The 72,089-nt window shown below is 39.9% G+C and overlaps 1 protein-coding gene across 1 annotated transcript; it reads right to left on the bottom strand.

Annotated features, from left to right (window-relative positions):
• Nucleotides 1–28,852: 28,852 nt before the first annotated feature.
• On the bottom strand, nucleotides 28,853–71,115 carry MINDY4B (MINDY family member 4B). The gene is made up of 12 exons (XM_037524642.2): nucleotides 71,003–71,115; nucleotides 70,737–70,764; nucleotides 68,984–69,151; nucleotides 54,782–54,901; nucleotides 53,650–53,741; nucleotides 49,821–49,986; nucleotides 49,224–49,289; nucleotides 45,215–45,285; nucleotides 43,229–43,301; nucleotides 42,431–42,592; nucleotides 30,965–31,145; nucleotides 28,853–28,996 (listed from the first exon to the last, which is right to left on the bottom strand). The coding sequence occupies exons 1-12, from the start codon at nucleotides 71,113–71,115 to the stop codon at nucleotides 28,854–28,856; spliced, it is 1,383 nt and encodes a 460-aa protein (XP_037380539.1). The 3' UTR covers nucleotide 28,853.
• Nucleotides 71,116–72,089: the final 974 nt, after the last annotated feature.

Below are 72,089 nucleotides of genomic sequence, written 5' to 3'. Positions count from 1 at the left end.
AAATAGCCACTCCTTGCGATGACTAAAAAAAAACTGAAGGAAAAAATAATAAAACTATGCCAAGATGCAGTACTGGAAAAAAAATTTAAAAATTGACAGTTTTATTGACAAAGCTGTGGGGAAATGGAAACTCTTTTACATTTTTGGTGGGAATGCAGTATGGTGCAAGCCTTATGGAAGGAATATGACAAAATCTAGTAATATTATATATGTATTTCCTTACTATTAGGGCACAATAGAAATCATTCTGTACCTTTTGGATTTTCTCAACTGGAAACTAGTCAAACATGATGAAGAATGAAGAAAAATCAGCCATACAGAATTTTAATAATTATATGTATACCTCCTGTACAAGGAAAAGACACAGTAAGACTGAGTAACCAGTGTAAGTGGCTTTAGCCATCATCTTAAATAGCTTAGCTAAAATGGAGGTTGTGGGGGAAAGAGGGGAAATTAAGTTAGGGAGTTAATCGGGAAAACAAAGGAATGCAAATTTCAGTTCTGTCTTTACTGAAAAGAGATAGGAGATTTGATCTTTCTGACAGAGGCCCATACAGAGAGAAATTTACAGATAAAATAAACCTCTTGTCAAAAGGATATATTTTGGGGTGGTAGACTTTTGCTACCCCACACTATTATACCAGAACTCTTACTTTTAGAAATCATTTTTAAAGATTCACTGGCAAAAATATGAATACACATACATGGACTCTTTTCATTGAAACACTAAACTTTATTTTTTTATTTTTTTTTATTTTATTTTTATATTCCCCATACAATTACAACCCCCTTATTTTGACCCCAATCCCTCCTTTCCTTGCCCCCTCCATAGTGTGTCTCTGGTTCATAGTTGTTTGTTGATTTTGATTTTTTGTTTCTTATAGCTATTCTTTTTCCTGGTCCCTTATTTAGGTTTTCTAGATTCCTGCTATGAGTGAGACCATCTGGTATTTTTCTTTTTCTTTCTGGCTTATTTCTTTCTGAGCATAATTCCTTCCAGCTCCATCCATGTTGCGGCAAATTGCATGTGTTTATCTTTTTTGAATGCTGAGTAATATTCCATTGTGTATATGCACCACATCTTCTTGATCCAGTCATCTATTTTTGGGCATTTGGGTTGTTTCCAAAGCTTAGCTATTGTAAATAGTGCTGCTATAAACATAGGGGTGTAGGTAGGTGCTCTTTGGAATTAATGTTTCTGTGTCCTTTGGGTAAATGCCTAGGAGTGGAATTGCTGGATCATATGGAAGCTCTATGTTTAGTAGGTCCAGAATCTCCACACAGCTTTCCATAGTAGTAGGACCAGTTTACACTCCCACCAGCAATGCAGGAGAGATCCTTTTTCTCCACATCCTCGCCAACATTTATTGCAGCTAGGTTTTTTAATATGTGCCATTCTCACTGGTGTGAGATAGTATCTCATTGTAGTTTTGATTTGCATTTCCCTGATTGCAAGTGATGTTGAACATTTTTTCATGCCTGTTGGCCATTTGTATTTCCTCTTTGAAGAAGTTTCTTTTTAGCTCTTCTGACCATTTTTTGACTGGATTATTTACTTTGCTTTTGTTGAGTCTCATCTGCTCTTTGTAGATTTTTGTGATCAGTCCTTTGTCATTAGTGTTGTGTGCAAAAATTTTCTCCCAGCCAGTGGGGTTTCTCTTTGTTTTGGTTATTGTCTCTTTTACTGTGCAGAAGCTCTTTAATTTAATGTAGTCCCAGCTGTTTATCTTTGCTTTCACTATCACTGCTTTGGGTGATGTGTCTGTAAAGATGTCTTTGAGGTGCATGTCATGTAGTGTTTCGCCTGTATTTCCTTCTATATATTTTATGGTTTCAGATCTTATGTCTAGTTCTTTAATACATTTTGAGTTGGTTTTTGTACATGGGGTGAGGTGAAGCAAACTTTCTTTGCTTCAGTGCATATCCTTTGCTCCTTTGTCAAAGATTAGTTGACTATAAATCTGTGGGTTTATTTCTGGGTTTTCTATTTGGTTCCATTGGTCCGTGTGTCTGTTCTTGTTCCAATACCATGTGGTTTTGATTATTATGGCTTTGTAGTATAGCTTGAAATCTGGGAGAGTGATGCCTCCATTCCCTTATTTTTTTTTTTCAGGAGGGGGGTTTTGGCTATTAGGGATTTTTGGTGGCTCCATATGAATTTCATCAATATTTTTTCTATTTCTTTGAAGAATGCCATTGAAATTTTAATTGGAATAGCATTGAATCTGTAGATTGCTTTTGGTAGGATGGCCATTTTGATAATGTTAATTCTTCCGATCCATGAGCAGGGGATGTCTTTGCATTTCTTTGTGTCTACTTCTATTTCTTTTAACAGTGAAACACTAAATTTTAAGTGCAAATGTGAATAATGCAAATTTCAATAAATAAAGGACTAGTTGAGTAACTGGAACACATATGAAATGGAATACTGCAGAGCTATAAAAAGGAAGGGAATTCTATAGAACAAATATTCTTCTCCCCCCCAACAAATTAGTGTCAAGAATAAAGAAGGAAAAAGAGAGGTTAAAATAAATTCAATACAGTTAAATAAATGCAATACATAGACTTTGCTTGGATTCTAATTCCAACAAACGAACTGAAAAAAAAAAATTTTTATACAATTAGTGTTAGCAGGCAGACTGAGGGACATCCTGGAACACACAAACTTGTGCACTTTAAGTGCATTCTGTCACTCAACTCATAAGACAAAGTATATTCCTAGTATGTAAGACCTTCAATAGAAAAGAACTTTAATAGAATTAGTGTGCATAGCATAGAGAAGAAAGGAAAATAGTTTCCCACTGAAACATCCAAAGTTATCCACATGTCCACTTGTCTACTCCCCTAAGTCCTTTTCAGTTTCCCCTTACCACTCAGCCCCACCCTTCATTAAGTGGGCCAGGTAACATGGAATTCCCCCTATTTAGATTACACTATTATATTAGGAAATTTTAAGTATGGCCCGTGTATTCAAAGATATTAAGGAATCATCATTTTTGTCAGTATGATAATGACATTGTGGTTATATTTATAGAAAAACATATAAAGATTTGTCTGTTGAGATAAGTGCAGTATTAGTTATATTATAATATTATGGATAATATTATAGAGCAACCACAGGAGAAATGGGCGTCCCAGGTTGTGAGTCCTCACCTGTGCACTTAAGAACTCAGGACAAGACCTAAAAGCAGACATGCAGAGAGAAAATAAAAAAAATATGTATATTTTTAAGGAGAGCAAGAAAGGGAACAGATCAAGATTAATTGGCTGACATTTCCTGCCAGCACTGCCGTCTGAGCTGAGACAGCATGAACACCAGCATACAAGTCAAAGCTGGAAAAGCAAGAGAGTGGGTCCTGCCTGTCTGCTGTTTTTTAAAGGACAATATGGTCACTCAGCTCCGCCCACTCAGAAACTGTGGTTCAAGGTATTCTGGAGGTTGTAAAGAGATGTCCCAGATTGGAAGAAGGGGCTGCGGAGTCCACAACATCTGGCCATGCTGCCTCTCTACCCGCTCTGACCCCAGCCACCCCAGGTATGGTATTTACTTAAAAATATTCCTTTCCTAGTAACAGAGAGAGAGAGAGAGAGAGAGAGAGAGAGAGAGATTAGGGAAACAGATGAAACAAGGCTGGAAAGATGCTGATTATTGTTAAAGCTGAGTGATCGATACTTGGTTTATGGTTTATTACATTAGTGTCTCTATTTTTGTATATGTCTGAAAATTTCCATAATAAAATGTCAAATGTTTTTAAATTAAGACACAAGAGATAGAGGCTTATTAGATAAAAAGTATTATTCTTACTTTCCAAGTTACTATATATTTTAATCCACAACATCCAAACACAAGTCCAAATACTCAGTTGCATTTCAAAATGACATTTATAATTTAACAGAATCCCTAATCTGTGGGCTTTTGCTGTTTTGATTTAGGGCACCTAAACACTATCTGACCTGTTTTTAGGCTGATCATGGCCTTTAAGAGAGCAATGTGTAAGACAGACAAAGATTAGAGGGATTATGAATTCCTAATTAATTCATTAAAGAAAACAGTATCTTTTATATCCTCAGAGGCTTTTATACCCTGGGCAACACAATTGGAAGATTTGGGCTTGGTGAAAGGCATAGGATGAAGTCCCCTTCCTGGGTGCATCAGTTTTAGCAGATTGTTTAATAAGTAAGCAGTCTGGAAGCAGACTGCTTTAAAAAAAAAAAAAAAAAAAAAAAAGACCAATGCCTGTTCTGTTGCTCTGGGAACGCCTTCATCTACAGAGACTTACATGCTCATGTGAAAACTGCTGGTCAGTGGAAAGCTGTCAGCTCAGCATCTCCTGGTGGCCCGCTTCTCTGGACACTTTCAGCCCTGGCAGTGTGTGCCCTGTGCAAGGCACCAGAGTGGGAGAGGGAGGAGGGGGTCCAGACTCAGACTCGCCAAACCTGCAGCCTGGTAAGAAGGGGTCCTTCATGTAACTCATCTGCTGGGGAGTTTTCTTTAATTTGCACAGAGGTCACATATGTGCCAGTGGAGTTTGTACCTAACATTCTTCCAGTCTCATCACCTCATTGTCAGGGTTTCAGGCCTCTGCTAGTAGGAACCCAAATCATTTGCAGTTTGAGGCTCACATGGCCTTGTGTTGATTGTAGAAGCAGCAGGGTCTTTCTCAGGTAGTCTATTCTGTCAGGTTCAGAAGATAGAAAATCTTGGGGTCTCAGGGAAAGAGAATATACTGAATATATTTCATTTTATTTTTATTTTTTTCTTTTAAACTCTTATGCTTTCACTGCAAACTTAGGTCCTCTAAGTATCTTGAAAGTTATGTGTGGGTCCATTTAACAATTTACATATGCAGTACTTTTTATGAATGTATTTTAGGAATATTTTCTGATTATAAAAATAATACATGTTAACTATAAAAAACAGAAATTTTGTGAAGACAAAAAAATTCTACCACTTTATAAGTATTGTTAATTTTGTTAAAAGTTTGGCATTTTCTATTTCCTTTTTATGCATAGACCTCTATGTAGCTGTTTGATATTGGAAATAACCTATTTGACAGTTTTACATCTTGCTTTTCTTATTGCATTTTTGAATGCAATTTTTTTTTTTTTGTTTTTGATGATTGAAGAATAGGAAAGACACTGTGCTGAGCTGTGGGGTATAAGTGTGTGGGGGGGCACGTGGGTATGCTTGGTTATATTTTCTAGCTTGTTCACAAAAAGTAAAGAGGCAATAGATGTTATCTCTACTTTTCCAGGCATTTCAACCTAGTATAAAAAATAATACATGCACATAATTAACTTCAATACAGTGGCAGAGTATAAAATATCCCGGATCCCTCAGAAATATCTTGGACATGAAATGAATCTACATATACATATTGTGGCCATTTTCCTGTTCTAGTAGCTGACATTGAAGAACTCCACAGTAATCTTGAAACTTCCCCCACTTCCCCAATCTGTGAATGAACAACTTTTGTTTTTCAAATACAGACATCATGGAATGGTTTGGTAAGCTCATGACAAAGGATGTTGGAACAACAGGATTTGTTATTTCCATAGTTTTCTCTGCCTGAAAGGTTCATGCTGACAAAGCTCTGTTGTGTCAGAGGCGAGTAGGGGCCCAGGAAGCTAGGTCACCTGTCTCTGGAATGTTTTCAGGGCAAGGAATAGATATATTGCTTAAAGAATAAGAAGAGATTTTTACTGCATCCTTCTTAGTGTGCCGTGGGAAAACACCAATTTAGAACAATCAGAACTAAGTAGTGAAGTCGTAGTGGGATGTTAGCCATGTATGCAGCACAACAAGAGATTGCTTCTGCTAATGAGGAGACAGGACCCAGCTCCAGTAATTCAGAGACTCTGAGTTCCCATATGAAAATTAGTCTTTCTGATGGAGGCATTGGGAGATCAGAAGTGAAGTTACAGTGAGTGAAGGTACCTCTCTAGAGACGGAGGATACCCATATTGTGTGTATCTCTTGATGTTTCTCATGTGTTTCTTCTTTTTGCATGCCCAGTCACCATTATTTTAAAAATTTATGATCTGAAGACCAAGGGATTACCTATATCTTTATAGCTGAGTGTCTGTAGACCTAACTGAAGGGAAATGGAGGTGATAGTCTAGAGTTTTTCACTATCTTGGGGGATGCTGCTGGAATCTTGATGAACTTGTTTAACTCACTACACATGGGGCAATCACAAGATTAAATACTGGTTCATGGTGATTTTATTTTGTTTGGGAAAGAAGGCACCGCACGCTCCAACTCAACAAACTTCCAGAAAGGATTTGTATATGTTGTTTATTCTTTCTCAGTGCAGATATGCAGATATTTACAGGAAAGTGTGCGGACCTTATTTGGCATTCTTTATTTAAGGAACAGAGTCAAATTTTATTGGCACCCACTATTTATAAAAGAAAAATCATTACATGGCCCTGTCCGAGTGGTCCAGCACCAAGTAGAATTTTCCAGAGGATCCCTAACAACCTCCCTCACAGTATTCTATTCAACATACTAAGGTCTTTTGAAGAATGTAAACAAGTGGGCAAATTCCTAAGGATTTTACTGATATAACTGTAAGGAAAAAATAAGACTAAAAGATAAGTCAGGCTCCATCTTGGGTTTACTTCTGCCTGTGAGGAACCCTCTAATGGTCCAAACCTATGTAGGTGGAAACTGATATTCTTGGTCACCTGACCATACAAATTTCTCTTGGCGAGACAGGAAGGAGAAATTTAGGCTCTGTTGTAGGATAGTAATGTCAAAAGCAATACTAAGCGTTTCTTTTACACAGACACCAGGCAGTTAGAAGGAGTTGTGAATTGTCATTAGCAGGTGGGTAATCTTTTTATACTACTGGGTCTGTTCATTTTCACCCTCTTTAATTTACAAAAAAATATTTGTCTAGAGGATGTGATATGTGGAATAATGCTTAAAGTTTTTTTTGAAGTAACATTCATTTAAATATTGGTATGCAGAGTTATAACTCAGCATCTGTACTACATGATGATTACCAGCCAAAGTCTAGTTTCCACCCAGGAATAATGCTTTTCTTAGTGCAAAGTGGAGATTCCTTTGAAGACCTGACTCTTCTGACCCAGGTGTCACTCTGCTGCCAAATTGAGGTAGATGCACAGAAGTCCTCACTGCTTGCCTGTGTCTTCTCACCTGAAAGCATGCGCTCTCTTCTTGAATATATTTGTATATATTGTTCCATTTTGTCCTTCATACTCTGGTGATGAATCAGGATTTTTGGGAGAAGTCCTGGCATCTGAGGACCTCAGGAGGGCTCTTTCTTGGTTCTTGTCTTTGATAAGGAAAGAATTCAATGTTGAGACCAAAGATACAGGGAAACTAGTATCTCTGGATAACTGTCAGTTTCTGCCACAATGAACAAGAATTTTAAAGTAATTGTTGAGTCTATCTTATGTACATATTTGTGCTGTGATAAGTTAAATGAACATGTGGAATGTTGAATTTTTAGTTTATTAAATAGTAATTCATTTTATATAAAGTCTTTAATAACTTCCTGGAATTATTTGTCAATGTATAGATTATGAAGTGAAAACTAGAACAATGAGAAATGTTCAGAGAACGTTTCATGGACAAGGAGCTCTCTGATCTGGTTTTTGTAGGAGTTGCTCAGGTAAAGGCTAGGGAAGGCACCTCAAGATGATTTCAGTTTTTCTAATTCAAGGAGACAGAAGTAGAGCTTCACAGGGATTCTGCTGTGGGGGAATTCCTGCTGGAGAGGTATTAAGGGAATAAGAGGACAGAAGGAAAAACCCTGGTGTCTTTGTGGTTCTGGGCAAGCAGAGAAAGCTAGTTGAACAGGACAACTCTTATTAGGTATAGCCCTCAGGTGTCTGTAATTTCCAGCATCCCCTGGGGTTGATTTCAACCATCTTGATTTCACTCTAAAAAGTTTTCCCCCTCCAACAGATACATTGCCTATCTTACAATGAATGTTTGTGAGAAAAGAAGAGCTTGTATTTTTTATGTTTATTCTGTGACATGAAGCAAATCTGTTTAGGATTTGTGGTGAATTTTTAAATTTTAATTTCAAGATTCTTCTATAGGTACTTATGTTAGTGTATAAATTTATTTTCAAATTTGAAATTTCATTTCAAATAAAAATGAAAGACAAAAGTTGCCTTTAAAAATTGGGCCTCTGAGCATGTCCCTTCTAGCTCTATCCATGTTGCTGCAAACTGCATGCTCAGCGAAATAAGTCAGAAAGAAAAAGAAAAATACCGGATGGTCTCACTCATAGCAGGAATATAGAAAACCTAAATAAGGGACCAGGAAAAAAGACTAATCAATACAAAGTAAAAATCAAAACCAACAAGCAACTATAAACCAGAGACACACTACGGGGGTGTGTCTGTGGGGGTGGGGGGAGGGGAAGGGCAGGGAGAGGAAGGACAGGGTCAAAATAAGGGGGGGGGGTGCAATTGTATGGGGAATATAACCAAAATGAAAATGCATACATTGTGCAAAAATGAAAAATGATGTAAGAATTATATAAAATAAAATATTAAATAAGTTAAATTATATAAACTTACAATAAATTATATTTTAAAAGATAATATTCACTTAAAAAATTAAAAATTAAAAATTAAAATATGGGCCTCCCTGGTGGCACAAGGTGGTAAGACACAACCTGTGAAGCTGTCCACAGCCTCTGCAGCACGAGTTTGATCCCCTGGCCAGCCAGGGAGCTACCCATATGGCACAGCAGACCTCTCCTGACTTGCCTGCTGCTCCCCTTAGCAGTGTATTTCAGTCAGTCTGCCTGTTCAGTTCCCCACTCTGTCTATGGTGAATCCTCTCAGCCCCCACGCCTCTGCCCTGTACCCCAGCTCTTGTATGCATAAATAAATCTTTAAAAAATAAAAATAATCCAATTATTTAAAAATAATGTTAAGCTAAATTAATTTTCCTCTTGTTTCTTATCTGATGAATGACTCCTTTTGCCAGTGATGAGAAAAGGATTGCACTGAAGTCAACCAAGGAAAGTTTCCTAATTATACAGATCATAAGGTATAATTTTTCACTCCTCTATGAGATCCCACTATGAATATATCTATGCCCAAAAATCAAAGATCAAAAGGATTCATTAAATGTATTCCTAAGTATTTTTGAACTATGACAAAAAAGGAACTGGGCTTGGATCCTTTTGTCTTGGAGTATCTGAAGGGTTCAAAGCATTAAAAAAAAAAAAAAAAACCCTATTCTGATCTTCGTGTTAAAATATCCTATGAAAGGCCTCCCCGGTGGCACAGTGGTTGAGCGCTGGGCTGCGAAGCTGCCCTCAGCCTCTGCAGTGCCGGTTAGATCCCCGGCCACCGTGTGAGGGTCCCACAGGGCACGCAGACCTCTCCTGCCGCCCACTGCTCGCCTCAGCAGTGTGTTTCTTCGTCAGTCTGCCTGTTCTGTTCCCCACTCTGGCTCTGGTGAATTCTCTCACCCTCCCGCGCTTCTGACTGTACCCAGTGGTTGTATAAATAAATAAATCTTTAAAAAATAAAATAAAATATCCTATGAATTTTAACTTTTTTTCCCCAGAAGATTCAAAAGAAGTAGGGGGAAGTGGGACATTATTCACAATCGGGACTTGGAAAACAGGTTAAACACAAACAGAAAATTGTCTTGTTTCAGACATTTGTAACTCCTGTTTTCATGTCAGTCTCAGTTTCATAGCATGTTTTTCAATAAAGATTATATGAAAAGGCTCATTCTTGACCTTTTCCCTCCATAGCACTTTCAATTATGACACACCCAGAACTAGCAGTGGTGAATCCAATTGGGAATCTTGAAGAGATAAGCCCTCTGGGACATATTTCTGAATTTTTATGAGATGCCTATATAGTTGATGAAATCTCAGATGATTTTTGAGTAGAGCAATTCTTCCCAACTCCAACAGAAAAATCACTGCATGTTCATAATTTATTCTCTAATAACAAAAACAGCTTACAAAAGGATATTAGTTTGTTTGAAAAAAGAAATCAGAACATACCAAATGAAAATTTAGCCTATATATGTGGATATGGGGGATTTATTTTTTATTTTTTATTTTTACATTAGTGTTCATTTTTAAACAATATTTTGTTCCCCCCATCCCCTCAGGTGTAGTCCCCATAGAATTTCCTACACCAGTGCATCCATGCACCATCACCTCAGTCCCCTGTGCTCCTCCCTCCCTCTGATCCCTCTCCCTCCTCCTCCCCTGCAGTATGTCTCTGATTTATAATTGTCTGTTTTTGCTTTGTTGTGCTTTATATTGTTATTTTTTTACACTGATGTCTTATTTGGTTCCCCTATATTCCTGCTATAAGTGAAACCATCCAATATTTTTCTTTTTCCTTCTGACTAATTTTACTGAGCATAATTCCTTCTAGCTCCATCCATGTTGCTGCAAATGGCATGAGTTTATCTTTCTTCACTGCTGAATAATATTCCATTGTGTATATATGCCACATCTTCTTGATCCAGTCATCTATTTTTTGGCATTTGGGTTGTTTCCAAGTTTTGTAAATAGTGCTGCAATAAACATAGGGGTACAGGTGTTCTTTTGAAATATATAGAAGAAAATATAGGTAAAACATTACAAGCACAAACATCTCAGTAATATTTTTAAAGACTCATCACCCAAAGCAAAGAAAGTCAAGGATAAGACAAACACCTGGTATTACATCAAATTGAAAAGCTTGTGCACACCAAAAGAGACATTAACAAAAACAAAGAGACACCCTACTGACTGGGAAAAAAAATTTTCTCTCCATGAAACTGATAAGGATCTGATCCCAACAATACACAGAGAACTCACAGAACTCAACAAAAACAAAGTAAACAGTCTGGTCAAGAAATGGGCAGAAGAACTTAAAGACAATTCTCCAAAGAGGAAATGCAAATGGACAACAGGCATGTGAAAAAATGTTCAACATCCCTTATCATAGGGAAATGCAAATCAAAACCACATTGAGATGCCCCCTTACACCTGTAAGAGTGGCACATATCAAAAAACTAGCAACAACAAATGTTGGCGAGGATGTGATGAAAAAGGAACTCTTCTACATTGCTGGTGGGAGTGCAAACTGGTGTAACCACTATGGAAAGCTGTCTGAAGGTTCCTCAATCTGCTAAAAATGGAGCTACCATATGACCCAGCAATTCCACTCCTAGGGATCCACCCAAAGGTATGGAGGGTTTATACAGCAAAACATTGATATTAAGTTTTTTTCTGGTTTCTGGGATTGCAGGAATTCCCTCCTCCCTTGCTTTCTTCTCTTTATTCCTTTTTGTGCTTATTTACACATTTAAGTTTCTTATAAGTAATATAAACTGTTTATGCCAAATTCTTAAAATCTACTAAAAGTTTAAAAAGCTCACAAATGGAATATTACTCAGCAATCAAAAAATATTAACTTATGCAATTTGCAGCAACATGGATGGAGCTGGAATGGATCATGCTCAGTGAAATAAGCCAGAAAAAAAAAAAAAAGAAAAATACCAGATGGTCTCACTCATAGCAGGAATTTAGAAAACCTAAATAAGGGACCAGGGAAAAGACTAATTATAATAGAGTAAAATTCAAAATCAACAAGCAACTATAAACCAGAGACACAATATAGGGGGGAGGAGGGAGGATGATCAAAACAAGGGCGGTGGGAATTGTATGGGGACTATAACCAAGATGAAAATGCATACGTTGCGCAAAAATGAAAAATGATGTAAAAAATATATAAAATAAAAAAATGCTCAAAAATAGCTCTCATACATTATTTTTTTGTAAAAGAAGTTCAATGTTTCCAATCTTTATTTATTCCACACCCTTCCACCAAACTGCTAGTGAGTTTATATGTAATGGTATGTCACCTAATATATTTTATCTTGTCTTTTCTCCATGAAATTATTTACTCTTTATTTTTAACAAGTATTTTTCAAAACAGCTTCCTCAAAGAGTCTTCATAGATTAACTCTATGTACTGTGATTTTTCTGCCTTTTTTTCTGATATATTAATTGGTAACCATTTTTTAAATGGAAATTGTTTTATTTCACTTTCTGATCTCAACAACTGAATAGTTATAAATTTCCTGAGTTTAAGAACTATAGATTTTCTTTCTTTGGTTTCTGACTGTTCTGCCAGAATAACACCCAATATTTAGACCCTTGATAAATGTGACTGATTGGAAAAGAACAAGCCTGTTGACAGTAAGGAAGGTGAGTCCATTTCATTTATCTGGTATGGGTTAGATTTTGCCTCAAAAGTTGAACACTACCAATTTTAAGCTGACTTTTAAAATAAATTTAGCCAGAAAGATCACAGGGTGTTGACATGAATATCTTGGTTACACTCACCCCTAAACTTTCTCTACATGGATTTTTTTGCATGATCATTATATAGTCATTAAGTGATTATGGGAAATTTTAAGATTAATCTGGTGTTCCAGGTGGAAATGGGACATAGATATTTGAATTGTTGTGAATTTCTTATTTCAGAACACTCCTTCCTGAAGCACTGAATGCCTTCGTGGGGTTTGGAATTAGATCACCATCTCAAAGGACATGGCCTCCCAGAATAGATCACAATCATTTGTATACCAGTGTGGGTCAGCCTGGGTTTTCTTAGTACTAATTAAGAATTTGTTCTTCATGATTCCTTACACCTAGCTGCTAATTTTATGTGCCACTTTCATTACTCTGTAAGCTTTTTGAACATTTCTCTTTAGCAGATACCTTTGATACACTCTTCAGCTCCTATCGTGAGATCCAGCACTGACCAGCTATGCATGCAGTTGCCAGCTTCTCATAGGCACCATCTGACAGCACTCAGGTCCATGTCTGTGCCTTATACTTCTTGCCTTTTCCCTTTCTCTCCCTGGTGAATGGTCCTGAGGCATATTTTATCTACTTTTCAAAAACAAATTTACTTATTTATGTAATTTATTGGCAGGAGGAGTAGAGAACAACTCCATAATATGGTGCAGTTTTTAAAAATTAAAAAAAATTGTTGAGGTAACTGGCTTGTAACATTGTATAAGTTCCAGTAGTATAGCTTCACACCACAACAAATGTATATAGCACTCCATGTCCACTACCAAGGTTTCCATCCATCACTATCACAGTGACCCCCTCTGTACCTATTCTGCTTCCCCATTCCCTTTCCTCTGGTAACCACCTTGCCATTATCAGAATCTAAAGATTGTTTTGTTTAGTTTATATTCCACATATGAGTTAATCATGGCATTTGTCTCTCCTTTTTTGACATTACTCTGAGCATAATCCTCTCATGGTGTTGCAAATGGTAGGATTTCATATTTTGCACAGCTGAGTAGTGTTCCATTTTGTATATATGTACCATGTCTTCTTTATTAATCCATTAGTGGGCACTTACACTGTTTCTAGATCTTGGCTATTATAAACAATGCTGCAGTGAACATAGGGGTGCATATAGCTCTTTGAATTAGTGTTTTATATTCTTCAGATACATACTTGCAGGTGGAATTGCTGGACCATTTGGTAGTCTTCTTTAATTTTTTTGTGAAAACTCCATGCTGTTTTCCATAATGACTGTAAGAATTTACATTCCCACCAAAATCATACAAAGTTTCCCTTTTCTCCACACCCTCACTATAATTTGCTGTTTCTTTTCTTTTTGATATGTGTCATTCTAACATGCGTGAGGTGACATGTCATTGTGGTTTTGATTTATTTGCATTTCCCAAGTGATGAGTGATGATGAACCTTTTTTCATGTGCCTGTTCTGTTAGCCATCTCTATGTCTTTGGAGAAGTGATTCTTTGCCTTTTTTAAAATCAGCTTGTTTGTTTGTTTGTTTGTTTTTGTTGAGTTGTGTGAGTTGCAAATATTATCTCCACTGTACTCAGATTCTCTGCTTTTGTGTGGTTTCTTTCATTGTGCAGAAGTTTTTTCATTTGATGTAGTCCCATTTTTGCTTTTGTTTCCCTTCCTGAGGTGCATTTTAAGTGGCTTCTTAGAGGTGTGCCACTAAGTGAAGCAGTCAGAGGTCCTCCATGTGGAGTGTCCTTGTTAGTAACCTAATTGGGTCCTATTGCTTGAGCTCAGAAAACCAGACTCTGAACCAGGAGAGGCTCCCACAAAGGAAGCTCTTTGTTAATGTGTGCACCACCGAGAGTGAACAGCAATTACTCTCTTAAAGAAACCATCTCCCGGAGTGGGGACTGAGGAAGATTACACAGGAAGGGAAGGAATGCAAGGACATGTGGGGCATGGGAGGGCTTCTTCCTTCTCATGCTGGAGGAGGCTGGGCAGTCTAAGGCAGTCAATCACAAGATTATTGATGCATTTCTGAAATAATTGCTCTCATCTCTGCTATCAGTTTAAAATGGCCCACAGGTACTTGTTAGACACCGATGTTATCTGCATCCTCAGAAGGAACAGAAGTATTTCATTAAGCACTAAGCTGCCCATTACCACAGCCCTGAGGAATGTGGCATAGTGGCATGTCATTATCCTTGGCTCAGACTGACTGTGAGAGAGCCGAGTCTTGCCACTCTCCCAATGACTTTCTGAGTAGGGTGCTGGAATCAAGGGACAGAGCAGAACCCTGACTTCCTGAATGAAGACAGCTGGGGGAATGGTAAGAGAGGCATAAGCCCCCCCCCCCACTTCACCCAATGACTTCCTGAGTGGGCCGTTGGAATCAAGGTGCAGAGCAGAACCTCAGGGTAAACTTTAAAAGTCAGAGCTGACAGGTGTTTGGGGTGGGGTGCTCTCCTGCTTCTGCAGGGCCTCCTGCTTCTGCTCCCACTTCTGCTCCACTGCCTCTCTCAGGGGGGCTCCTACTTTTGCTCAGATCTCCACCTGTTCCTTCATGTGGCTCCCACCTGTGCTTCTTTTTCTAATTTCAATGCTTTGGCGCATGCCACTAGTAGTTCCCTTGAGAGACCACGGTAACCACCCATCTTGAAGTTAGTTTCCCTCCTCCTCTCCCAGACCTCTGGGCCCTGACAACCTCTTGCTTGTGTTTCCTGTAGCTCTGCTCTTGGGCCTTGGCCACTCCACTTTTGGCTTTGTTAATTTGGCTGAATGTTTCCCCACGCGTGGAGGTCTTTCTTTCCCCTACCCTCCTTACCCCTCTATTCTCTTTGAGCCACTCACCAATTAAAATTCTTTGAAACACCAGAGTTTGATTACTTGGTTTTTATGCACATCAGTGGGCATTAACCCTTAGAACAGGCAACGTGGGTCGTTACTGTTACAGGGCAGGGAGAGGGGCAGCCCAGACCCCGCAAACCTGCCTGCTCTAAATAGGTTCTGCCATCCGCCATCAACACAAAACATATGAGACTTTAATGAAAAGGAACTATAATATAATTAGTAAACAATACAGGAAAGGCAAAGAATATAGTTTCTAAATGAAGCACCCAAAGTTACCCGTCCCCTCATGGGTAAAAGTCCACCCAAACGGAGTTGGCCCAGAGCAAGGCCCCAAAGCCTGCCACAAGTCTAAAGCATCTTCCAGTGGGGACCCACAGAAGAGGATCAGAAACAACCAGACAAGTCTGGGAGGAAAAGAGAAAAATCAAAATCAAGATAAAAGCTGCCATTGTTAACCTCCCCACGGGTCTCTCACTTACATCTGTGTCACCCAGTCCACGACCAAAAGGCAAGCACAGTTGCTTCGTGTGTCTCTCTGCTCCATGTGGCTCCTCCAGGTCTCTTTCTGGCTTTCCATTCTGCTTCCTCCTTCCTCTATCCCTTCTGCTGGTTCTTCTTTTCACTTTAGCTCCACCCTCTTTTGGGTGGGGCAGGGAACCTGGAACCGCCCCCTTTCCTGGGGATCACCTTGTCACATTACTTTTAACAGTTTGGGGTCCCTGGACACCTCTCAGCTTTGCTTGGTAGCATGACCGCATCCTTGCTGGTTCTCCTTTCTTGCTTCGTACCCCTTGCTCCCCATGCCTGCTCATAGAATTATAATCCTTAATAAAAGAGAAAAACAGAAATCTTTACCTCTCAGACATTGCTCCCTGGAGAATGCCTCATTCCCCATTCTATCAGCAATATAAGTCTCTTTCCCCATTTTATCTCCGTAGCAAGGCAAGGTGCACAAGAGCCATTCACATGAGTACTTCTTCCCCTTCCTCAAGGAGATTTTAACTTCTGCAAAGACTTAGAGGCACCAGGATATTTTCAGAAAGTCATTCAAGCACACATACTCAATTTAGATCTCATTGATTCTGTGTTAGTATGTAGACAGAGAGTTATTAAAGTCTGTGCTTGAGTGGTTTCTGCCTGAGTCTCTGTCACAGAGAAGCCTGTCATTGCCTTGGGGAAGCCAGAGAGGCAGAGCCGCAGGCAGCAGGCATTCATCAGGGGGCTCAGGAGTTGGAGTCTTGTCTCTCTAGAGTCAAGTTAATGTCAGGGGAAAAGATACCCCCTCCCCTGTGTCTTACATGCAAAAAATTTCACTGCAGAGACTCAAAGAAAATATGGCACAAGAGTCTGATTTTGACTACGTAGTCCCTAATTTTTACATAACACCTATAATTTTTACATAAATTTACATCACAAGTTTATGTATTTTCCATAATACATCATGCTAATTTTTACATAATAAAATATTACATAATAGCTAAGAAGGCATCTTATCTATTTTGTTGATCATTCTTGTTTTTGTCTTTTTTTTTTTCATGACACTAAGGAAATAGAGTAAAAAGCTGCAGACCAGTCACTTAATATGGTACCAGGGACTTGCTAGGAGCAGCTGGGTCAGGCGACCAACCTTGTTCTGCTCTGAGAACTCTGTGTTCAGGGCTGTGACTTGGCTTTTCTCCCCCTGTTCAGTCCTAAACTGCGTCCCAGCACTGCCTTCTCCAGGGTGTCTGGAGTAGAATGGGTCCTAGAATGGTTTGAATTGCACTGAGCAATCTGATGATTCCCCCCATTAGCTCACTTTTCTGCCATTAGGAGAACTTGAATGCTTTTGATACAATAGTAAAACACATGGGTATAGACAGTACTTTTCACAAATAACTGCAGAAAATAAAGAGTAAAGAAGAAAATTGTCCATAATATCACATCTTGTGTTGATCATTTTTAACACTTAATTACATTTTCTTCCCTCACTCTCTCCATGAAGTGTTCTGTGTATCATGTAATTTCTAGAGCACTTATAGCCCTCTCACTAGTGCTGGCCAGTGCAATCCAGCACTGTTGACAGGTGACTGGCACTCTGTGTTGGGGTCACCTCTGAGAACTGTTCACTGCTTCTGACCATCCAGCTCTACTTCCCGGTGCTATTGCCTCCATTGCTGTCCAGTCCAGCATCTGGGGTATCCATCCTGACCTTCAGACTACTGCTACGGGTTGCTATGGTGTCATCTCCAAGCCTCCAGCTGCTACCATGAGTTGGGTCCTGCCCTGCTGCCTGCCGGTGTGCCCAGGCCCTCATTGACAGGAAAGAGCCATCCTGCACGAGCAGCCTTTTGTTTGGTACTTCTGGACACTGTGGACACTCTCTGGAGTGAGGTAACTGGCCACCTGTGACTTCAAAACCTCTTCGTTTCCCTCTTTGTTAAGTAAACCCCATTGTTGTTCCCTGAGCCTGAGTGGTCTTATAATTGTGCTCACAGGTGAGAACTCAGACAGTGACCTGTCCTCTACCTTGGCACTGGCCTTTGTCACTCTATAGCCCCTGCTATAGTTCCTATTTCACAACCATCTCTCAATGTCTATTTTGAAAGATGATTTTTGGTACTAAGCTACTATCTGTTCCCTACCTCCATGCTAGAGTCATACTAGCACAGAGAGAACCACCTTCTGGCCCACTCCCTTCCACCACATTTTCCTTGTCCTCTGGGGACTTTGCCCATGACTTTGTGGACGCAAGTGGTGGCCAATGCAGTTTTTTCAAAATAGGGAAAACTTATGGGATATGTGTAGCACCAGCAAGGCACAGAACAGTTTCTCTATGATCCGGGCAGACAGGTAAAGGAGAGTATTGGAGGCCTCAGTGACTTTTCAGGCTTTTGTTGAGCTTTTTACACCATTTGCAGTGCGGCACCCAGGCAGGTAGGGGTGCTGGGGGGCTGGAAGGCTGGCAGTGTCTTCACTCTTTGGGCAGTGTCCTTGGCTAGTTCTAGTGCCCCTTGCTGCCCTGTATCAGTTGGCGCGCTTTGATGGTTTGAGAGCATGACCAAAAAAAGGCTTCCCTTTTCTTCACTCTTCCAGATCTTCACTCTTTCTGGACTCTCTAGCATTCTCTCGCAGCCTCTTCTCTGCTGCTGCTTCTACTGCCGTTGCTGTTTCTTCTACTACTTTCATTCTGCGGCTCTGCTGCTCTTCTTCTGGTATCCCCATGATACCACTCTTATAAGCCCAGTCTCAGCCCAGGTGTGCCCACCTATTCATGCTCATATCCTACTCCAGGTGCCCGCCATCAGGCATGCATGTAAGACCGCAGAGGTCTATCATTAATAGTAATGGCAGGAGGGTGGAAAATCCTGATAATTTTCACTTATCCTACAATATGTGTCTTTATTAAACATGTTTTTATTCAGAACACACAATGTGCCCGTTACTATATTAAGTGCTGGGACTGATCAGTGAACAGGAGACAAAAATCCCAATCCTTATGGAATTTATATCCTAGGAGAAGGGGCAGACAATGAGTGAAAAGGTGAATGAATGAATGAATGAGTGTTGTATAAACACGGGGCAATGGTCTGCTGGAACTGGTGAGCCTGTACCTGGTGCTAATGTAGCATAGCCAGAGCATGGGGTGGGATGGGAGGAAGGAGCCCCAGAAGGAACCAGAAGTCCGTGAGCCCTGTCCTTGCAATTTCCTAGATATAGGACTTTAGGAAGCTTGCTTACCCTTCTCTGAATGTCTCTCTTCACCTGGAAAACAAGGTACTAAATCCACCTTCAGGTTTCTTATGAAGCTTACGATAGCTGATACATGGGGTAACATGTTGCAAAACTAACACTACTTAAATGTAATCAATCTATTTCATATTGTTTTGATTATGAGTTAAAAAAAACAGTGACAGAGATGAGTCTGTTTGGATATTTGTTATATGCTTTCTGTGGGATCTTTCTCTTGCTATATAAACATTATTTCAGTATTAGATACTATGACCATTTCAAGTTTGAGGTTTAAATCAAAGCTTAAAGAAGCATGTGAAATAGCCAGTAGTCGTAGGTGGCCTCTGTTTAAGTTTGAGGCTGACTTTGTTGTAGTAGAGTGCTCTTAGGATTTGACCTGCTAGGAAGATTGCACTGGGTACTTCCCTGGTTGCTAAACTGAAGGGATGATAGACCCAAGGGAGGTTGAAAGAGTTGTTGGTGGGGAGTCCAGTGGAGGTGGAGTGTGATGACAGAGTGTCCCGGTGCAGGAGTGTTAGGGGAAAGACCCTCGGTCAGTGTGAAGAGTAGCCATTTTATCAATCTGAGTCTTTCTGTCAACTGTGGCCTTTAATGGAAAAGGCATCAGTAGTTCTGAACTGCACACACAAAGTGCCCCTTGTCATAACTTAGTAACAAGCTTAATTTAGGGTCATTATTTGCCTGATACTGCAATGCTACTTATTTCCTCATAGGCAGCCTTTTTTTGGTCATGCTCTCAAACCATCAAAGCTCACCAACTGATACAGGGCAGCAAGGGGCACTAAAACTAGCCAAGGACACTGCCCAAATAGTTTACTGGTCACTGTCTGAGTTCTTCACCTGTGCACACAATTGCAAGACTACTCAGGCTCTGAGATCAACAATAATAGAATTTATTTAACAAACCAGGAAAAAAGAAAGTGTTACTGAGGCCAGAAATGGCCATTTCCCTCACCCAAAGCAATGTCCAGTGTCTTAAAGTCCTAAGCACAAACGCTCCCAAAATGGTATCTTCCCACCACTGAGGACGCAGAGCTCCTCTCCCGAACAATAGGCCACAGTCCCAAGATGGCGTCTTCCTGCCACTGCAGACCTGGAGCATGTGGCAGCCAAACTATAGGTCAGGTTCCAGTTCACAAAGACAACCGAAGACACAACAAGAGATGCTCCCCGGAGATATCGAGGTGTCCCAGCACAGCACCAGACAAGCGACACTGAAAATAACAGCTGCAGCAGCAAAACAACCCGACAAATGGCCACAGTCACACAGCTCAGCGAGGCACCCAGTTCCAGGTTTTTGCTTTCCCTGCCAGGCTGTAACAACAACAGAACTGAAAACAGTTTCAGTCGCTCGGCTACCTATAAAGCCTCCAAACTATTCCCTCGTGGAGGTTCACTGCTGAAAGTCTCTCCATATCCTTCAAAGACCCACAACAACCTTCTAAAAAAATCAAACAGTGGGGGCAGAAATCGGTGACCCCAAAATCACTGAAGTTCTAAAAATGCTAAAATCCCCAAAGCTGAATCCCAAACACTAAATCCTGCAGGTTGTTTTGCAGTCCCTTTTATTTTTTTTTTCAATCAGTCTCCACTGCCACCAGTACTTTGTTCACATTTTCCCTGGGACTATCCATCCTCACCATCACCCCTTCAGGGGCATCGCATAAAACAGTCTTTGGCCTTAGCCACCAGTTACAGTCATGGTCTCAAAGTGTCAATTTGTGTCAAGATGTTTGTGTATACAAAATGATGGCTTTTAATATTTTTTAATCACAAAATCTTTATGACTCAAGAGGCAGCAGTGAGGAGGACAGAGAGAGCAATTGACTAAATATGGACATAAGTCAAAATTAGGGAACATTTTCCGTGCTCTTCAATCCTTTTAAAGAGTATACACACATATTTGAAAACATATGCCAAATTATTATCTATTAAACTTCAACTGAAGTTGGAATCATTTTATTCTTTTCTTAATGATTGTTTCACTATTGTTTGAAGGAACCTAAAATATTTAAGATATAACAGTAGTCCAATTATTTTTGAAAGCAGATTGTGAGCTCTAGTTACTTAAATATGATAAAACTGAAGTTCAGGGAGGGAATACTGTTATCATCTGATACAAAATGACAAGCTAGTCTTATGAGAAGTTAGTTTTTGTGACTAAACAGGTATGTCATGGCTTCTATAAAACTGCTCAGTTGCTATATTTTACCTTTCCTCTCTATCTTGCTTTCTGGGCAATTTACTCCTTACCAGTCTGTCTTGAAATACCTTAGCTCTTTCTCTTTCTCTCTCTGTCTCTCTCTGTCTCTCTGTGTGTCTCTGTTTCTGTCTCTCCCAAGCATGCACATTCACGCACACCCACACACATCATCATCTTCAATCTCTACTTTCATTTCTTATTCTTTTCATCAAGAAAGGGGAATTGTTTGATTAGATCACCAAAGAATATATTTCTAGCAACACCAAAGGACCAATTAAATTTATTTCTCAGGCCAAAAGATAACTCATAAAGCACTGCATGAAAAAGAGGAGTGGACAAAATGGAAGGGACGGGATGGTTTTAGGAGCTATTTATTGAGCAGCAGATTCCATGAAAACAAAACTACCCCCAAACTAAGCATTTTCAGGGAGAAGCAGCTGTTAAAAACCAGTCCAGCTGTTGCCGGTAGGTTGGAATAGCAGTGGCTGTTCACACACATTTTCTTTGGTTTTTCCTGTACCATGTTGAAGGCAGAACAAGGAGATCCATCAGCTCTTACATCATTAGCTATTACATTCTTGGGTAGTGATTCCGTCTTTCTCTGATGCTAGAAGCCTCAACTTAAGTATGCAGGGCACAGTGACCCCGATCATTGCCAGGAGAGAAGTATTTTACATGGTGTACCATTCCTTTTTAGAAATGAGAAATGCCATTTTATGGAAGAGATTTCAAATTGGCTTTTCATTGGACATGCCAACATCTGGGGCAACTACAAGCAACTTAAAGCCATGATTACAACCATGTCCACATAACAACTCTAGCCATTTTATTACCTTAGAAATTCAGACTCTGGAGTATGTTTGATGTTATTCTGGATTGGATTTTCAATTCAGAAATGACTCAGTGTGCATGCTCACACACATCTTGTCTGTGATCTAGTACTGCTTTCTGAACCATTCTGTACACCCAAAACAAAGGGGCTATTTTTCCTACAATGAGTGCTGGGTTCACTTAGCCCATTCATTTGCACACCATTTTCCTTTCCTGTGGTTTTAAATCACTTAGTTGGTGAATCTGTCTTACTTTTAAGTAACAGTCAAGCAGGTTGCTTAACTGCCAGTTTTGTTTTGCCCTTCAGGGCACCTGCCTTTCTTCCAGGTCATGTCTGATTAGATGTTGCACAACGTGAATGGCTCTCAGACTATGGCCCCAGGGAGCTGAGTGCTTATTCCCCACAGCACATCTCAGGAAGGGACCACATGCCCTTTCTCTCCCAGGGTTATAATCTCATGCAAAAGGAAAGCTGGGTAGAGGCAAAGGGACTTGATCAGTAAGGGAGGGTCTGATTTTAGCATGTGAAAAAGTCAAACACCAGTTTCTTTTTGTGGAACTATGTTGGTTATGTTGGGGAGGAGGATGGTGCTAAAATCTTTACTCAAATTCTACTCCATCCCTTGCCCCTAGGCAGAGTGATGCTTCTTAAAGCTTGCCAAATTGGTATCAATACCCAGCGTCATAGCTGCTTTTATAAAGCAGCTTTATTGACTACAATTTACATTCTATAAATGTTTAACTGTTTAAGCTCCTTACTTGCAGAGTTGTGCAACTATTACCATAATCTAATGTTAGATCACTTTCATCATCCCATGAAAATATGTCGTACCCATTCCACTTATCCCCTCCTCCCCCCTCTGCTACTCACTTCTTCCTGCAGACCCAGGCAGCCACGGATGCACTTTCTCTCTCTGTAGATTTGCCTATTCTGGTGATTTTATATAAATGGGAACGTATATAAGTGGTGTATTGTGACTGATTTCTTTCACTTACATAAATTTTGAAGTTCATCTGCTTAGTCATCAAGGATGTAGCCATCTATATATACCATTTCTTTTCAACCTGAATAATATTTTGTCATGTTACAGAATGCATCTCTGTGCAAGGGGAAGAGCATTGTAGCGCAGTGAATGGGCCGCATTTTCTCCACCTCTGTTTACATGCAGCTGCCTTGGATTGCAGCTCCCAGGGTGCCATGGTCCAGCTTCCTGGGACGAAGGAGGAAAGAGAAACAATGGCAGAAGAGACATGAGGGTGAGAGGCACTTAGGGAGGCTGCTCTTGGTCCCTTTTACAGCCTGTTTGTTTTTTCACAATATAGGTTTTCTGCACTTAGGTGTGGTCACCACACTTTACCTACTACGAAAGCATCCAAAGTCCTCCACCATGGTCCATGGTGCTTCCCTCCCCACCCTTTTTCTTCCCTCCCCCTCCACCCTCCTGGGTGCCTCAGATCTATGGTCAGTTGCAAGGGTTGGTTTTAAAGTTTGTCATTCTCTGATTGTTTGACTTCTCTAGATTCCACATATAAAAGAAATCATCCATATTTATCTTTCTCTTTCTGGCTCACTTCACTCGCTTAATCCCTTCCAACTCCATGTTGCTGCAAGTGGCATGAGTTTATCTTCTTTTATTTTATATATGTACCACTCATCTGTTCTGGGACATTTAGGTTGTTTACACATCTTGGCTACTGTAAACAGTGCTGCACAAGAGTGCAGGTTTCCTGTGGTAGATAGCTAGGAGTGGTATTGTTGGGGTATATGGCAGATCCACTTTTAGTCTCTTGAGGAATCTCCACACTTCTTCCATGGGGACTGGACCAGTCTACATTCCCATCAACAGTGTAAGAGGATCTTGACCTCCTGGTGGGTTATATGGTACATTTTTATTTCAGGTGTCTCCTTCTGTCCCAACTCTCTCAGACCTGCCTAACCCCTTTCTTGTGGTTCCCTGCCAGAAAGTGTCTTAGATGTTTGGCAAGCATTTGGGTCTAAGATACCCCGCTTTGGGCCAAGTCTGTTTTGCTGGACATTTGCCCATGAGGGGATGGGTAATTTTCAGAGTTTGATCAGGAGTCTGTCATTTGAAATCTCCTTCTCTCTCTCTCTCTCTCTCTCTCTCTCTTTCTCTTACACTCTTTCTACACATACACACACACACACACACACAAGAATTAAAGATCTTTGACTCTAACACTTTACATACTGCTTTCTTTCCCTTTGTGCAAATGGATATGCACCCCTGAACAGCTGGGAGTCCCTAGGTACCCCTTGGTTGCACAGTAACAATTGTTTGGATATATCAATGTTGTTTATCCATTTATCAAGTGATATAACTTTGGGGTGTTTCTACCTTTTGACTACTGTAAACATACAACATCTGTGTGCAAGTTTTTGTGTGTACATGTTTTTTGTTTATCTAGGGAGTGGAGTTGGAGCTAAAGTGATAACTTCATATTTAACTTTATATTTGAAGAATTGCCAAGCTGTGTTCTAAAATGGCTACACATTTCACATTCCCACCAGCAATGTGTGAGGATTCCGGCATCCTCACCAACACTTGTCTTTTCGATTATAGCCATCTTAGTAGTTGTCAAATGATATCTCACATGTTGATTTGCATTTCCTTATTGGTCAATGATGTTGCACATCTTTTTTGTATGTTTTCTCAATCATGCATAGATTTTTTTCTCTAGAAAAATACCTATTCAAAACATTTGCACATTTAAACAATGAGCTATCCTTTTATTATTGAATTATCCGAGTTCTTTATAAATCTGAATACAATTTTTCATCAGCTATGTGGTTTAAAATTTTTGTGTGTTGTTTTGATTATGTGAAACAGAAAATTTTTAATCTTGGTGTATTCCAACATATCAGTCTTCTGTCTAATGGCTAGAGCTTTAGGTATTATATCCAAGAAATCATTGCCTATTCCAAATCACAAAGATTTACTCCATTGTTTTCTTGTCAAGAGTTTTATAGTTTCAATGTTTACATTTAAATCTATGATCTATTTTGAGAGCTTCCATATGATCCAGCAATTCCACTCCTAGGTATTTACCCAAAGGACACAGAAACATCAATTCCAAAGAACACCTGCACCCCTATGTTTATAGCAGCACTGTTTACAATAGCTAAGCTTTGGAAACAACCCAAATGCCCAAAAATAGATGACTGGATCAAGAAGATGTGGTACATATATACCATGGAATACTACTCAGCATTCAAAAAAGATAAACACATGCAATTTGCAGCAACATGGATGGCGCTGGAAGGGATCATGCTCAGCGAAATAAGCCAAAAAGAAAAAGAAAAATACCGGATGGTCTCACTCATAGCAGGAATCTAGAAAACTTAAATAAGAGACCAGGAAAATGAATAACTATAAGAAAGTGAAAATCAAAATCAACAAAAAACTATGAACCAGAGACACTTTTAGGGGGGCAGGGGCGGGAGGGGAGGGACTGGGGTCAGAATGGGGGGGCTGCAATTGTATGGGGAATATAACAATAAAATTTATAAAAATAAAAAAAAATAAATCTATGATCTATTTTGAGTTATTTTTTTTATTGATGTCGTAAATTATGTTGATTGATTTTTGGATAAACCATCCTGTGTGAATCCCACTTGATCATGAAGTATGACCCTTTTAATGCATTGCTGGATTCAGTTTGCTAAGGTTTTATTAAGGATTTTTGCATCTGTGTTCATTAAGGAGATTATTGTATAATTTTCTTTTTTTTTCTTGTGATTGTTTGGTTTTGGTATTAGAGTTATTGGAGTATTTGGAAGTATTCTTTCTTTTTTAATTTTTTGGAAGTTTGAGTGAGATAGGCATTAGTTCATCTTTGAAAGTTTGGTAGAGTTCACTTGGCCCTCTGAAGTGGCATTTTTTAAGCAGAGATGCGAAGAATGATGCTGGGGAGGGAAACCCATGCACAAAGCCTCTGAGAGGTGATGAACTTGGCTTGCATGGAGCGTGGTGACAAAAAGGAGAGTGGCATGAGCTGATCCAGGAGCTAAATCTTATGACTGGAGATCATTTTAAATTTTTCATTTTTGCCCTAAGAACATGCAATGAATCTATACTATGAATATATCATATTCAAATTTTAAAGAGATAACTGAGTGCTCTGTTGGAAAAGAATTTGGAAGGGGATGAGAGAGAAGGTGAAGGAACACTCAGGCAGCTATTTTAATAGTCCAGGGCCTTCCTGATGCAAGTGGGGCTATTCTGAGTGACAGTTCTTGCTGCCCTCATTGAATGGAGGAGAAAGTCTGACTCACAGGTGAGAGCAATCCTACCCACCATACTTAGTATGCAATCCTAAGTATCATAGAAATTAAATATACATCAACTTTATAATTATTTACTATTTTTGTGTGTGTGACAAAATTGCCCACACTGAGCTTTGTTTGATGAGATTGAAAAATGTCATTGTTATAGCACCACCTTGTGGAAATTCATGAGAAGTTTTTTCACTGGCTTCAATTTAAAAAAAAAAAAAAAGACACACAATGTTCTCCAGGAGGTTTAACAGTTATCAGTCACCCCAAGCCCTTCTTCGAAGGAGATGGGCTTTGTATGCATCCAACAGAATTTATTATCATCTTCAAAAAAATCAAGTATTACTGGGTCCTCTGTTCATATGTTAAAACAAAAACTCATTTTCACTGAACACTGACATAGTGATTAATACCTCTCTATATATTGCAACATTATTATGTTATATGTAAAGCCTAGGTAACTAACCTTCCCTGTTTATTTTACTTATTTATAGATTTTTTCTAAGAATTATTTAAGACAGACTATAATAACATGCAAAATATGGCAAAATAATATAAATAAAAATTCAAAGGAAAAAAAGCATAGAGACAGAAAATAGATCAGAAATGAGACCAATCAAATATGCCTATATAAGGAACAATAAACTGCCAGGTAGTGCTTTTGGTTGTCTACACACTAGTCAGCTGCCCTTTCCCTTCTGCAGTGGTTTGGTTTTGTCCTGGTACTAAGTTCCTGTGTTGAGTCCTCAAGGATTCACGAGATTAACCTGAGACACTCATGTACTCCCTAGATAAGCCATTTTTGTTAGACATTTGTGCGAGGTCTTTTTAGTGAGATGTACTTCCTATGATTTCTCATTTGGTTCTAAACTTTCTAGAAGTCTTCTCCAAAAGGGACATTCAGTTAGAAATAACTCAGTGTCCATAAATTGAAAACGGACATGCATCTCAGGAAAAACACAATATTGCTAAGACTAAGACCAGGGTCTACAGAGACCTGCTCATTTGACTAATGATTTAAAATCCCAAATAAAACACCAATGATAAAGATACTGTAATCAGCAAGCCAAGCCAAATTGGCTTTCTCTTTTGACAAAATCTGTTATTCACATTGAAGTTTCATTTTCTATATGCTCCTTAGAGTTAAAGCATATTCACTGAGCCAAATGAAAATGCATTTAACAAATTACTTTGGACAACTGGTGTAGAAAAGTCGTTCTTTACATGCTAACCTTTGGCTTGTAAATACAAAGCTCTAAGTCTCTGAGTTGGCAGACCAGTGAGGCCTGTAGGGAAAAGTTCTAGATGGTGGCTAGGTACTTTTAGAAAGAATATGTGTCTACTTTGTGTATTTCTTCAGGAGACATGGGCATTCAACAGGACAGGGAAAGATTATATTCTAAAAAGCACTGGTTTCCCCTTTGAACAACGACGTAAGAAGATATTTTATTTTTACATATACCTTTATCTAGGAATCAGACTTCTTTCTTTACTTTTAAACATTTTTATTGAAGTAAGATTGCATTATAACATTATGTAGGCTCCAACTATTCATCATTACAAATCAACATCTGCATCTAATACATCCTGGTCACCACTAAAATGTCCAATTCTGTCCTTCATGATACACTTGATCCCTTTACCCGATTTACCCATGTACTTTCCCCCTTCCCTTCTCATAATCATTAATTTGGTCATATAGTTGCGAAGTTTATTTTTGTTTTATTTAGTTCATTTTTTAATTTTATTTATGTTCCACATATGAATGGAATCACACAGTGTTTGTCTTTCTTTGTTGTATTTCACTAATCATAATTCCATCTAGGTCTACCTATGTTGTTGCAAATGATAGGATTTCATCTTTTTTAATAGCTGAGTAGTGACATTATGTGTATCCCACATCTTCTTTATCCAGTCCTTCATCAGTGGGCATTTATGTTATTTTCAACTCTTGGTTATTGTGAATAGTACTGCAATGAACATGAGGGTGTGTATATCTCTTCAAAAGCAGGGATTCTTTCTGAATTTATATATTTGTCCATCTGTGTATTTATATCCAGTTTATAAAGAAAAGAAGCAAACGTAACACTGATAGAAAGAATGTCTCCTTCATAAGCTTGCCTTGATTATTTAAGCCCATGAGTCAACTGCTATAGATGCTAAGCTACCAGGAATAGTCCCTGCCTCCAGCCCAAAGAAGCACATTTACTATTTTAATGACAAGAACTTGCTAAAGTGGGCATGTAAAATGTAACCTTGGAAAGGAATGTTTTCCATGCCAGGAAGTCTTTGAAAAGGTTTGAGTTTTTGCCATAACTAAAGATCTGATGATGCATGACCAATGACTTCATCCCCAAATAAAGGCTAGTTGCCTGCTTCTGCAATCTTCGGGGAGAATCACACTAAAAAAAATAGGACTAATTTGGAAATAACATGCAGGAAAGAGACTTCATTTTCTCTTCTCAATAAAATGAAAGAACCTGTATATGTGAGTACAGAGGCATCGCTGTGCAGACACTGGCATAAGCGCCTGTTACTCCCATAACACTGAGAGCAACTACAGAGGGACTACCTGAGACAAGAGACACAGAGAGAGACAGAAAGAGACAGAGAGAGTGCATCATTGCACATTTGCACATTCTGGCTGTCTTCAGAAAAAGGGAACTGTTCCGTTCCAGTTGATGGTGGCTTCTCTCCACTTGGTTCTGATGACCATCTCCACAGGAGAATGCCGTCTCCGCAGTGTGTGTTCATCTTCATGTTGGCCCCTTTCCCAGTGATGGGAATGAGTATCTGAGGAAGAAATGGTGCTATTTAGGACCCCACTCTCTTTAGGTCATGCCAGAAAAGATGGGGAAGAGGAGTGGGCAGGAGGTGACCAAAGCAAGTGGGTTCCTACTAGTTAAGCAGAGGGCGATTCCCGAAGATGGCATGTTGAAATGACCCCAGATAACAAGGCTGAGGGCCTTCCTGGTGGCGCATGAGTTAAGCTCTCAGCATTATCAAGCTATTACCAGCCACTGTGGCCTGAGTTCCATCCCGGCCAGGGAGCCACCACACGGTGCAGCAGACCTCTCCTGCTACCCTGCTGCTCCCCTCAGCAGTGTATTTCAGCCAGTCTGCCTGTTCTGTTCCCTGCTCTGTCTCTGGTGGATCCTCTCACTCTCCTGCAACTCTGGCCTACACTCCAGTCTTTATATGCATAAATAAATAAAATAAATCTTAAAAACAAGTCTGATAACCAGGTTGTTGTGTATTTTGGAATGTGAATATTGACAAGTCATGTAAATGCAGGTTGCAGCCCTATCATGTGACAGGCATAGGTCTGGAGATGTCAGGAAAAACAGGAAAAGGGAGAGATCACCACTTTACTGCTTCTGAGAGTATTTTTGCATATTGGGGAGGAGGGTGAGGAAGTTGAAAACTGGGTTCATGGGTTTGTCTCATGTGAGCTAGGTCACATTGAGAAAGAACATAACATCTCTCAACCTCATTTGTGATACTAGTAACTATTTAGGGGGCACCGCATTTTCCTCCAGTAAACAAGGATATCATAGGACTCACCTCCTATAAATGTTGGGAGAATTTAGTGGAATAATGTATGAAAATTTCAACATGGAGTCCAGACAGAATGTTTGTGATGCATGTGAGCTAATAAAGAAATGATACTTTCCTCAAAGAAAATAGCAAAATGGAAAAGATAATACATTTTCAGGAACATGTTATCAATGTCCCAAATACATTAAATGGGCTAATACATATTTCTCATAATTAAAAGAAAAAGAATCAGGAACTGCACAAATAGCAGTGTATTTCAGTAGATCTGCCTGTTCTGCTCCCCACTTTTTCTCTGGTGAATCCTCTCACCCCCCTCAACTCTGGCCTGTACCCCAGTTCTTGTATGCATAAATAAATAAATCTTTTAAAAAAATGGTCACTAAGACACTTTTTCCAAATTTACTTAAAATAATGAAAAGTTGTTTAACACCAGGTCTGTGATGCTAACTGCAAATAGTCAGATATCGAATTAACAAGGCCCCTTTCAAGAGTCAAGGCTCCCAGATAGAGACTTCCAATTTCACCATGTTTTTTCCTTTTGTAAAAGAGCAAATGTTTACAGGTGTTTTTAAAGCTTGTCTTTTTTTTTTTTTTTTCCTCATGAGTTAAAACAAATCTATGGTTGTCATTGAATTGAAGTGACCTGTGTGGTTGTCTCCTTCTACCTTGGACTGGAACTTCCTAAAAGTTTGTTGGGACTGTGTCTTAATTATTATTGCTTTCCTACAATCTAGCCCACTTACTGTCTAGTAAGCCCTCAAAAATGCTTTTTGAACTATTTGAACAGAAATGTGCTATCAGGTTGGATATTTACATCACTGGTGATCATCTGATGTTTGGTTGTGGGACAGACTCAGCCAACTGATTCTTCTACCCTTTGTTTTTCCAGTTCTTTTCTCAAGCATTAAATGCCTCATGTGCAAAGATAAAAGACCCCAGAGAAGGCTTTTTGGAAATTTGAGTCCACCTTTATCCCCCACTCTTACCTAAAAGTTGTTTGATCTGTGCTACTTCTATCCCACTGCATGTTTAAAATGCCCATGTTACAATGCTTGGGCCCACAGGATTCATGAGTTTATTTCAGAAATCAAGCCTAGCATTTTCCTGCAAAGCTAGTGGAATAGCCACACAGCTGTTAAACATTGTGACCATGTCTCTTTGAGCACGTGAAGGCATGAGGCACTTGGAGTCTGAAATGCTCACCTACTGTAAGATGCACAGGCTTTTCCTGTGAGGGCTTCCCACTGTAAAAGAACAGATCAAAGAGATGTTCCATTTTCCAATCTGATAAGAGCTGCCTGTTTGTGCTAAAAAGGACACTGTAATTTCCATTGATGTTGCACAGCCAAATAGGTAATTTGGGTGTCTTCAGCATGCTGCCCACCTGGAAGGGGAGAGGAGAGTGAAGATGAATACATCATTTTTGCCACATTGCTACAGATGCCAGCATATCATGATCAAACGGCCACTGTGAGGCTCCTGGCTGCACTTGCAGCTGTGCGGGTTTGGTGTATGGAGTAAGGTTAGAGAACGAGGCTTCATCATGAAGGAATTTACAGTTATGAATGGTATGGTGTAGTGAGGCTGCTGCAATTGAGAGTTTCTCTCAATGGCTTTTATTTTTTAAAAATTTGGATGTGACCTTGAGGGTGAGTTGGAACCACCCCAGGTTTAGTTTGGGAATGAGGTTGAGAATAAATAGATAAACAGAAATATAATTAAGTGTAAGACTGGAATAAAGGAACTTCAGTTCTGTCTTTGTCATCAAACAATGTATTTACTCCTATTCCCAAGATAGGATGCTACTTGAATCAGCAGGTGGCCAGATTCTGGCCATAATAACCATTTAGAATACAAGAAAAAGAATATTTAGAAGATGGAAATATAGAATATTTCAACTATAGAAGAAAACTTGGGGGAAATAAGTGGAACACACTCACACTTCTGTAAGCATGTTTTGCATATTAACATATAGGCCAGTTGTGAAGGTGTTATATAATGATATTACAGTGTATTTCTATTAATAATACCCCCCACTTTATTTAAAAAGACAGAGAAACACATATTTTGTGACTGATTACCATAGGCTAAAGGATAGCATTGAACTTTACTGGTGAACTTCATGGGGTGTTTATACATATGTTGATTTTCACTGATGCACAACTGAGACATATAGTGTCATAACATTACCTTGATAAATATAAATCTCAAAAATATATCAAAATGTTGCCATCAAAACTCATGATAGGCTTAATGTTCAAGCCAATTTTTTCCTATTTAAAGACACAAATAGAAGCTACTGGAAAACCCATCATTCCCACATGACACCAAGGAGTGCTACCTTGATTCTCTGTGTGTCTTTTTCACACAGAAAAATTCAAAGTTGTCATTCTGTTTCTTTTCTTCTCAGTTCTCAGAGTTCTACTGTGTGCATAGGAGCAAATTCTGTTCTATGAAATGTGCAACTTGGAAAACTTATCACATGTTTCATAATAAACCCAGTATTGAAGACTAATAACTTGACATTTTGATTTCTCTACAGTTCTATTCAAATCTCTTCATTTTCTTTAGTTTAAATTTGTCGGTTGTGGGTGAGTGGGTGAAACAGAAAGCTTTTGTCTTTCAGCTTTTTACTTTTAGCTATGGTAGAAAAATTATATTACTCTTTTAAAAGAAATAAACTCAGTTTTACTCAAAAAGTGGTGTAAGCCTAGCATCCCCACCTTAACATCCCCATAGTGGGTATAGAATTTGCTCATTATTCACATCAGAATTAGCCCTTCCAGGCTCATTATAACATAAATATCTCACATCAAACATAGGGCCAGTCACCCACTGAGTGCATCGGAAATAAAACACAGACGATGTGGCACTGAAGCAGAGGCGTGGGCTTACATTCCAGAATCCACCCCCAAGGTCCAGATCATATTATAAGCATTTCTTTGTTCAGCCTCCTGAAGATGGCACCTGCTGCACCAAGGTCATAATGTAATCTGAGGGACATTAAGGTTGGAAAGCAAATTAACTAATTAGAAATTAGGAATAAATAAACTAAGAAATTAGTTTGTAGGAAAATGCTACTCCATATGAACTTTGGGTAGATATTCTGGCTGATTTTAAACCAATGAAAGTTCCTGTAAATTATGTCTGAGTGGATGTAATAAAATAGAGACATATATGCCATTGCATCACAAGATCATTGTAGTGTAGGAAAATTCAACTGATTCACAGATACTCTACAATAAGTTGATACCGTACCATTGTTGTTTTTGTTATTTTATACGACAATGCAACAGTTTTCTTTCCTGAAATCAAAAGTTTCTTAAGATTTTGTTAGAGTAGGAGGAAAATAAAGTTCTCTTAAATGGAATGGCCCCCCCATTGGGACCATATAGAGACCCCACGCTGAATAGACAGACCCTCCCCTGCCTTGAAAAATGCTAGTGTAAAGGTAACACCATACACAGCACTTAGGGCTCTATGAAACGAGCTTTAATACTACAGTTGAGCACATACTTGGTTTAAAGTGAGTCCTGCAGAAACACAACAAGGCACTTCCCAATTGAATCCAGCCATATATCCCACCCCTTTCTTGTCTAGGCACATCATATAATCTGCTTGGAATTTTCAGGAGCTTTTGGGTAGACACAGTTTAACAGTCAGCCACTGCTCCCCCCATCAAAGTAGGATTCTAAATATGTTTTATTGGTGAGATTCCACCAAAGCAGAATCTGTGCATGTTGCCTCATGTTGCCATGGTAAAAAGGAAATTAAATTGTGATACAGTGGTGCTATAAATAAAATACCTTTCTCCTGAAGTTCACTCATTGTGTAATAAATCTAGTAGTTCAGCAGTATGTGCAGTAGTCAAGCCTCTCAGAACATGTATCATTCAAGTCAATGTAAAATTATGAGGACTAGAAGAAGGATGGGCATGTTCTAAATACTCTAGGGCAAGAATTGAGTCCTTGATGGTGTCTAGAGCAATGTTTAGAATTTGCAATGTTTAGAATATGCCTTTGCATAATGTGTTTGATATTACAGGTCACAAGAGAGAAAGGTATTGGAAATGTTGTGCTTTCTTCTCTGATTCTGGTGGTACTCGAGTGCCTGACTGTTAATGGCCTGGCTCTCATCTCTGACACCTGGAATACAGAGCTAATGCCACTTCTCTGACTGAGTCTGCAGGTATGGTGTCATGTCTACGAGTGCCAACTCAGCGACTTGGTAGTGGAGTGCAGTGTGTGGAGCTTCATTTGGGACTTTTATGGTTGGATTTCTTCCTATTAGTCTCTTGGTCTCTTTAAAGGGAACATGTAAAGAGAGAAAGTGGTGTGTTCTGCCAGAGCAACTGGGGGCATGATTCCAGCCAGACCTAAATAGCTTCCCTCCTTCCTAAAAATCAGAGTTGATTTTTCTTCAAGGTGGCAGTGCAAGGATAATGTGAATCTCCTAAGGCTTTCCAGATGGTGTTAGACTCAAACTGCTTTATGTTCTCTCTTAGGTATTGGAACCTCACACTCAAACCTGTACCTTCAAAAAGAAATGTGACAGGAGGTTTCAAAATAGAGCCTCATCTTCTGGGTAGCTGGCTGGATTCCCCAGGAACTGCTAGTCTGGTAGCTCCAGGGGCTTGCCATATCATCTAATGATATGGCAGCTTTTTTTTTTTTGTTTTTTCACATCTCACCCACTGGGCTGTGACATTGGGACTGAAAAGTGTGCATTTTTGCAATCTCTGCAATTTTCTCACAGAATAAGAAAAGATTTACTTTGGGAAGACAGATGCAATATTATGGGGTTTCACCTCAACAACAGAATGCAATTGCCAGGCAGCACACTGGCTTTCATTTGAACTCAGAATCCTTTCTTATGTTAGGTTTTTATTATCAATGTACATTCTTTAGATTTAGAACACCACCCTAGACAGGAGCCTGTAAATACTCTTAAGTGGTTATACACTCAGTGGGCATATGCAGAGTCCTGTACAGAGTCACTATGCTTTGGAGCAGAAAGGAAGGGAGTGACTGTGGGGTCCTCAACTCAGTGATACTTAGAGACTATTGTCAAACCACTTCTGGTTCTTCCTAGAGCAACGTTCTGCTCTGCAAGAGTATTTCAGTTCTGTGGCAGAATATTGTGAAATGTCAGACTTCTGTGTACCCTGCGGTCAGTGGGACCTCTGGTTAGTATGAATCTGAGCACCACTGAGTGTGTCCTGGTATACACCTGACAGATGTGGCTTGCCCAGCTAGCAGGTGGAGGAGGAACCCCTTGGAGACTCGGTCCCAAGAGCCTGTAGCTCACACTCGCAACAGTTGAACTTTAACTTAGATGTCGCGGATAAAGTTCTTGCTTGTTGAGCACAACTGTCCATGATTTTACCACCATCTAAATGTTTGGGTTTTTTTTAAGATTTATTTATTTATTTATTCATTCATTCATTCATTCATTCATTGATTTATTTATACAAGCACTGGGTGCAGTCAGAAGCATGGGAGGGTGAGAGAATTACCAGAGCCAGAGCAGGGAGCAGAGGAGGCAGAAGGACCGAAGCAATATGCTGAGGGAAGCAGCGGGCGGCAGGAGAGATCTGCACACCATGTGGGACCCTTCTCCAGTGGCTGGGGAGCAGCCGGGGATCTAACCGGCGCTGCATAGGCTGCGGGCAGCTTTGCAACCCAGTGCTCAACCGCTGTGCCACCGGGGAGGCCCCCCGGGGAGGCCCCCACCATCTAAATGTTAAAGCTCAATTTCAGCATGCCTCTGATAGATGTTACAGTTTATATAATATAATCTTCATCTATATAAATATATAAATATAATAGATTATAAAATCACTTATGATAGCGCATTTGCAAGAACTGGCATTTATATTTACCACTTTATCAGAAACAAAGATGACAGAGACAAGGCAGCATGGCACAGAGGACAGAATGTGGACTGGGTTTATAACCCTGGCACTGACACGTAGCCTTGGGAAAGTCCCTTCATTTCTCCCAGTCTGCATTTTCTCATCTCTAAAATGAATAACCAAATAAGAGACACTGGACACTGATTATATCTTAGAGTGGAAGTGAGGATTAAAGGAGCAAGTGGCTCCAGAGAGAGCCTGGCACATGGTGATGTTCAAGACAAGTAGCTGTTCGTACTACAATGATTAAGTAAGCTTTCTGTATACTTTCTTTAGTTACCATCTTCAAGGATGGTAAAATACATGTTCATAATTATTATATAAAAAGATATTTCAACAATATATATGAGTTGAGCTGATACCGAAGGAAAAAAGCACCTTCAGATAAAATAAACTTTATATGTAGATCTAGATATACATGTATATGTCTAATATAGTCATATATTTCATCAGTTCAAATGAGAAAACCAACTGTCAGCTTGTATTTGCTCTTCAATACTTTTGTTCTGAAACCAAACTCCAAGTACATGACAGAAAAAACATAATAAACATCCTCAGGGTTTCAAGTCATTAGCGTACAATTTCAGGCAATTTTCACTAAGGGCAGGAGTCATGGGGTCTCCCTGGGGAGAGAACACTGTGTCCAAGAAGGAAGGATGAAAAGACGTATTAGTCACTTTTTGAAAAGATGGAAGCATTGTAGATTTGACTTCTATGTAGATTTTAAAGCTAACCTGAGCATTTCCTTTGTCCTACTTCAATTTGTGAGCAAAGCATTTGGATGGCGTTGCTGTTGTCTGGTACATTTTGCCCTCTTCCCAGCAGGAAAGCCTCTTATTTTTTACCTTATACCTCAGCCTCTTGACTGACTTTAAGGTCCCAGCAAACATCCACTTTATTATTGGAAGTTATTTTAGGCTCTGCAGGTAATTTTCTTTAGCAGCTCTAGTGCTCTGACTACTGCATAGCAAGAAATGTGATCCAGAGAAAATGTAGCGCTGGATACCTGCAAAATCTTGACGCTCAGGTTCTAGGGAACAAACCTACCCCCCCCAACCAATACTCTTTGAATTAGTCCTTTTTCCCAGAGCACCTTAGAAACTACTTACCTGTTCAATTTAAGCTAGGGCCTCTAATTTGTCCCCCAAACCTTGCAAATATTAAAGAACAGAAAGTTGTCAACCTTTCTGATACAGATTAAAAGAAGATACTCATTCTTATAATTTCAGTTGAAATAGCTAATTTTCATTCTCCACACTATGGATTTAATCAGCTAAGTGAAATAAAGATTTTATTCCCCTTCCTTTAGAGCAGTAGCTCAACCAGGGGCAATTGTTACCACAGGGGACACATAGCAATGTCTAGAGACATTTTTAGTTGTCACATTGGGATTGGTACTCCAGGCATCTATTGAGTAGAGGCCAGGAATGATGTTAACCCTCTAAGATACACAAGACAGACCTCCACCACTGAGAATTATCCAGCAAAACATGTCAGTAGTGCCAAGGCTGATCTGCCCTGCTCTAGAACTGAGGTTCTTAAGCTTAGCTGCACCTTAGAATGACCTGTGCGCTTTAAAAAATTCTGATCCCAGGGCCTCCCCGGTGGCGCAGCGCTTGAGCGCTGGGCTGCAAAGTTGCCCGCAGCCTCCGCAGCACCAGTTGGATCCCGGCCGGCTGCCAGGCAAGGGTCCCACAGGGCACGCAGACCTCTCCTGCCACGCCCGCTGCTCCCCTCAGCAGGGCACTTCATCAGTCTGTCTGTTCTGCTCCCCGCTCTGGCTCTGGTGAATCCTCTCACCTTCCCGCGCTTCTGACTTTACCCACTGCTTGTGTAAATAAATAAATAAATAAAATCTTTAAAAAAAAAAATTCTGGGGCCTTTCCGGTGGCGCAGTGGTTAAGCGCTGGGTTGCAAAGCTGCCTGCAGCCTCTGCAGTGCCGGTTCAATCCCCAGCTGCCAGGCAAGGGTCCCACATGGTGCAGCAGACCTCTTCTGCCGCACCCGCTGCTCCCCTCTGCAGTGTATTTCGTCAGTCTGCCTGTTCTTCTCCCCGCTCTGGCTCTGGTGAATTCTCTCACCCTCCCGCACTTCTGACTGTACCCAGTGCATGTATAAACAAAAACAAACAAACAAATAAATAAATAAATAAAACATGCCTCTATAAAAAAAAAAAAAGACAAGTAAAAAAAAAAAACATTAAAAAAAATTCCGATTCCCAGATAATCCCAAATAGTCTTTGGACAGGACTAGCTACATATATGTGTAGAGCCCAGTGCAAAATGAAAATGTACATCCATCAAAAATTATTAAGAAGTTCAAGACAATGACAGCAGAACACTAAGTCCAGAGCAGACCTTCTAACTGCAGGCCCTGGACAACCATACAGTTCCCACGCTCACGAAAGTGACACTGTTCTGGGGATGACCTGGGCACTGATAGCTTTAAAGCTCCCCAGGTGTGCCAAGACCTTTAACAGGCATCTCATGAAAGAAGATATACAAATAAATAAGCACATGCAAAGATGGTCCACATTGTATATTAGCAGGAAAACATTATATATTAGCAGGGAAACGCAAATTAAAATAACAAAGAGATACCACTTCATACTTGCTGAAATGGCCAAAATCCACAACACTGAAAACATCAAATGCCAATGAGGATGTGAAACAGTAGGAACTCACACTCATTGCTGTGGCTAGGGAGAGTGCTACAGCCACTTTGGAAGACAATTTGGCTGTCTCTTACAAAACTAAACATATTTTTATCATATATCCAGTAATTGTACACTTTGATGTTTACCAAAAAGAACTGAAACTTAAGTCTATACAAAAACCTGCAAAAAGATGTTTATAGTAGCTTTACTGGTTTCCCCTGATATATAATAGTTGAACATTGCTATTTGGTATGATTTGGTAGGTTATTTTTGGTCTGGAAATGCTTAAAATGTGTCTATATAAATTAGTGGCAATAACATTCCCAGAATCAAAAAACAGCCTACCAAGAATGCTCTACTTTTGGATAGCAGGGGAAACCTGTATTCAAAACTGCCAACTTGGAAGTAACCGAGATGTTTTTTGTAGGCAATGGATAAATAAACTATGGTGTATTGATGAAACATTATTTGTTCAATGGTGTATTATTCACAACATTTCAACAGAATGTTTTTCAGTCATGTAAAGGAATGAGCTTTCCAGCTGTGAGAAGCCTTGGAGGAAACTTAAATGAATGCTACTGAGTGAAAAAAAACCAACCTGAAAAGACTATATGCTGTCTGATTACAGCTATATAACCTTTTGGAAAAGACAAAACTATGGAGAAAGTAAAGACCAGTGGTTGCCTGGGGCTAAGGAGGAAAATGAGTTGAATAGGTGGAATGCAGAGGGTCTTCATCTCAGTGAAACCACTCCATATAGATGTCACAATGGTAGATACATGTTGTAATACATGTTTCTAAACCCACAGAATGTAAAACACCAAAAGTGACCTATAATGTAAAATATGGATTTTTGATAATGATGTGTCTATGTGGGTTCAAAATTATAACAAATATAACACTCTGGTGGGGAAATATTGATAATAGGGAGGTTATGTATGTGTATCTTCCACTCAATTTTTTAAAAGATTTATTTTTATTTATTTATGCATATAAGAAACTGGGGTGTAGGTCAAAAATGGGGGTGCGTGAGAGGATTCACCAGAGACAGAGTGGGGAGCAGAACAGACAGATTGACTGAAATACACTGCTGAGAGGAGCAGCAGGCAAGTCAGGAGAGGTCTGCTGCGCCATGTGGATTAGCTCCCTGGGTAGGGATCGAACTCATGCCACGGTGGCTAGCGATAGCTTGATAGCACTGAGATTTTAACCCCTGTGCCACCAGGGAGGACCCTCTTCCCCTCAATTTTACTGAGACCCTAAAGCTGCTCTTAAATAAAATTAAGTCTACTAAAAATTCAACACTCTCTGAGATTTCAATGAGTAGTCAGTGTCAAGACCACAGTTCTCCAACATTGATTATCTAAATCCTTTTTATAGCATCAGTGTATGAAGAGTTGAGTCTTGAATGATGTAGATTTGAACTGTGAGAGTTCAGTTATATGTGAATTTTCTTGTAACAGATAATGTGAAATGTATTATTAAGTAGTGTAAATGTATTTTATCTTCCTTATGATTTTTAAAATAACATTTTATTTTCTGTCATATTTTATTATAAGAATACAGTATATTGGGCCTCCCTGGTGGTGCAGCGGTTGAGCGCTGGGTTGCGAAGCTGCCCGCAGCCTCTGCAGCGCTGGTTCGATCCCTGGCTGCTCCCTGGCCACCGGTGGAGGGTCCCACATGGAGCGAAGACCTCTCCTGCTGCCCACTGCTCCCCTCAGCAGTGTACTTTGGTCCTTCTGCCTGCTCTGCTCCCCGCTCTGGCTCTGGTGAATTCTCTCACCCTCCCATGCTTCTGACTGTACCCAGTGCTTGTATAAATAAATAAATAAATAAATGAATCTTTAAAAAAAATACAATATATTATATCATTGAATAAAACACTGTACTGTTTTTCCTTTTTCACATCTCTGATAAAGTTTTATATAGATAGATAGATAGATAGATAGATAGATAGATAGATAGATAGATAGATAGATAGAACATTTTGGTTTTCCAACTGGCTTTGGCATTCATGATTTCTTTGCTCTCCACATCATTCCTATGGTTGTTGAGCCAGTATTAGGACACTAATATGTAGATGAGGAAACAGGCTCAGGGAGGGGGAGTGACTGGTCTGAATCACACTTCTGTGAGTTGACTGCAGGCCTCCAGCTAAGTGTCCTGGTTTCCTGGTCAAAGGTGTTTCCCACATGTCACAGGAACTCCTTCACTTTTATTCCAAAGTGTGATACAAGGTGCTTGTGTCATGAAAGTTAGTGGCACACAGGGTGAACTCTAAAAAAACATGTTTCTTGATTTATTTAAGTGTGTATTAAAGGGAAAAAGGAGAATAACAGGTCAAGTCTGTGACATGTGTTACTGCTGCAGTAAAGGTTAGATTCAAATAAGCCAATACATGCTACAGAGCTGCTGCAGAGACAGACAAAAGTTTATGAATTTCCTACTTAAGTGACTGCAATATGATAAACACTTTTAAATCCTTATAATAAGGATACAGTAACATAATATTGTGAAAGAATTTTGTAATAATAGGAAAAACACTAAAATTGTTATTGTGGCTTTTGGGCCCCTTAAAATTTGCCACCAGTATATCTCACTCTTTTTCTCTAAATTGAGTCTTGGAATAAATAAATATTTCTTGGCTTAGGGACATCAAGAGGTCATGCATGGTTGAAAGAAAAGAAAAATATGTAAAATAAAATGTAAAGGCTTAGTTTTCCTAGTTAGTACATATAAAAATTTAAGTTTAATTCTCAAATTATCTTAACAAGTGAAATAATAACCAATCTATTCTCTATATATAGTCAAAGCAAAGTTTCATATTTATACAGTGTGACTCTGCATCCACAGAATTTGGTGAAAGACATGTGTTCATGGATATAAAGATATTTGTGTTAAATGAGAAAAGCAGGCTTTAGAAGAGTAGAAAAGAATGTATTTATATAAGAAAGAAAAAGAAAAGGAAGCTTTTCTGGTAGGATTTACCCCTGGGTGATTTAGTTGATTTCTTTTACTTTTAGCTTATTTGTCACTTCTCAGTTTTCTATGAAGGACTTAGATTACAAAATGAAAAAAGGAGCAAATTTTTAAAACACATTTGTACACAAAATGTAGTAATTCTGTTCTAGGCAGGCACTGTTTTCCAATTGTCACCAGAATCATGATTTGTATGTGTTGTGAGAGGCTGATTTCATGAAGACCACACTGCAGCTGGAGTCAACAGTAGGCGGGAAGACTGATGAAACTATGGATATGAAAGGACTGTATAAAGTGTGAAACTTGTGCAGGTGAAAGGGGCTGTGAGCAGGAACTGGGGCTTTAAGCACAGGAGGGACCTGGGGCAGCAGGCGTCTCATTTGGCCCTCATGGTTGGGAGGCCCTGGGGCCACAAGGTTGAGGGGTTTGCCCCTACATTGACTTAATCCTGGCTGTTTTTAAGACCACTCAGGACCAAAGAACTGTTGCTCTTCACAAACTCTGCCTTGCCTTTCCTGGGGGTTGGGATGAAAACTTTTGTGCACATATCACTGAGGTACTTCTGATTTGTGGTTTGGGGTGGGTATAATTACTATCTTTCCTGTTTGTTTGGTTGTGCTTTTCAATGGCACATTTTCACCTGAGCTGAAAGCTATTTGAGGGGAGTTTTATAAGTGAGGTTCCTTTTATTATGTGACTTTTTGAAAGCTTCAAACAATAAATAGAATATATGCATCTATTTGCACAAATTCAGGATTGGGAAGGATATGCATTAGTTGCTTACAGTACCAATTTCTAAGAAGGGGGCTATAATAGTGTTTTTTTTTAAATAATTGCTTATTACTTATGTTACCTATTCTCTCTATGCATAAGAATATATAAAATAAAATATGAGACAAGTAGACTTGGATATTTCCATATAGACCCAGAATGTATGTATGTGTGTGTGTGTGTGTGTGTGTGTGTGTGTGTGTGTGTGGTATATGGGCATGCATCATGGGTGGTATACAGTAAAGGAAAAAGTAAGGTAAGGTTTGAATTGCTTTAATATAGAGACCTTTTAAAAATATCAAAATATCGACACTGGTTGTGTGGCTGTGAGTAGAAACACACTCACCTGTGAAAGTCTGTCATCCGCTGAAGCATCCTTACCCCATTGCAAATAGCCAACCTCACTGCGGGTCAGGACACCACGTAACAATTCCTGTGTCTTTCCTTTCTGACAGCCATTAAAGACATTGGGACTTGCTCTTCCAGTCAAAATCATATTCAAAACTGCCTAGATGACATATTTTACAAATATTTACACGTTAGGTAGCAATGAAACAAGGACTTAATTTCTTCTTCCTTTTAATAATCACTTAAAATTACCATTTTTACTGAAAAGAATAACATTACTAATCATCACCTAACATTACCATTTTTACTGAAAATAATAAAATCATACAATTTGTAATTCTGGGAAAACATGTCATAAACATTTTGGTAGTATTAAAATGATATTTTATTGCCTATTTTTCTTAAACCGTATGTCCTATTTTCCCATGGGCTTCACTCTGATCTTTTTGCCCTTCCCTGCCTTTGCATCTCTTTTGAGTGTTGGATTCCACAGTTGTGATTTAAGAAGTGTGGAGTTCAGATATTTTTATGGTATGATACTTTTTTCCCAGTTATTAGGGATTTTTGGTGGGTCTTGTCAAAGTATTTTCCAATGTTTCTAGAACTTGGTAATGTAAGGTTTTGAGGGGTAAACTAGGAACGATAGTGATAGAAATTGGATAACAAAGTTAAAATTTTTTAGTCTTTCAAAGATAACTTGATAGCTCATCATTTAAGAAGAAAATATGCTTTGTTGAAAAACAAGTCTCTAGAATTCAGACTCTATAATAAAAAAAAGCAAAGTCTTCCAACCCACCTGCCTGCACAGAAAGCCTCCAGCAGTTGGTTGTAGCAGATGAGTGGTGGAGACGTCTAGGTCCTCCTGTAGCCTCCAGCACAGGAGAAGCCACCAGCATTCAGTCAGACACAATGACTTCTCAGAACTTACAGTCCCCCACTCCCCCCCCCCCACAAAGTGAGGCAGCAGCTTGCCTTATCTCTCACCAGGAAAAGTTTCCAGGACTGGGGTTGCAGAAGTGATAGGTGGGCTAAGAGTGCAGTTGTGGGATGTGAATGATAAGGGGTGCGCACACACTCCCTGTGTGTGCTCTGGGGAGATGCTGGGCTCCGTGCAGATGTCACTGCTCTGAGTGACAAGGGATGTTTGGATTTGGGTGGAAATGCAAGATGTTCCAAATAGAGAGCGCTGACCCAAAGCAGAGTAGAGTGGACTATTCAAAGGAAAGATACTAGCTTGGGAATTGTGCCCATTTCTTGACTGCAGATGGGCTACAGAAGTGCAGTCTTGACTACTTAGACAGGGAGCAGAAGTTGAGACCCTACCCTTGACAATATAAAATCAAGATGGACTGTGGCTCTGCTGTCACTTAGGAGGAGGTACTGGATACTGGCATGTGAACTGTATGTGTTCTTGAAGGAACGTATTTTCCGACTACAGCAAGCCGAAAGTAAAGGTGTTTGTGCTATGCCCACCAAGACTTCACACCTAACCTAACTGTAGTTCCAAGCATGGAATTTTCTGGTCGGCACCAAGAGGTTCTTTTCCATTCCCCAAAAGTATATGAGATAATGAGTTACAAGACCTTTATCCATTCCCCATAGGTAGGTCACCTAAGACTGAAATAATCCCTCTTCCCTTATCTTGCTCTCTTTCTACCTATAAAAATGTTTCATTTTGTACGTCTTTTATGTCTTTCTGCTTGCTAGCTGGGATGCTGCCCGATTTATGAATTATTTAATAAAGTTAATAGATCTTTAAAGTTAATTTGGTTAGATTTTTTCTAACATAGGATTGGGGGTCATGCCCTTCAGTGAATAAGACCCAAAGACTTGGAGGAAACATGGTAATGCCTTGGTAGCATCAGATATAATTTGGGGCAGGATTTCCCAAAGTGTAGCATTGGTGGTATAGATATGAACATTTTAAAATCCTTATGGTGATGTGTTTATTTTAATATATTTTTTCTTTAGCACAGCAAATACATGATTTAAAGGATATTAATGTTTAAAAAGAGGTTGATATTTAAATATGTGTTGAGTAAAATAAAACTGTTAAACAAATAATATAAACTATAAAAATGTGATGGTGATATGCAAAAAACAAATTTCAGGAACACTGCTTCAAGTCTTGTAAATATTCCCTTTTGGGGGCTCACTATCTACCTTGGACTCTCAAAAGCTTATCTTTATTTTCAAGCACATAAAGAAATTCCACTTCATCCAAGCTTTCTTTGACTACTCTCTATGTTGGCAACCCTTCCTCTTCTGGAATCCACTAAGGCTCATTGGCTCACACCTTATTTACCACATCAGTTACCACCTGGGGTTAGCCCAGTACCTCTGTGTATATTTCTTATCTTTCCCAGACTGGAACCTGCCATACCTTCTTTTATTTATATTTTCCACAGTGCTAAAAACATGTCATAGAGATAAAAATAATAATTTGTGGATCTATTTTATTGCGTATATAAATAATAAAACATTTTCATTTATGAAATTTGTACAAATAAACTTGGTGTTGTGTGCCAATATCTATAACCACAAGAACGAGTCTGCTACTATACAAAAAAAAAGCAGATTTAAACTTTACTGATGATTTCTGCTTGCCCATTAATAAAATAAAAATAACTGCAGAAGAGGGCATACCAACAGTATCCGCTAGGGAAAAAAAATATACTCATGTTTCTAATAGGCCATGAAAATACTTTTCAACAAAAAGGTATATAGTCTATGTGACCCCAGTCCTATGGGAAACAGCTGTGCAAATATTTGGAGAATTTACCTTTCAAATGTTCTGGAGAAGATTAGACTGTAAAGAAATAGAATGACACCATGGCTTCCTTCTTCTTTGAACTATTTAGAAACCAAAAGAAAAGAATGTTTGCCTGAAGCAATACAGATTGTACAGTTGATCCTTGAACAATGTGGAGGTTGAGGCTGCTGACCCTCTCCAGCAGTAGAAAATCTGTGTGTAACTTTTGACTCCCGCAAAATGACCACTCATAGCTGAAGTCTTATCAGCACCACAGTCAATTAGCACATATGTTTTGTGTTATATTTATTATATACTATATTTTTACAATAAAGAAATGGAGAAAAATATCTTCAAGAAAATCATAAGGAAGAGAAAATATTATACTACTGTACATATTTATTGATACCAGACATTTACACCCTCTGTTTACATGAAAATCCACACATAGTTTAAAGCCCTATTACTGAGGGTCAACTGTATGGCTGTGGGCAAGAATTCATGGATTTACAGCCAGAGACAGTTTGTTTTTAGCTGTTTCCTAGGTCATCTTCACCCTCTAGAGCTTCCTTCTTCCTTGCTCCAGGCATACCAATGGCACCACCAATCTCCATGCTACATGCACTGGTACAGTCAGAAGCGCAATTGAAGTACACTGCTGAGGGAGCAGTGGGCGGCAGATCTGCGCGCCATGTGGGACCCTCCTCCAGTTCGAACCGGCGCCACAGAGGCTGCGGCAGCTTCGCAACCCAGTGCTCAACCGCTATCTCTTGGTTTTTAACTTACTTTTCTTTCCTCCACTTCTATCATGTGATTGTCTTAAAGTCATGGCTAGGATGTAGAGTATCTTTCTTTTCCACTTCCCTAGTGTCCATCCTAGCCCTGAACCTCAACCCTGCTCTTGGCTGACCCTCCTTATCCTGTCTCATCAGTGCATACCTCCTCATGACTGGTTTTAAACTCAGGGGTTGCAGAGGGGGTTTATAGAGATAGCTGGAGAGTTATCCAGATGTAGGTTCAAACCCAGTTCTACTGCTTATTAACTCCTTTGAGTTTCAAACTCCTTCTCTGCATTACAGATAAAAATACCATTACTTGAGATTTATTGTAAAAGTTGAATGAAATAATGCAATCTTGGTTCTTGGAATATGCTAGATCCACAGCAATATTAGTATCTGTTCCTCCTTAAGGTGCTTCTCTCGTCTCTTTTTTTAAACTTGTCTACTTTCAGCTCAGAACTTTCCAAAGATTCCCTTTGATCTTCAGGATCAAATCTAAATTTCCCAACCAACATTTGGGATCCCTTACCAGTTGGTCTTATTTTAGCTTAATGTTAATAGTCTACCTGCTGAAAAGGAAACTCCTTTACTGACTTTCTAGGATTAAAATCTCTTTAATAAAGGCATTGTGTCAGGATACTTTGGTGAAATAAACCTCAAACATAGCTTTCTACACATGAAGAATGTCCATTTTCTCTCTGAAGTAAAATTAATTCCCAGATTATTTTTTCATCCTAAGAGCAGAGGCTTCACCTCAGTGTACCCCAGAACATGCTTGGAATTCGAGATGGTACCCGCATAGGATGAACCACTGTTTCTCAACTCAAACTACATTCAAGAATACCTTGTAGGTATCCTTCCTATTGAATCAGACTCTCCCAGTATGGATTTGAGAAGTTGGAAGACAGTAAAAGAAGGGTTTGTCTCTTTTCGTTGGAAGGGTCATTTCTTACATGGTTCCCCTATCTGTGTAAGCCAATTAAACATCCTCCACCCATACCAAGAATCCCTAAATTGGCTTCTAGCTTAACATTTCATGTCAGGTATTTAAAATATATCATACACACTTTATTAGTTTCATGTTGCTGCTATAACAAATTATCATACATTTAGTAGTTTAAGTAATACAAACTCATTACTTTACAGTTCTGGAGGTTTGAAGTCCAAAATTGGTCTAATTGGGCAAAAATAAATGTCAGCAGTTCTGGTTCCTTCTGGAAGCTCTAGAGAAGAATCTGTTTCCTTGCTTTTTCCAGTTTCTAATGGCTCTGACCATATTCCTTAGTTCATGACCCACCACCCTTTCATATTCAGAGCTATCTATGGCAGGTAGCACTCCTCCTTTATCACACTACTCTACTTCTTCTGCCTGTCCTTTCTATGGGTTGAGACTTCTGTGATTACATTGGGCCCACCTGGGTAATCTAGAATAATCTCCTTATTTTAAAGTCAGCCAATTAGCAACCATAATTCCCCTTTGCCATATAACAGTTTTTCACAGGTTCTAGGGAGTAGGGTAGAGACATCTTTGGGGGTACCATTCTTCTGCCTACCACACAGACTAGGAGATGGTGGGGAAGTTAGCCCTGGGGGAGGCACTAGTGTAACAAAGATCGTATAACTAGTATGTGACTGTGAACTTAACACCAAAGTTCTCTGCCTTCATGACCTTTTGAAGGAATGGAGCAGTGGGTTTCATGAATAATAGTTAAATGGCTTTGTTGTTATCCAGCTAGTTGTCTTCTGCTCTCACATCATTAAGTTCTGATTCTTCAGAAAACCAACTTTGATTTCTTTCTATGCTGAGGAATCTTTGAAACACTCCTTTTATTTTCTACTATTATTGTCCCTTCCTGTGTCCCACCTGTGGATTCCCTAGCTCCCCTTATTCTCGGGATATTGTCTTGGCACCCAAAGTTCCTGCTGGGCAAGCTAAAATATAGAGTCATGTTGGGGGGAGGGGGTCCTCACCAGGACAAAAGTCTTGTATGAGGAACATACTGGCAAAACCAGTATCTGCTGAAAACAGCAGGCAGACATTATGACTAGATTAGCATAACCAGCTAGACAAACTTGTCAGAAAGTTAAGTATAAACAGAAACTAGAGATACAATGTTTTGATCAACATTGCTGCTGGTGGATCCCCCCAGGCAGCAGCCCCTATTCACTACCCCGTAGCCTGTGGCAGAAAATTATGTATCCTCAGTAACCATCCTCACAACATACAATCCATATCCCCATCATGCTTATTCCTCCATACACTCCTCCACGTACTTGCTCACCTTCCCTGAATCTGATACCCAATAAATGTGAGACTGGCCTGGAAAATATTGCTGCATCTCCAAAGGCACAAGGCCCTCTAGGTTTCTCTCTCTCTCTCTCTCTCCTTGGACTTTGAGTTGTCTTTCCTCTGTCCTGCACTGCTCCCAACACTCCTGCTGCCCCGTGAGGTTACACCCAACCCTAACCTCAGGGTAGGGAGGAAGTGTAGTAGGAGAGGACATGGTGTGGAAGATGCTCTAGATGAGGAGAAATATGTCTCCCCTTCTCAGACCAAAATCCACCTCACTGGATTTTGGGGTCAATGTGAATGTCACTGGGGTCAATGTGAATGTCATTTAAACAGTCTCAACCATTCTTATTTATTACCCATTAGATGAGGTAAGGAGTTTTCTATTTTTATATCTTCTCTTCCCACACTCACATACACAAAAAAATACTAGTATGTGCTCTCCATAGTATTATTCTCTGGGTTTGATGAACCCAGGAGAACCAGATATTTGTGAGTGGAATTGTGTGTGATGTGGCCTCTTTTAAAGGTGTAGGGAGCTAGAGGTGGGTTTTCCTATTCCTTGTTATATCCTTTCTCGGCCCTCAAAATGACCTGGAATTTTTAAATAAACATCACTAGGAATATATTCTTTAAAAAGATGATTCCTAGGACCTCCCTGGTGGCTCAGGGGGTTGAGCACAACAGTGTGAAGCTGTCCACAGCCTCCACAGTGCCGGTTCAATCCCCCCAGCCTCAGAGCAACCCATATGGCGAGCAGACCTCTCTTGTCTCGCCTGCTGTGCCCCTCAGCAGTGTATTTCGTCAGTCTGCCTATTCTTTTCCCGCTGTCTCTGGTGAATCCTCTCACCTTCCCACGCATCTGGCCTGTAGTTCTTGTATAAATAAAATAAATCTTTAAAAAATAAAAAGAAGATTCCTGTAAGATCAGTTTAACATAAAGGAATTATCTCAAGACTTGAATACTTACACACGGTAAATGATCATAGATGAATTTCTCAGTGGATTCCTTCTCTAAGAGTTCAAACAGGCACAGCTATAAATCAAGAATAGAAGACAAAAATGAAAATCACATTTAAGAGGTGTCAGGTCACAATTACCCACAGGGGAAGGGGTGTTTCAGTGCAAATGCACATTGCTAAAAACTGACAGTATCTTATATAAGGCCTTGCAAAGCATATATGGTAAAGCTTGGTAACTATTGGTAGCACTTTTATATTTTTCTGATTTAATTCAATATGCTATCTTCAGTGGTAAACTGGAAATTGATTTTTTTCCTAATATGTAGAATTTAGCTATCTTTAAGGCAGTGAATAAGGAAATGGAGTCTAAGATGCCTTCAGGCATGGGATATTGTTGATCATGGTCAATTGTGGAACTGGAAATTCACAGTAGGATTCTACACTTGGGCTGCTTGGACCACTTATAGTCCTCAGTCCTTGCCTCCTTAGAAGTGCATTTGGCAATATCAGACACTAAAAGAACATTGACGGACTCCCTCTCATATCCAGGGTAAGTCTAGTATGAGCTCAGACTTCCCTGACAGGATGGGAGGGTGGATACTCACCCTCTCCGTGAAATTATCCCTGGAGTAGTCAAGAGTTGAAGCAATGTAGGTGTTTTCAGTGACAAGACAGACGGTAGCCTTTTGAGCTGCTCCTGCAGTCCACAGGATCCCGGCTAGTGCTGAGGCCAGGGCTTGCTCCTGCTCCTGCTTGCTTATTGCACAGAAACTATAATGCAGGAGGTAGGGGTAGGAAAACACTGGCATGAACTGTCACCTCACAGTTTGCTGGGATCTCCCTTTTTATGTTCCCTTCTGAATACAGCAGGAACATCCTACTATATTCCTGACATCCTCTGTGAGAATGTTGAGGAGGACTTGGTCCTCCCTGCTGTCACTGGAATGGACATCCTTATATAAAAGGGACCTTATGGAGACCAGAGGCCACTGGATATGAGCAACAGCAGTCTCCTGCCCCACTGCCCAGCCCTAGCAGCCACACTGAGGCTGCAGCTGCAAGGCTCACCCCGCCTGGCCTGGCATGAATTGCAGGAGAAAGGCCACCGGCATGCCAAGCCAGCAGGGAGGCTTTATTGGGGCTAAGGCAGCTGCCTTAGCCTGCCACCAGCGGGCAGCCCCTCCCCTGGTGCCAGGTACTCCTGCCCTGCATGTGTGCTTGGACCTCAGTGGTGGGAGTTTCCCCACCTGCTGCCCAAGCTCGCTACCTTTGAGCAGGTCCCAGGCCTCTGTGAAAGTGATAACAGCAGCAGCGGCTGCGGGCATTTCACCACTTGCCACCCCCAGTGTGAGCAGACCCCCTGGGCCTCTGGCAGCCAATTCCCAGGCCACTCTAAAGATGGTGGGCAACAGTGGTGAATGGTGGTGCCCCTCTGACCCCAGAGCAGGCAGCCACACTTGGGCTGCAGTGGCAATTTCCCTGCCCCTGAGAAGGCCATCCCTGGCTTAACAGCACCAATCAAACACTTAGGATGGAAATGGTCCAACCAGGCTTGTAGGTTGAGGACACTGAAGAGGACATAAGAAAGAGCTGGAGCCAGCTTGATTCACTCAGTGGCCTCTGAAGAGGGAAGAATAATTCAGCAGAAAGCCTCTGAAGAAGCATCAAATAGATGACTTCCATGGCATTCAGTAGACATCAAGCAGATCTCCACAAGACCCCAAAACCTCCATAGATCTCTAGACCTCCTTAAACCTGCAGGCCGCCATAGAACTTTGCAGAGAAGCTGCTTCAACCATACCTCTGATATTACATGCAAGGAGTACCATCAACCTTGGGCCAGCGTCTCAAAGAGCTGTTAACTATTGGTTGATATAAGTAACTCACAAAGAGCTACAGAAGTGGTGTCTCTGACACTGCCCCCTGGTGACCAGTGCTGACTGGCACTCTTGACCAGTGCAGACTAGCACTGCTGATCAATGGCTGGCATTCTGTCTGGCCACCTTTGAGAGCTGTCCACTGCTTCTGATTGCCCATTAGTGCCTCCCAGTGTGCTACCAGATTCAGGCCTTTGTTGATGGGACAGTGCATCCTGAATGAGCAGCTTTGTTTGGAACTACTGGACATTGCTGAACTATTTAGGGTGGGACAGCCCACTTACGACCTCAGAAACTCTCTAGTTTTTCCAGTCTCTTAATTGTTAAATAAACCCCTTTGTAGTTTTATCCTAAGCCTGAGTGGCACGGATGAGAACCCACAGATAGTGACCTGCCCCTATGTTCAGAACTGTTTTAGTACTGTTTTAAGTATTGTCCTTTGACATTGTTTTACTTACAGTAGCATATTGTGTCTCTGGTGTTTCAGCCAATCCCTCCCCACATACCATCATCCCACTGAGTCTCAACACTATTCTCTCCCCTAAATCCCCACAGGATGCATCCAAATGCTTTATCTCGATAAAACAGGCCCTCTCTAAGCACAATCCCAAACAATCTTTCCAGTTCTATCTCTCAGGTTTCAATTTTACAAACCCTCTGCCAAAGATGATCCAGTCCCCAGAATATATTTTCACACTCTACCTCCATCACTTTTCTCATGCACTTGTCTGCCTTTAACACTCACATCTGCTCTTCCACTGATCATGCCCTCCATGTAGCATGAGGTCTACTGCTGGCTGCTCTCACTGACTGCAGCTACATTCATCTGGCTGTCACTATGCCCAGTTTTGGGCTAAGCACTTCACCTCATTCTATACTCACAATAGGCCTGTGAGATGGATACTACCACTATTCCATTTCAGAGGTGAAGAGTATCACAGAGAGGTGAGTAATTTGCCCCTGGTCATTCACCTTTAAAGTGGTGGTGCAGGGATTTGAAGAGATGTCCTGGGTTCTGACTCCCTATTTTTAGCCATTTCACTTCCTTGAGTGATCTCAGGCTGTCAAACTTCCCCAGGACAGAGGAGCCAACCTTTCCGTGGTAGACTTTACTGGACTTACTCTCTAAATATTTACATTGACAACTTATTCTGATGAAGAAACACATGATAGAGACTTTTAATGAACTCAGCTGTCATTTATATCACCCACCCACCTCTATGGCAACACAGACATTTGTAACAAGGAATTCAAACTCCGAAACCCTAGTATAAGGTAGATGAGAATAGAAGTGTTATGAGAGTACAGAAGAAGGAGGAGAACTCATAACCAAGAAGATTCAGAAAGGTTTTGTAGAGCAAGTCTAAAATAAGTTACCCATTACCGTGTATTTAATATTTATATACCAAATATTAAATCAAATACTCTACATTCATGTAGCAAATATTCTGCACATTCCATCTAGATTCCCTGGGCTCCCTTTTACTTGGTGGAAATGGCTGTGTCAGGTACTACTGCTTTTCAACTTTCTCTGAAGAATTGAAGCCAACACTCCGGTGGTGACGAGGAGCTGTACTTCCTCCCTAAAGATGGCCCAGAGCCTCTACCTGACTGGGATGGGAGGAATGAAGCCCTGCTCTCCTATCAAACACAGGCAACTGACGCTCCAGGGTTCCCACAGATCAGGCAGAAGTGAAACATCATTGGAAACCATGTTCTTCCTTAGCTTCTTCTCCTTCCCAATTCTGCTCCCCTCATTCTTATAGGTTTCTCCGGAGCGCATTCCCTAAATAAATCTCTTTATGCAAGAGGGTGGTCTGCAAGGTGGTCTGCAGTAGAGCATAAAACTGTCAACATTATTCCTGCAACTGTCAACATTATTCCTGCAACTGAGCATTGCAAGTGACTCCAGAAGCCAAATCTCCTTATGCAAGAGATTTATTTAGAGAATGCACTCCCTGTGGGCTCCCATTTCTGACTTCTAAGGAACCTGACTATACGTGATCTTAGAGTGTATTATCCACTTAGTTTCTGTTTGGGATAATACCTTATCCTGCCTGTGGGCAGACATGTGCCTTTTACTTTCTTGTATTTTCTCTTACATCAAGCATAGAGCTTTGTACCTCTTAGGGATTTGTTAATTTCTAAAAAAAAAAAAAAAAGTGATTTAAACTGATTATTTAAGTAGACAACTACCAAACATGTACAATGCTTCATTTAATCCCTTTTGGTCCTCCCTGAAGTTGTTAGGTTGAAGCTTCCAGTCAGATAGTGTCAAGTACCATATCAGATCTGGTGATTAATTTCACCTGACAGGGTGGTCTGCAATAGAGCATAAAACTGTCAACATTATTCCTGCAACTGAGCATTGAAAGTGACTCCAGAAGCCAACCTTAGTCACGAAATCAGATCCGTCTGGGAGATCAGAGACATTTCTGTGTAATAAAGCAGAAGTCCCTTTCCTGAAGCAACTCAGGGGCTTGATTATGACAACTTAGCATATAAAAGTTGTGGTGAAATGAGTAACTCTTTGAAGTAATTATTGTAGACTTCTTACCTGTGACACTTACAGTCTTTTCCATTCCCTGTAAACAACAAGTGTTTGATGATGGATCCCTGTACAGCCATCTGAATGCTTTGGACACCACCCTGAAATAGAGGGAGACATTGAAGCATGAGAAGGCTGGAAAAGGGCTGTATGATCTCAGCAGAACCCCCTTGGGGCCGGCCAGTGTTACAGAAGAGAACTTTTGGCAATGTATGCCATTATCTATTCTCTGAAACTGTTCCCCTCCTGGTATACCATGTCCCCTAGGCTTAGTAAAGGGACATGAGCTCTCGTTACCTGAGGTTTTGCTTTCTGCAGTTTTAATTGACTAACCCACAATGATATTTTGAGATGGGGGAGTGGGAGAGAGATAGCATTTTCACATAATTATCATTATATATATTGTTATAATCATTTTATTATTTAGTTCTTGCTGTTACTTTTGGTGTCTAATTTATACACTAAACCTTATCATAGGTATGTATATAGAGTCAAAAAACAACATAGTTTATATAGGATTCAGTGCTCTCCATGGTTTCAGGCATCCACAGGTGTCTTGGAGCCCCTGGAATCAGGGAGGCTACTATACTATGCAAGTGCCATCCCTCCCTATGGGCTGTGGCTGGACACCGAGGGACATCTAGAAGCTGCTATGATCATCTTCTTTGTGAGCCCTATAGACTGGCATGGGGATATATGTCCTTTTCCTACTCCTTCCTATCTTTACTATGCCCCGGCTTAATATGAAACTTTTAGATTTGTAGAAAGTAATGAGCTGGCTGATAGCCCTTAAACTTCGATGTGACTGGTCATCAATGATATGAAAAATTGAGATTTTAAACAAGTTAGAGAGAAGCTTCTAGACATCCTCCAGCCTTCTAAATCCTCAGGGATGCTTAGAACCTGGAGAGAAGAGTCAGAAAAAGTAGAATGGGGGGAGGGTTGGAGAAAAAGAAGTTTGAGAGTTTGCTGCAATGCAGACAGTATACTTTATAACAGCCTGTTATCATTTAAGGGTGAAATTTATAAATAATGATTTCAAATGACTATAGTAACACATTCATATGGATGAGAATGGAAAAAAACACGAATAGGGAATATGGAGATAGGAATTTTTTAAAAAATTAAGGCGTGCTATTACCTTTCCTATTTCCAAAGTGAAAGACAGGTCAGAAAAAGACTCATGGAACCTGAAATGGGCCTTTTTCCAGTCACAACTGAAGACATGCACTGTATTTCCGAAGAGGATCTGCCGCAGTTTCTAAAAAGAAAGGAAATAAATGATTCAAAGAAATGTGACTCTTCCTAGACATATTTCTCATCAAAGAGCCTTGAGTAAGATAATGAAATCATGGGGATGGGCCTGTAATTCCCCCTACATCCAGGGGCTCTTATTGCTCTATTTCCCTATTCTAATTTTAAAAACCCTAATTTTAAAACCCTATTTTTGCGGTCCACATCAGGTCTAGGGTCTGTTATCTTGAAGGGTCAGTGTGTCAATCCTCGCCATGTCCCTCTCTGATTCTGTCCTTGTGTCTGTCTCACTTCCATTGTCAGCCATTCTCCTTTACCGTCTTACAACCCACTGTGGGATGCTGTTCAGTTCTTCCTCTTTTCGTTCCTCTACCTGTAACTACCTCTCCCATTTTGGGGATGGGAGAAAAAGGAATAGACTCATCTCTGTGTTTCTAGCTTGAGTACAATAGTGGCTCAATAATATTAAAATTTTCTCTTTTCTCTTGTTCCATAATCTTAAAGGTTTTTTTTTTTAAGATTTATTTATTTATTTATACAAGCACTGGGTACAGTCAGAAGCGCGGGAGGGTGAGAGAATTCACCAGACCCAAAGCGGGGAACAGAACAGCAGACTGACGAAGTACACTGCTGAGGGGAGCAGCGGGTGAGACAGGAGAGGTCTGCCGCACCATGTGGGACCCTCGCTGGCGGCCAGGGATCGAACTGGCGCTGCGGAGGCTGCGGGCAGCTTCGCAGCCCAACACTCAACCGTTGCACCACCAGGGAAGGCCCTGTAGATGTTCTTTCAGAGCTTCCCAGAAAAACAGGAATAAACCTCGATCAACCAAACACATGAAAGAAAGCACCTCCACAAACAATCAGAGATGTAGTAAACACTTAGTGTGTGCTAAGTCCTGAGTGGGAAATAGTTATGTCAGAAGTCTAATATTCCACAGCTATTTACAAGACAGTATGTGTGAAATTCCATAAGACAAATACAAAGTACTGTGAGAGAGAGAGAACAGAAGGAGGAGAAAGATTGTTCTGACTAAAGAAATCAAAAAGGCTTCATGAAAAAGATGACATTTGAACTAGGCTGGCGATGATGTCAGCATTTATTGAGCATTTTCTGTGCACCCGGCACTGGATTGAGTGCTCTGCATTCATTATATTAATTTAATTCTTTGAGGTGTTTTCCTTTATTATACTCCTTTTATTTTGTTTTTAATTATGCTACTGAGGCAATGTTGGTTTGCAACACTGTATAAGATTTAGGGAAATAGGTTCACACTTCTACAAAATTATGTTAGCACACCACACCCACCTCCACATCCCCAATAATCCTCCACTATTGCTCACTGGGACCCATCCACCTTTGCTCTCTACCTCCCACCCTCCCCCTCTGGTAGCCTCAGTTCTGTAGTCATATTTCAAGGGTTTGTTTTGGTTTAGCATTGTCTGTTCCTTTGTCTTGTTTCTTTATATTTCATGTATGAGTGAAATCAACTGGTATTTGCCTTTTCCTTCTGAATGATTTCCCTAGTATAATCCCCTCCAGTTCTACCCACGTTGTCACAGATAGTCACATTTTATCTTTATTAACAGCTGAGTAGTATTCCATTGCATCTATAGTCCACATCTTTTTTTAATCTTTTAAAGTTATTTATATATATTTTACAGCATTGTTCATTTTTGTACAATATTTGCTTTCTCCTATGAGGTGTATTCTTCATAAAATTTCCACCACCAATACACCCGTGCACCACCACCATAGTTCCTTGTGCTCTTCCCTCCTCTTTTTTGATCCCTTTCCTTCCTCCTTCCCTGCAGAATGTCTGTGATTTGTAGTTTCCTGTTAATTTTGTTTTTCTATTTATTATTTTTTTCCCTGATCCCTTATTTGTTTCCCCTATATTCCTCCTATAAGCAAAACCATTCAATAATTTTCTTTTTCCTTCTGACATTTTTCACTGAGCATTATCCCTTCCAGTTCAATCCATGTTGTTGAAAATAACATGAGTTTATCTTTTTTGATTGCTAAATAGTATTCCATTATGTATATGTACCACATCTTCATGATCCAATCATCTATTTTTGGGCATCTGGGATGTTTTCATATCTTACCTATTGCAAATAGTGCTAAACTTCTCTGAAGAGGAAATGCAAATGGCCAACAGGCATATGAAAAAATGTTCACCATCACTCGTAATCAGGGAAATGCAAATCAAAACTACCATGAGATACCATCTCACACCAGTGAGAATGGCACATATTAAAAAAACTAGCAACAACAAATGTTGGCGAGGGTGTGGAGAAAAAGGAACTCTCCTGCAGTGCAAACTCCCACCAGTTTGCTGGTGGGAGTGCAAACTGGTCCAACCACTATGGAGAGCTGTGTGGAGATTTCTGGACCTACTAAACATAGAGCTTCCATATGATCCAGCAATTCCACTCCTAGGTATTTACCCAAAGGACACAGAAACATCAACTCCAAATAGCACCTGCACCCCTATGTTTATAGCAGGACTATTTACAATAGCTAAGCTTTGGAATCAACCCAAATGCCCAAAAATAGATGACTGGATCAAGAAGATGTGGTACATATACACCATGGAATATTACTCAGCATTCAAAAAAGATAAACACATGCAATTTGCAGCAACATGGATGGCGCTGGAGGGGATCATGCTCAGCAAAATAAGCCAGAAAGAAAAAGAAAAATACCGGATGGTCTCACTCATAGCAGGAATCTAGAAAACTTAAATAAGGGACCAGGAAAATGAATATCTATAAGAAAGTGAAAATCATAATCAACAAACAACTATGAACCAGAGACACATTATGAGGGGAGCGGGGCGGGGGGGAGGGATTGGGGTCAAAATAAAAGGGTTGCAATTGTTTAGGGAATATAAAAATAAAATTAAAAAATAAATAAATAAAAATAATAATAATAAGGGGGTTGCAATTGTATGGGGAACATAAAAATAAAATTTATTAATAAAAAATAAAAAAAATGCTTCCTGAAAAAAAAAATAGTGCTGCAATAAACATAGGGGTGCAGGTATCCTTTTGTTTTTTTTTTTTTTTTTTTTATTATTATTATTTTTTTTTTTTTATAAATTTTATTGTTATATTCCCCATACAATTGCAGCCCCCCCATTCTGACCCCAATCCCTCCCCTCCCGCCCCCGCCCCCCTAAAATTGTCTCTGGTTCATAGTTTTTTGTTGATTTTGATTTTCACTTTCTTATAGTTATTCATTTTCCTGGTCCCTTATTTAAGTTTTCTAGATTCCTGCTATGAGTGAGACCATCCGGTATTTTTCTTTTTCTTTTTGGCTTATTTCGCTGAGCATGATCCCTTCCAGCGCCATCCATGTTGCTGCAAATTGCATGTGTTTATCTTTTTTGAATGCTGAGTAATATTCCATGGTATATATGTACCACATCTTCTTGATCCAGTCATCTATTTTTGGGCATTTGGGTTGTTTCCAAAGCTTAGCTATTGTAAACAGTGCTGCTATAAACATAGGGGTGCAGGTGTTCTTTGGAATTGATGTTTCTGTGTCCTTTGGGTAAATACCTAGGAGTGGAATTGCTGGATCATATGGAAGCTCTATCTTTAGTAGGTCCAGAAATCTCCACACAGCTCTCCACAGTGGTTGGACCAGTTTGCACTCCCACCAACAGTGCAGAAGAGTTCCTTTTTCTCCACACCCTCGCCAGCATTTGTTGTTGCTAGTTTTTTTAATATGTGCCATTCTCACTGGTGTGAGATGGTATCTCATGGTAGTTTTGATTTGCATTTCCCTGATGGCAAGTGATGTTGAACATTTTTTCATATGCCTGTTGGCCATTTGCATTTCCTCTTCAGAGAAGTTTCTTTTTAGCTCTTGTGCCCATTTTTTGACTGGATTATTTTCTTTGTTGTTGCTGAGTCTCATCAGTTCTTTGCAGATTTTTGTGATCAGTCCTTTATCATTAGTGTTGGGTGCAAAAATGTTCTCCCAGTTGGTGGGGTTTCTCTTTGTTTTTGTTATTGTCTCTTTTGCTGTGCAGAAGCTCTTTAATTTGATGTAGTCCCAGCTGTTTATCTTTGCCTTCACTATCACTGCTTTGGGTGATGTGTCTGTAAAGATGTCTTTGATGTGCAGATCACGTAGTGTTTCGCCTATATTTCCTTCTATATATTTTATGGTTTCAGGTCTTATGTCTAGTTCTTTAATCCATTTTGAGTTGATTTTTGTGTATGGTGTGAGGTAGTGGTCAAGCTTCATTCTTTTGCATGTAGCGACCCAGTTTTCCCAGCACCATTTATTGAACAAACTTTCTTTGCTCCAATGCATAGTCTTTGCTCCTTTGTCAAAGATTAGTTGACCATAAATCTGTGGATTTATTTCTGGATTTTCTATTCGATTCCATTGGTCTGTATGTCTGTTCTTGTTCCAATTGCAGGTATCCTTTTGAATTAATGTTTTTGTCTTCTTTGGAGAGATTCTTAAGAGTGGAATTTCTAGGTTATATGGTAGCTCCAATTTTAGTAGTTTGAGGAACTTCCACACAGCTTTCCATAGCAGTTGGGCCAGTTTGCACTCCCACCAGTAATGTAGGAGAGTTTCTTTTTCACCACATCCTCGACAACATTTGTTGTTGCCTGTTTTTTTAATATGTGTCATTCTCACTGGTATAAGGTGGTATCTCATTGTGGTTTTGATTTGCATGTTCCTTATTATGAGGGATGTTGAACATTTTTTCCTATACCTGTTGGCCACTTGCATTTCCTCTTTGGAGAGGTGTCTTTTTAGCTCTTCTGCCCATTTTTTGACTGGGTTGTTTATTTTGTTTTTGTTGAATCAAGTGAGCTCTTTGTAGATCTTTGTGATCAGTCTCTTATCAGTTATATTGAGTGCAAAAAATTTCTCCCAATCAATAGGGTGTCTCTTTGTTTTGGCTAATGTCTCTTTTGCTGTACAGAATCTTTTAGCTTGATGTAACCCCAGCTGTGTATCTCTTCCTTCACTTTCTTTGCTTTGGGGGATGAGTCTTTAAAGATGTTACTGAGATTTATTTTCTTCTATCTATTTTATCGTTTCAGGTCTTATGTTCAATTATTTTATCCATTTTGAGTTGGTTTTTGTGCATGGAGTGAGGTAGTACTTTATTTTCATTCTTTTGCATGTGGTGGTCCAGTTTTCCCAGCACCATTCATTGAACAAACTGCCATTGTCCATTGCATACTCTTTGCTCTTTCATCAAAGATTAGTTGTCCATAAATATGTGGGTTTATTTCTGGATTTTCTATTCGATTCCATTGTTCTGTGTGTCTGTTTATGCTCCAGTACCATATTGTTTAAATTATTATGGCTTTGAACCACTATGGAGTGCTGTCTGGAGGTTCCTCAGTCTACTAAAATGAGTACCATATGACCCAGCAATTCCACTCCTAGGGATCTACCCAAAGGACACAAAAACATTGATTCAAAAGAACACCCATACACCTATGTTTATTGCAGCACTATTTACAATAGGCAAAACCTGGAAACAACCCAAATGCCCAAAAATAGTTGACTGGATCAAGAAGATGTGGCATGTATACACAATTGACTATCATTCAGCAATCAAAAAAGATAAACTCATGCTATTCGCCACAATGTGGAAGGAGCTAGAAGGAATTATGCTCAGTGAAATAAGCCAGAAGGAAAAAGAAAAATATCAGATGGTTTCACTTACAGCAGGAATGTAGAGGAAATAAATAAGACATCAGTGTAAAAAAAACAATAACAGCACAAAAAAACCAAGCAAAACCAGACAATTATAAATCAGAGACATACTGCAGGGGAGGAGGAGGGAGAGGGATCAGAGGGAGGGAGGGAGGAGCACAAGGGACTGAGGTGATGGTGCACGGGTGAACTGGTGAAGGAAACTCTATGGGGACTCAATCTGAGGGGTTGGGGGAAGCAAATATTGTTTAAAAATGAACAATGATGTAAAAAATATTAAAAATAAAGTAGATGAATCCCTTTCAAAAAAATTATTATGCCTTGGTAGTGTAGTTTGAAGTCTGGGAGTGTAATACTTCCATTCTTCTATTTTTTAGTCAGGAGAGCTTTTGCTATTTGAGGACTTTTTGTGACTCCATATGAATTTCATCCATATTTGTTCGATTTCTTTGAAGAATGTCATTGAGATTTTTATTGGGATTGTGTTGAATCTGTTGATTGCTTTTGGTAGGATGGCCATTTCAATAATGTTAATTTTTCCAATCCATGAGCAAGGGATGTCTTTCCATTTCTTTGTGGTTTCTTTCATTTCTTTTAACAATGTTTTATGATTTTTTTTGTATACATCACTCACCTCTTTTGTTAGGTTTATTCCCAGGTATTTGACTTTTTTTTTGGTTTCAATTATAAATGGGATAGTTTTCTTAATTTCTTCGTCAGATGGATTGTTTGCATATAGGAGGTCTGATTTTTGCATGTTGATTTTGTATACTGCTACTTTACTAAACTGGTTTATTATTTAAATTAGTTTTTCTGTGGAATATTTCACATCTTTTTAATCTACTTATCTTTCATTTGATACTTAGGTGGTTTCCATAGCTTGCTGCGGTTCAGGAATGGATCTATCCCTTCAAATTAGTGTTTGTGCTCTTTGGGTATAGATGGTAGAGAGATTTTTGGATCATATAGTAGACCTATTTTTAATATTCTGAGAAACCTCCATACTATTTTTCCATTGAGCCTGAACCAGTCTACAATCCCACCAACTGTGCAACAGGAGTCCTTTTTCTCCACACCTTCCCCAACACTTGCTTCTGGTCTTTTTAATATGGTCCATTCTCACAGGTGTGAGGTACTCATAGTTTTTATTTATATTTACCTGATATTAAGATAAACATTTTTTCACATGCCTGTAAACCATCAGTATGTCTTTTTTTTTTTTTTTTTTTGTGGGACCCTCGCGGGCGGCCAGGGAATGAACCTGCACTGCAGAGGCTGCGGGCAGCCTCGCAGCCCAGCGCTCAACTGCTGCGCCACCAGGGGAGGCCCTCTGTATGTCTTTTTTGTAGAAGTGTTTCAGTTTTTATTTGGGTTATTTGTTTTCTAGTTAAGTATATGATCTCTTTATAGATATCAGCTATTAACCCATTGTCAGATATATGATCTACAAATATTTTCTCCCACTTAGTGGAAGGCCAATTTGTTTTCATGATAATTCCTTTCACTGTGCAGAAGATTTTTATTTTGCTATAGTCTCATTTGTTTGTTTTTGCTTTTGTTGCCCTTGCCATTGTAGTAGACACTCCAAAGACATTATTGAAGGCAATGTTGCCAGAGTATTTTGCCTTTATTTTATTAATCTCCTTTTAAAGAGAACTATTTGCCTCATGTTACCCAACTAGCAGAAACAACTGGATTTACCCCTTTTACTAACACTAACTCAATGACCACTCCCCTCCTTTAACTCTGTGTGTCATCTTTTTATGTGCCTCATTTTGGGGTACTGATCATTAATTAATTCTCTTTATTATCTTGGGTCACTCTTTTAAAACTTACAAAATATTCTTTAAGAAAGAACTCTAGGGCCTCCCCGGTGTCACAGCGGTTGAGCGCTGGACTGTGAAGCTGCCCACAGCCTCTGTAGTGCCAGTTGGATCCCTGGCTGCCCGTGAGCGTCCCACATGGTGCACAGACCTCTCCTGCTGCACCCGCTGCTCCACTCAGCAGTGTATTTCATCAGTCTGCTTGTCCTGCTTCCCGCTCTAGTGAATTCTCTCACCCTCCCACGCTTCTGACTGTACCCAGTGCGTGTATAAATAAATAAATAAATAAATAAATAAATAAATAAATAAATCTTTAAAACTCTGTATATAACTTCCTTACAAAATGAGAATCAAAATCATTTGCCATACCTTTTAAAATATATAGCGAAAATAAAACAATGTATTGAATTATTCTAAAAACTGTCGCCTGAGAAAGCTCTGACTAAGCCCTAGACATTCCTTTTGATTAAAAATAGAGATAAGAAGTGTTAAAGAAATGTGAAATACTGCCCCTACCTCAGTCTTCCTCCCTGACCTGTCAGAGTGCAGAAGTGACTAACTTTCCCCCAGGTAACTCAGTGTTATTTAATGTGTTACTTACAACCATAACCTTAAAAGTGTTCCATGCTTAGCAGAGATACACAGTCCACACTCTGGGACACACCACCCAATGGCCTGCTGCCTTTAATAGTAAGGAGGCCAGACAGAGAAATATCTGCAAACACCCACACACAGTACCCAGTGTTTCGGGACAGGGAGAAGTTTTGTGGGGCTAGACAATGAGTCTCCGTGTGTGTGTTCTAGGGACACAAGGCAGGAAGTAAATAGAAGTTGAGTGGGGAAAGTACTTTGGGCCCGATTCTGGAGGTAGGAGCTAAGCTGGTCCAGAGACACAGTACCTCCTCCCAGCTGTACATGGCTCAGGCCCCTTATGATTTCTAAGGGTGGATACAGGGCAAGTATCTTTTTCATGACTGGAGTCTATTTCCTAGTAATTACTGCTCCACCCTCAAAAGGAAAGATTTTCTCTACAGAGAAATGGAGGCAGGTGCATTTCAGTGTAAGGGCCCAGAATTGCACTTGAAAAAGATGATCTGTCTTGTATGTCAGGGCAGCAGAAAGTCAAGGGGAGGAGGGAAACAAGCACTGGGACTGCGCTTGGAAGATACAGACTCAGTGTGTGCCGTGGTCATGAAGACCAACAACCTAAGGCATCCTCAGCAGAGACTTACAAATGAGGAAGTGTTTCCCTGGCATCAAGGTCACCAAGTGCAGAAGAATGATTGCTGACTCCAGGGTGGAGAAGCCCCAGTTCTGCCCCTTACTCACTACGTGAACAAATTGCCAAACCTCTCTAAGATTTTATTTGCTTTTCCAGAAATAAGGATAACCCCTGCTTGGTTGAATCGTAGTTCTTAATGAAAGACAAGAAGTATGGAAAAGGATTGTGGGAACTGTAAGTGCTGAATAAATGTAGAATGTTATTACCTTTGTGCAAACACAGCCTGTCTATGCTGGAACATTTGTGCTATATGGAAGAAAGTTCCAACACAGATGGAAAAAGGCCAGAAGCTGGCAGGAGTAAGGAGAAGTCATGTATAAATGCAAGAGATTAACACCATTGAGACTAAGAAGGCTTAGAATTCAAATTCAATTAAAAAATTTCTGCAAGCCAAACTGCCCCATCTCATTTCTGTTGCCAGTTACCACTCAACTCAGAGAAAACCAGATAAGCCCTCAGGGAGGCCTAGATATGGCCCTTCCAGATGTGCCCTCCTCCCCCATGCAGTCCTCTTCCATGCCTCCCCCAGCTTAAGGTAGAATAATTCTACTTTAATAAGATAGAATAATAAATTAATTTTCCAAAATCTTTTCTTATCTTAAAAATTACTGGACAGGGAAGGGTGAGAAAGAGGGGTGAGAGACCACAATAACCTTTGGTAGAGGACTATGGGTCTTTGGTAATGGGAGAACTGTGGTGCCTGAAGGGGGCATCCTATACTGTCAAACGCTGGCATGGGTGTGAAGCAATGGTTCTTCAAAAACAAGTAGTAAAGGGCCTCCCTGGTGGCTCAGTGGTCGAGCGCGGGGCTGCGAAGCTGCCTGCAGCCTCTGCAGCGCCGGTTTGATCCCCGGCCACTGGTGAGGGTCCCCGGCCGCCAGTGAGGGTCCCACATGGCGCGTAGATCTATCCTGCCGCCTACTGCTCCCCTTGGCAGTGTACTTCGTCATTCTGCCTGTTCTGCTCCCCGCTGTGGCTCTGGTGATTTCTCTCACCCTCCCGAGCTTCTGACTGTACCCAGTGCTTGTATAAATAAATAAATAAATCTTTAAAAAAAAAAAAAAAGTAAACTAAATTTTTTTTTAAAAAAGGAAAAAAAGTTAATTATGTGACCCATCTGGGATTGATTTTTACTATACAGTAGGAATCAAATTTAATTTTTTTCCATATAGATAGTCAGTTATCTTAGCATCATTCATAGTCCATATTTTCCCCCATGTGATACAAGGTGTCATATTTGAGATATATATATATCCACTCATCATTGTTTTGGTTGTCTTAATTTTGTTACACTGGTTAGTCTGCCATTTCATTAATTAAAAGAAATTACTGGACCACCATGGAATCAGAAATGTGAGAACTAGTGAGTCCTAAGAAGATACTCCTACCCTGTCAAGTAAAGTGGCAGACTCTTGATTAGATCATGTTCACCATGGTTTCCTATTCATCTGGTGTGACACATAGGACATAGTAGGCTTATAATAAATATTTGTGAATAAAAAAAAATCTGTTTTACAGTTAAAGAACTTGAGGCACAAAGCAGTTCTGTGATGTGTCCAAAGTCACATATATAGGAAATGGCAGTTTGAGGACCCAATACAGCATTTTCAGCTTTTACCAGTCGGGGCCCAGCATGAAACAGATGGCACTTTCAATCACAATAATTAATTTGAGGGAAGTTTAATACAGGGACTATTTACAAAGATGTGGGTTGCATGTGGGAAAACCACAATGGCTAAAGCAATGTCCCAGCGCTAATGATGGTAAGAAGTGATTATGGCCCCTAGTCCCGAAAGGGCAGGAGGAAGAGTGCCCTGAACCAAGGAGAGGGTCCTGAGAGAGGGCTGCCTTCTGAGAGAGGGGTTCAGCCAGCTCTGTGCAACCTGACCTCATTCCCTTCTGGCCCTCCAGTCACCCTCCAGGTCTCCCATTGGCTAAACTCAACAAGAAGCCAGAGGCAGAGGGAGGCTAGTTGATGGAGCCCCTAGGAGGCAGGGCTCTGGCAGGTGGGGAAGGGGAGAGAGTACATATGAAGGGTGATAAACACTCCCCACTACTGAGGCGATTTAGGAGATCATCCAGAGTCGGCGATTTAGGAGATCATCCAGAGTCTGAGACTTAAGTAAACACCTATTGAGGCCTCAGACCTTAAGCTGGTGGTTCTAGTCTGTGCTTCTTTGTCCCCTAGTGCTACTGCACAGCCTGCTATCCTCTACACAGTTTCATTCATCAGAGTCATTCCAAACATATCTTGGTCTCCCAGTATTGCATTTCTAATATGATCCTCCTGGGTGGGGTTGCAAATATTCCCACAGTTTATTTACTGGCTGCTGGTAAAAGAGGCTACAGGAATGTGTCCCAGGCTGGGTCCTGGTTGTGGAGGAGGATGGGAAACTGCCACCGAGGAAAAACAGGTGAGCAGGGCTGTGAAGAGCCCAGAGGATACACTCTACCCTACCTCCCCTTAGGGAAAGGGAAAAGTCTTATTTATTGGAAATTGAACAAGAATGAGAAACAAGAGAACTGAGGAAAGCAAAGGTGCCTAGGGCACTACCCACTTCTTTCCCAGCAGATTCCTGGCAAAAAATGTGGGCCAATGTCAGGAAATCCCAGGTGTCCCTACCCCAAACAGAGGGGAAAGAGAATAGCATACTGACAACAAAAGGCATTCTCAAGTGAGTACTCAGATTCAATAGCTCTGATAATTGACCAGGCAGCTGCACTGCCAAATGTTGATTAGAATTGGTCAAGCTTCCAACCCCTCTCTCTGGAACACACAGATCCAGCATCCCAAGGCTCATCATCTCGAAATCCCAGGGTGTGTTTAATTAATGCTGCTGCTATTTAAAGGACACACTATCATCTGGCTCACATAATGGGAATAAGTCCAAATTCATTTTTTAAAGGAAAAATCCATTATCTCTACTTCTGGGACTTTCTTAACACTCCACCAACTCTATTTCAGGCTATGGTAGTTTGATTCTTTTGTCTTTCAATCTTTTCCAAAGGGAGAGAACTACCTACCTTGGAAAAGTCACTGGAGTGGTTTCCAGTGGCATTGATTTTGTGTTTGTAGAGAAGGGGGAAAATTCAGGCCTCGACTCTCCTGCCCTCACAGTAGAGAGAACAGAAGATGTGGAAACATCTGAGAATGCTTTTTTTTTTTTAATTTTTAAAACTTGTATGTGTATTTTAAAAAGTAGTTTGTTTTAGAATGCAGAGAATACAAAATGCCATGCTATGGAAAGTTTCTCCCACCCATGTCCCCCCACCATGGCCTCCTTACTTATATATCTTATGAAATCTTCTGCAATTTCTGTATGCTTATATAGGCAAATATAGAATCATACTTTTCTCTCTTTTTTAAAACAAAATGTAGAAATGCACTAGGAAGTAACTCCGCTACCTATCTCCTTTTAACACCTGTCATTTGAGTGGAAGAGGAAAGATGGAAAGATTCTTGATAATAAGAAAGAGCAAGTGGGCTTTCTAGTGCATTTTGCTGCAAAGGTGATGGGGAAGAAAGTTGCTTGGTGAAACCTGTAGTTTTGTGTCTGGCGATGTCAAGTTTGGGGAACTTAAGAAGAGGTTATATTGAGGGTTGGAAACACTACTGTCAGGTACAACCTGGCCTTTGTTCTCAAAAAGCAGGTGGAGACTATTCGATTTCCCCCAAAAATGGCCCTACTCATACCCCTCAGCAGGCACCAGTGTGTGACACAGACTGAGAGTGTGTATGTCCATGGTGGGCCTGACTGCCAGGCAGTTTTAATGGGTTTTGCATCAATGATGGGGCTGGTCCTGGGTGGTTTCTGCAAGCCTTCCCGGATCGTGGCCATGCCCACAGGAAGGACGTGCTTCTTTCAACTCTTGTTCATGTGGCCTGACAAAGGTTTCTGCTTCAGACTACAATATAATGTGGACATTGTAATGATAGGGCATGAAGAATAGGCCTCCCCAAGATGCCCAGAACAGGCCTTTCTAAGACCTGTCACTTGAATGCATGAAGGCATGAAGATTATTTTAAGCTGAAGTTAATCGAAGACCATCAGGTCCACAAGAAACTTTTACCACTTTCCTTTGAAGAATGAAAATTGGGGGTATTGCCCAAAATTAAGATATTTACCAAAATAACCTTTCTATCAGGGAAACTCTCAAATTACAAAGCATCTGGTCTTCATCATGTGAGTCCCACTGTCCTCATCCTGTGAGTTCCCCGCCTCTTTCCTCATAAGCCCCAGGCTCCTATCCCATTCCTTAGCTCAGGGTATTATACTCCCACTTTGCCCCCATTTACTTTAGAGTGTATATCTATGTAGAGTCTCTGTATGTAATTAAATTTGTTCTTTTTTCCTACTAATCTGCCTGATGTTAATTTGATTGCTTAACCAGCCCAAGAAGAACCAGAGAGATGGGGGGAATTTTCCTCTCTGCTCCTATTGATGAATGTGAGAAAATTGTCCTGACAAACTCTGAGTTTCACTACAATCAAAGGGCTTCAATGGAGACCACTGCAACTGGAGGGCTCACTCACCCTCGCTGGAACTTCTCTCCTGGCTCCATCCTTGGCTTAGCTTCCTGTTTGTGTTTTTTTGACTACAACAGATGGTTCTTTGGACATTTGCCAAGGTATTGTTGTATCCAGCCTGTGTGAGCCAATGAGATGCCTCAGGTATTTCCTCCTAACTAGATCTTAGCCTCAGAACCTCATCTACACACTTGTTTTGGATTGACCAAATGGTCCTTGGGACTATTGTCTTGCAGATTCATTTGATCTTACAGTGTCAGGTTCTTTTGAAACCTGCATATTAGTTCAACCTCAGAAAAACAATTTCTTTCCTGAGATCAGCAACATGCTGCAGGACTGGTCCCAGCAAAGGTCCTCTGCCTCCCGGCCCCTGTCTGCAGGTAGAAAGGGCTCTGTCTACTGCTCCAGTACCCCAGCATCTGCAGCAATGGCTGTCTGCCACTTAGTGGGCTTACCTCAAGCTACCTTATATAATGAATTACTTGAACTTAACTCCCTCATTCCCTCCAATTTAACTGTCATATCGAGGAAGTGGATAAATTCTGAGTTTGGGAGGGAAAGACAGTAACATTACCATTGTCCTTGAAAAATAGCATAAATAAGTCATTTCAATTATAGTCTCCTTTTACCAATAACAACTTTCTGCAGTCTTATCTTCAATAATACTCTCACATGACAGCAGATAAGATTCCCCAGTCTTGTTGTTTGGGGAAGATTACGTTTCGTTTCATGTTTAATTGACAAGCTATACTTACTGTGGCCATTTCCAGGGAGATAGGAAAGCTGCCCGATTTTGAAGAGATGATAGAGGGCTTGGGAATAGAACAAAGGCTATTTGATGGCAAATGTCCTTGTCCTTTGGGCTGAGGTGTTCCTGTTCCATCTTCAGTTTCATCAGCAGATATATAGTTGCCTTCATGATTCTGTGCAAAATGCCACCACCAAAAAACAAAGCAAACAGAGCCAGTGATGACCTTTTTTTCCCCTTTTCTTTCTCTCTCTCAAATATCAGTGTTCAGAAAATATTGTCTCCCTTTTAAAGATGTCTGAAATGGTGATAAATAGCAATAAAAGAGGCAGAAAAATCCCAGTGTCTGTGTCAAAGAGGTTTCTCATAACTTTTATGTGAGGAGGAGAGGTTAAATGTAACTATGGAAACATAATTAATGCTATCAAGACCTTGACTTGAAATTGTGTTTCGAGCAGAATGTAAATGTCACTGTCTCTTGTTTTGAGAGGACAACATTATATAAACAATGACTGAATCTTTCTAGTCTGTACTAGGTATTTCTCATGATGTTGTTAACTGGCCAGTAAATGAAGACAGGTTAGATTTTTATAATACTCTCTGATTCCTTTCCCCCAATAAGTGAGCATAATAATGTTCTTCTTTAAAAGCTCAACCTCCACTTTAAGATTTATTTTTCTTTTCTTATGGCATTTCAATATAGTTAGCATAACTTCTATACTAATATCATGAAACTAAAGTGCCCTAATGGTCATGGAAACATGTGGGAAACAGCCTTAGCTTTTCTGAAATCCTGGAGGAAAAGATGTTTCCTTATCTCAGAAGGTCAGTACCCAAGTCACAGACTACTGATGGGATAAGATGTATTTTGTAAATCAAATGGAATACCTTTATATATGTGGCAGTGGATCCCCCCATTTGGTGAAGTATGTTTTTCCCTTTCAAAGATTGTTTTCTTTTTTGAATATTCTAGTCTCTTAAATGGCAGCTATTTCCAGAACTAATACTTCCAGGGCTAAAATAGAAATATTATCTCCCTGATTCTAATTTAGACAGGTTCAGAGAGTTTTAGCACAAATAAGGCTTTAGTACACAGGTTATTTGGAGCAAGATCTTTTAGTGTTGTACTTAAAGTATTAATAATTCAATTGTTTGATCACATCACATACAGTGCCAAAAAAATCATTTTAATATTTTGTCTTGTATTTGTTCAGTGGCTGAATTAATATTTGAAATGCAAATCTTCTAACCTCCTAACCTCTTCAAATTGCATGAGATATAAACACCTTTCATCTTACATGTGTAACAGATTTTTAAAACACCCTTTTAACACCTGAATTCAGTCATCTTTCTCTTATTTGAAAATGTTAAAGGAAAACAGTTTTTCAGGAGCTGAATAAAAATGATAATTATTTTCAAAACTACTTTTCTTCAGAGACTTGAAGCACTCAGTTTGTTGTCAGAACCTAGTATCATTTCACTAGTTTAAGAATGCTAGACTATTACTTTTTTTCTAAAATAAAAGCTATAAGTTGCTTTTAATGATGAAAAATAGCTCTTAAAAATAGGATGAGATTTTTATGAAAAAAGAAAGCTCAAGAAATATCTTCACCAGGCTTTCTAGTTGTATGTTTTCACACATTTAATGCCGGTTCCTGAATGACATTTTGTGCAGAGAATAAATGCAGATAATGCTGTTAATGTGATTGTTTGAAGAAGCAGCTAGAAGAAAACACATTGGCTTTGAGAAAAGTAATTACCTGAGAAGTTGTATTATTGGTTCCCAACCTATAAATGAAAGAGAAACATCAAATAAATTACTCACTCTATTCAACCCTTGCACCCTCAAACATCCTTAAACCTCAACCTTACTAGGAAAGTCTCTTTCCTCAAATAGTTATACCTGAAGCATTTTAAATGTAAAATGGATACTGGAGACTGCTCACATAGCAAGCATAAAAGCTGATTACCTAAACACCCCAAACCCCTTTGGTTCTAGAGAAATGAGAAAATGAGAGCATCTTACCCATGATAACTAAAAATTTCCCTCCATTTGTCAAGAAACGAAATTTTCCTAGTTATCTCCTCTAAATCCAGCCCTTGGGAGCTTTTTTCCTGGTTGGAGACCTCCAAGTTCATGTAGCCAATGTGAGGAATTGGAAGAAGAAATTGAGAGGGTGGGAGAGAGAGGTGTTCCAGCGACTGAACTGGCCAGCACAGATGGCAGAGGAAGGTGCCTCCCCTACTTTTGACCAGCAAGATCATGCCACACAATAGGGCTCTGGGCTGACTGCAAGCCCCTGCTATCAGATCATGATTAAACTTTTATTAGAGGTGTGGAGCTTGCAAAATTGTTCCCAACCTTGCTTCTTGCTGTTTTCATATGATGCTTCATAAAGAAAAATCCAGAAGCAAAATTTTAGAGCCTTTTGAATTTTTAAGGAAATTTCTTTAGTGTTTAATTAACCATACCCTTGGAAAAATTCTTCCTTAAGAGTAAGTTAAATCCTTTATGCTTTAATTATCATTCATTTTCTTTTAGTTCTATTTTCTGTGGTGATGGAAATTTCTTGATTATATTCCTTCCTAAAAGAATTCTACAAATCCACTGCAACCTAGAAGATCTTTGATACATTCTTTTGTCCTTTGGTGGTGTGGTGAGGAATAAAAGGAGCCAGGCCCAGGGGCAAATCCCAGGGCCTGTCCCATGAGTGTGCAACCTTGGAGAAGTTATTTCATCTCTGAACTTCACTTTCTTATCTTCATCTGACTTATCTCATAATGAATATGACTGATGTGAAAACTCAGTCTTTAATGAATTTTTTTTAACTTCATATGTTAAAAACTCTCCTTTAAATTTTTATATTTTTCATGCCAATATATATTTTAGGAGTGGTAGCATGGCCCAGGGTAGAGCTAGACGCTAACAATCCTAAAGTGAGAAGACTTTGGCATTGATCCTGAATCACTGGCCATGTGGCCTTTTTGGTTGATCACTTAGTTGCTGGTATGGGCACTAGGCCTCATCTGAAAGCCAGAGTGGTAGAATGGGAAATATATCTATACATAGTTTTTGTTCCTTGTTCCTGGAACAGAACTCCTAAAAACCTTGG

The sequence above is a fragment of the Talpa occidentalis genome, unplaced genomic scaffold (genome assembly GCF_014898055.3).
Source record: "Talpa occidentalis isolate TD23 unplaced genomic scaffold, MPIMG_talOcc4v2.1 talOcc4.4, whole genome shotgun sequence".
Taxonomy (NCBI): domain Eukaryota; kingdom Metazoa; phylum Chordata; class Mammalia; order Eulipotyphla; family Talpidae; genus Talpa; species Talpa occidentalis.
Note: the sequence above shows the minus strand (reverse complement) of the source record. Positions and strands in the feature narration are given on the sequence as shown.

Bases quoted from the DNA above. Each gene is read 5' to 3' on its own strand.
- MINDY4B (XM_037524642.2), bottom strand. From the start codon at position 71,115: ATGAACTTGGAGGTCTCCAACCAGGAAAAAAGCTCCCAAGGGCTGGAT. The intron at 42,593-43,228 runs GTGGGTTGGAAG...TATGTCATCTAG, and splicing joins GAGGCTTTCTGTGCAGGCAG to GCAGTTTTGAATATGATTTT. The intron at 31,146-42,430 runs GTGAGTGTGTTT...CTCCCCTTCCAG, and splicing joins CGGATGACAGACTTTCACAG to GTGGGCAGCATGCTGAAGAC.